The sequence below is a fragment of the Epinephelus fuscoguttatus genome, linkage group LG2 (assembly GCF_011397635.1).
Source record: "Epinephelus fuscoguttatus linkage group LG2, E.fuscoguttatus.final_Chr_v1".
In the NCBI taxonomy this organism is placed as follows: Eukaryota; Metazoa; Chordata; class Actinopteri; order Perciformes; family Serranidae; genus Epinephelus; species Epinephelus fuscoguttatus.
The window spans coordinates 27,658,107-27,721,735 of NC_064753.1; the positions used below are offsets into that span (position 1 = coordinate 27,658,107).

The following is a 63,629-nucleotide window of genomic DNA, read 5'->3' on the forward strand; positions in this document are numbered from 1 at the left end:
GGTGCTGTAGCCTCATGGCTCCCATGTTGCTGCCTACATATTGTGGATGACATCATTATCCGTAGCAGTTGTTCTCGACATGTTTGACTCATGGCAGTTTAAAATCAGCGATACTAATATCACGACCCTGCCGCAGGCGTTGGCACATGTGTCGAGCGCTAAACGGTTCACAATAATTTCATTATGTTGTGTCTCTAAAAATCCACTGTACACTACGTGCTGAGCCCCACATGGCAACACAGTTGATGATGAACACCATGGAGGATTTAGCAGTTAAAGAGCCAGACATTTCTCTAATTTATTATTGTACTATTCCTCGCCTTCATTTGATTACAGGGGCCTGCAGGCTGAACACTACATCAACACTTCACATGAGAAAACAAACACTAAAAAAACAAACAAACAAAAAAAACAAGATTCAATATAATATTTGTGCAATAAAAATACATTTGTCCTGTGCCGCAAATGTTTTCCCAACCGTAATATTTTTATAAGATGAAAAATTTAAAGCTGAAATCCTCAGCTTTTTGCACATTTACTTGCTAAAGTGGTGAAACCACACTCTAAAGCAGCATGAGATGACACAGATTTGGCAATTTCAACATCATTCTGTGTGATGCTTTGGTTTGTACAGGCTCTCATGAAATTGTCAGCCAGAGAGTTAGCAAACTGCTACCATGAGCAATGAGACTGAATAGCAGGCAACACATAACAAGCCAAACCACAGCAAATATGCCAGTCTTAACATCTAACACAACTTGACAAAAAGATTGTACTTTACTCCTGCTGGTGTCCTTAACCAGAATTAGACAGCCAGCCAGTGACACACAAATCAGGATACAGTCCTCTAACTCCATATTTAATGAAGACTCTTGCAGGTGTTTAGACATGAACACAGAGTATACAGTATAGATTTGCACAAATGTGCACAAAACAAAGCAAAAACAACTGGATGACACTGCATAGCTTAACACATCCCTACAGACTGCATACGCTTGCATAGCATAATGTTAATTGCCATGATCCCCAGGAATTTGAATCATTAAAACATCCCATCAGCAACTTATATTAATTTATTCAAATTAATGACCTTTTAAGCAATGAAAACATAACTTACAGGAAGTGCTTTTTATGGGCTATATTAAAGGATGGCAGCAGAGTGCGAATTTTACAATGACAATCGATGGTCAACATTTTCTCCAGGGTGTAAAGGGAACCCAGTACAGTGCAGGCGCATGCTTCAGTTAACAGAAGTCTTACAATCCTTACAGTATCTTGCTTGTTTAACGAAATGTCTGCCGTCTGTACAGTTTTACCAAACTGATACTGTATGTTGATACTTGTATGTAAAGCACCATGAGTCACCTTGTTTTTAAAATATACTATATAAATGAGGTTGCCTTGCCAAATCAGTCTTACCTTAAAAAAGTGCCCACAGAGGTTTGGGTTGCGTCTCCTGGGCTTTCCTCCCTGTCACCCATGATGTCGACAGACGATGGCCAACTTTCAACCAGGACAACTAGGAAAGTAACTGAATACATTTACTAAAGTATTGTACTTAAGTACAATTTTAAGGTACTTGTACTTTGAGTAGCCTATTTCCATTTTATGTAACTTTATAATTCTACTCCACTACATTTCAGAATGAAATATTGTACTTTCTACTCCACTACATTTATTTGACAGCTTTAATCTTATAAACGACTCTTTATTGTAAAAGATCAAACCAATGGCAAGCAGACTCTGGACCAGAGTCAGGTGGTGGCTCAGCTGGTACAGCTTCTCTCCTCTGTTGCGATGTCAACCGTGTTGGTGGCCAGTGGCCACCACAAAGTGGTGGAGGTCTCCATTGCCCATCCTCCTCCAGGCACCGACCCGCTTCACCCCAGAGAGAGACAACAGACCAGGCACCAGGATCCTCTGCTTGTGGTGGTGGCAGCAAAACGCTCACACACTTACGGTCCTCCTGGCTCTCTGATCTTCTCCACAGTGTCACTAGTTGTGCGTAAAAGCGCAGTGCGCCTTTATTGAACAGTGCTGAAAGAGGGAAGGAGCGCCCAGCGGAACCCAAAATGAATAATTTTGTTTCCATATAATAATTTTTAAAAAATTGCTATTTTCACGCAGTTGTATGTCTATATCCTATCCATTTTTACCATGTTTTCAGGCAAAGTCCAAACACCACATAACCGGTGTGATATGAACTTCAGACAATGACAGCCCCGAGCTGACTAGAAAGTGTTTAATGAATACACCTTAATTAATTCACATTATGATATCCACATCGAGAAGAACCAAAAGTCAGGTGAGTAAACCGATTCTTAGTAAGGTTACTGATTGAGAAAAACTGTCCACGTGAATGTAGAGAAGAGAGGAAAACACTCACACACACACACACAAAAATGTATATAAATAAAATAAAAGATTAAAATTAAAATCAAAAGCAAACGCAGTTTTTATCGCAATGCAACCATATCATGTAGGCCGGTTTAATAACTAACGGGTGGAATTGTTCCTGCAGTGGAGGACAGGCCGGTGTGGACGCAATGACAACTCTGAGGTCAGACGTGTTGTTACGAACCTGATGGTTCCATGGTTGCCATGTTGTCTCTAAGTGCATCATTTATGAACACATTTAATCATTTCAATCAAAACAAACTTTGCATCGGAGAGAGAAGCAGCAACTCAACTTGCAGTCGACGATTTTTCTGAAAAACAAAGCACAAACTGAGACCTTTTGCCTCTGGACCTCATCTTGAGACCTGCTGTCACTGACAAACGGACTAATTCAAGGTAGACGAGAGATTTTGACACTTTATAAAGACCATGTTGTTTTCTATGTATTTTACCGTTGAGACTTTACAAAAAATGTAGGCTATGATGTTGATGAAAATATTACAAATATTGGCCATATTTTGCCTACATCAGTAGGCTACTATTTTAGTGTAAATGAAAATTGGACTGACGTTTGACTGTTAGCCTACTAAGTTTGAACAAGCAAATCTAAAGCTACTGTCTTTGGTTTACCAACTATGTCCGTTTTATCTGTCCAACAAACAGCCCAGCATAAACATGCTAATAAAAATATATCTTTCAACTTCTTGGTGATGTAGGCCATCAGTGCTGCAAGCAGTGGCACAGGCATTGAAGCCTTATTATTTGAATATGTTTATAATTCAACCATTTTCTCAGTATTTAGGATGTTTTTCATTTATGAGTATTTTACACAAAACGTCTTTTAAATATTATGTCATCATACTGTGAGAGCAACAGAGGGCTGTGTGTCAAGGAGATTTTTTTTAGAAAAAAATGCTGATATGGTGCTGGCTTTTTCTCATTCAGCAAGAGAGCGTAAAATTGGCATGTTGTTGAATATCTGGCAAAAATGTCCCTCTGTAAAAGACAGCTATGTCTACTGTGTGCATAGGCAGATTATGAGACAATGGGCCCCTGGGCACAGATATGCAAAAGGCTGCACCAGTTTGTGCTGGTTTTTGCCTCTTTTTTGTTGTTTGCATCTCTCTGAGGTCATATCTAGTATTTTTAAGCCATGTTGTGTCTCGCTGAGGTACTTTTCTCTTTGAGATCATTTTGTGATACTTTTAGCTGAGTTGTCTTTTTTTAAGGCCATTTTGTGGCTCCTTGAGGTCAGTTTGTGTCATATAGTCATGTTATGTCTCTCTGATGTAATTTTGTGCAGCTTTAAAGGAATTTTGTGTGTTTAAAGGGTTATTTGAATATTATTATTGTCTCTGTAGAAATTTTGTGTCTTTTTAAGTCATTTTGTGTCACTCTGAGGTACTCTTTCAGTTCATTTTTTGACTTTTTTTCAGGGTTATTTTGTCTTTTCTTAGGTCTTTTTCTGTCTCTTTGAAGTCAATTTATGTCATCTTATTCTTTTTGTGTCTTTTTGAGGTAATTGTATGTCTGTCTGATGTAAATTTGTGTCTCTCTGAGGTTATTTATTGTCTGGCTGAGGTCATTTTGTGTCTCTCAGAGGTCATTTTGTGTCTCTCTGAGGTCATTTTGTGTCTCTTTGAGGTCCATTAGTGTCCTTTTACTTTTTTTTGTGTCTGTTTGTAGTTGTCTACTTTGGTGTGGGTTTTTTTCTCTTTGCAGTTTCTTGGCATCTTTTTGTGGTCATTTTGAGTCTCTTTCTGGTCAGTACATGTTAATTTGAGTGACATTTCACAGCTGAAGGCCAGAGGGGCCCCTGACACTCCGGGTCCCTGGGCCTGTGCCCAGTAGGTCCATTCAGTAATCCATCCATGACTATAAGTATGCTGTCAGAAAGCTTCCAGACTCTTAGAAGGGCAAACTGAGTTTAGAAATAACACAGTTTTTGTGACCAAAAGAAAGGCTTTAATTTGAATTAGTTTTCAAAAGTGATTGAATTTTCTGAGTTTGGCATTAACATGCAGTCAGAAATGTTACATTTAATTGTACTCTGTACACTCAATTTTGTGCAGTGTTGACTCTGTGGTCATGGGCCAATTCAGAACGTGATGTGATACATTTTCTAGAAGGACAAGTGGTCTCAGGGTTGGATTCTTTTTTTCAGATGGCCCAGGGCTACTATTGGACCAGCATCGCTCCAATCCCGTGGAGCTCCTCCAGTGACTCATCATCTGGCTCGGATACGTCCAGTCTGCTGGGAGACACTGTAAGACACTATATTCTGACCTAATCCAGTCTATTGTCTAACATGCAGATAAAAAGAAAATGTGTTGTCAGTGCACAGTCATAACACATAGTCTTAGAAACTGAAACAATGGAGCCAAACTGAAATTGTTAACATGTTGTGGAGCAGCAGTCTGACGGCTGTATTTGTTGTTACCCTTAGATGAACGAGGGCTACACGTGGACCAGTCTCCTTGTTCCAAACTCAGACCAGCCTGACAGCCCGCGGCTCATCCTCCAGAGGGTCCCGACAGCAACTCAAACTACAGCAGCTGTCTGCTGCCTGACCCTCCACATGCAGGCAGCAAACAGCTGTAAAGAAATGCTCAAACTATGACCTCCACCAGCAATTTCCATCAGCTTCACCATCTCAAAGTCCTAAAGACCAATGTTACCAATGTTCCATCTGGCAGAAAGCGTGGCCAAACCTCCATCTACAGCCTCTGCCAGTAACCTGTAGCTGCCGCCTCCACCTGCAGATTCTGGTAGACAGCTGCGGCCATGCCTTACATGGCCATGCCTTACATATATACATACATACATACATACATGTATATATATATATATATATATATATATATGTGTGTGTGTGTGTGTGTGTGTGTGTAAGGGATAATGTATAGTGAGCTGGTGACTGTTGAAAAATAACTCCTGACAGGGGAAGAGGGTGGGAGTGGATGAACCCGGTTAAAGAGTACCCGCCCGGACTGAGCGCTCTAAAACTAAAGCGAGCGCGCCTACAAGGAGGCAGGGATCATTTCATTGGTCAACAGTAAATCTGTTATTCTATTGGTTGGGGGATTTTGACAGGGTTGTTACACAAAAAAATCCAAGCGCAGGGCAGAAATCTGAGAGCAGAAATTCCGCGAGCGCACAGAAACAGTTCGAGCGCTAGGAGAAAAGCCGAAGCTCGAGCAGGAAATCTGTGCGTGCAACATGGTATCTGAGTGCAAGCACACAGTTTGAGCAGAAACAGAGTAGATCCAAGCGCAAGCAGAGGCTATTTGAGTGCGAGGGCAGGGTTTTTGAACGTGAAATCAATAAATAATGCTCTCAAACTGATAGACCACTCTCTTGAATAAAGATAGAGATAAAGCTCCATACAGCAACAGCCTCTATCAGCAACCTGCAGCCACAGCCTCCACCTGCAGGTTCTGCCAGACAGCTCAGTTCCTCCATCTACAGCCTCTGCCAACAACCTGCACTGCTGCCACCTCCACCTGCAGGTTCTTGCAGACAGCTGAGGCCAGACCTGCAACAACAGCTTCTGTCAACAATCTGCAGCCGTTGCCTCCACCTGCAGATGCTGACAGACAGCGTTGCCAAACCACTTTCTACAGCCTTCGCAAGAAACCTGCAGCACTGACACCTCCACCTGCAGGTTCTTGCAGACAGCTGTGGCCAAACCTGCAACAATAGTTTGGCCAAACCTCCAACAACAGCCTCTGTAAGCTGAGCTCCTCCATCTACAGCCTCTGCAGCCTCCATCTACAGCCACTGTCAGGAACATGCAGCCGCCTCCTCCACCTGCAGATCCTGACAGACAGCTTGACCAAACCTCAGTCTACATCCTCTGCCGGAGACCTTCACCACTGCATCTCCACCTGCAGGTTCTTGCAAACAGAGACAAAACTTCATCTACAGCCTCTGTCAGCAACCTGCAGCCGCCGCCTCCACCTGCAGATTCTGGCAGACAGCTCAGCTCCTCCATCTATAGCCCCTTTCTGACAGAGAGAATTGCCAAACCTCCAACAGGAGCCTCTGCCATCACCCTGCAGCCGCCGCCTCCACCTGCAGATTCTGGCAGACAGCTCAGGTCCTCCATTTACAGTCTCTGCCAGCAACCTGCAGCCATCACCTCCACCTGCAGACTCTGACAGACAGCTCTGCCAAGCCTCCATCTACAGCCTCTGCAAGCAACCTGCAGCACTGACATCTCCACCTGCAGTTTCTTGCAGACAGCTGTGGCCAAACCTCCAACAACAGCCTCTTAGGTGTCCTGCTCCACCCTACACCAATAACTTCTTTGAGCAATTTAGTTTTAAACTGCATTCAAGCTAAAGCAGCCATCTGAAATGTTCAAACTTCAACCTCCACCTGCAATTTCCATCAGGTCCACCATGTCAGAGTGTTGAAGACCAATGTTCTCTGTCAACCTCCATCTAAGCCTATGTCAGCAACCTGCAGCTGCCGCCTCCACCTGCAATTTCTGGCAGACAGCTGTGGCCAAACCTCAAACTAAGCCTCTGCTAGCAACATTCAGCTGCTGCCTCCACCTGCAGGTAGTGATGGTGTGATGAAGCCCCGTGAATGTGTCGAATCTTTCAGGCGGATTGCTTCGCCAAAAGGCCGATCACACAAAGCCCCGTTTAACAGCTCATTTAGGAGTACTGACATCTGCTGGTCATTTGATGTACAGCAGTCCTACTGTGATATTACATGTGGGCTACCTCAGTGGATCTGGCATACACATAATGATGCTTAATGGTGATGATTATGTCAGAACCCCCCTATGAGGTATTGTAAAGCCAGATGAAATGAATCTATCCTGAACGTGGTATATCAATAAAGTGCGTATACACACACACACACACACACACACACACATATATATGTATATGTGTGTGTGTGTGTGTGTGTGTCCACAAAAGGTTAGAGTGCTTGTGTGACTGGGTCACTCAATCCTCTGCACTTAACGATCTTCAGAATCACCTCTGATCACGCAAAACACTTCATGTATTTCCCAACTCGAATCACACAACGAGGCAGTCACGTGATTCCAGAGAAATGGGGCCTCGTTTGTCTTTGGTCACGTGATATCCTGAAAAACAATACGGGCTTCGACACGGGACTGCAGTATCAGCTGTAACATCACTACCTGCAGGTTCTTGCAGAAAGCTGTGGCCAGACTTGAAACAACAATCTCTGTCAGCAACCTGCAGCCACCACCTCTTCCTGCATATTCTGACAGACAGCTTTGCCAAACCTCCAACTAGAGCCCCTGCCATCAACCTGCAGCTGCTGCTTCCACCTGCAGATTCTGGCAGAAGTGACGATTTTGTCGCATTTATTCAATGACGATCTTGCTTTGCTGCATGAAAAAAACCTGCTCAGTGCTGTCTCATAGGAATGTTTGGAGGCTCCACGTCCACCGTGCTGACACGAGAATGTATGACAGGGAAGTCGCATTTGAAAACTGGTGAGAAACAGCTGACGTTTGAACATCATAGTCATGATATTAAACACATCCTAGAGCATGTTTAATGCAATGTTAATTCTTATTTTAATGTAAATTCAATAGTGGATATTTGACCATTTCTTCTGTGAAATTTTAGGGGAAGTTCAGCCTCCCTTGTTGTCTCAGAGCAGTCGCCCCTTAGATGTACCGGTACTTCCTGATTACATTGCAGTTGCAGTACCACATAGTACCAGTAGTGGTGCTGAGAGCACGCTTATAGTCCTGTTCCACCAACATGGAACAGTTTAAGTTCTGGTTAACACAACACATTTTTGAGTATTTTGACCAAAATTAAATTGTTTCAAAACCCAAAAAGTTGGTTCCCTGCTGCCAAAAATAGCAGGTTTTCCTTGACCTTAAGTGCAAACCTTGACAACAACAGTGGGCATGTCATATTCTACAGGTTGGAAAAAGAGGATGAAGTCCTGCACATGTTAGTCTTCTTCATCTTATCATTAATAGCTGGTCCATGCATGTTTTTAGCCCAAACACAAATATCTGACAGCACTGTGATGCAGTGGTTAGCATTGTCGCCTCACAGCAAGAGGGCTTCTGGTTCGAACCCGGGGTGGGGGAGCCTTTCTGTGCAGAGTTTTGCATGTTGTCCCCATGTCAGCGTGGGTTTTCTCCAGGTACTCCAGCTTCCTCCCACAGTCCAAAGACATGCAGATATGTGAGTGTGAATGGTTGTCTGTCTCTATGCGTCAGCCCTGTGATAGTCTTGCGGCATACCCAGCCTCTCACCAAATGTCTGCTAGGATAGGCTCCAGTCCCCTTGTGACCCCTAACAGGTTAAGCAGGTACACAAAATGAATGACTGAATGGACAAATATCTGTAATAGCAGAACAAAAGCTCACAGGTAATCAGTGTGATTCCCCATCTTGCAACTACTGTTACAAGCTCCGCTGTGCATTGTGTAATGACCTCCACTGATGGTGCATCCTTGATTACAATGCCTCTACTCAAGACCAGTGAAAATGCAGGCTGCTGTGATAGATAACATCAAGGTTCCAAGAATTCTGAACAAAACCAGTGAAAGAACTGGAGCTAAGCTGGTGGAAAAGAGGGTATCAGTGAAAGGCAGAATAAAGATGGTATAAAGTGAAGACTATTTTATCACCAAAAAAAAAGTTATAGATTTCATCTCTAACAGGCATCTGTATTTCCTTATGTCCTGGAGGATTGTGACAAATGATGATAATGTCTCACACACAGACCCTCTGGCTGCTTTCCTCCATCAGAGATGACTGCTGCTGTAAGTGTAAGCCAAAAAATGTTTCCATATGAATGTCTCAATCCAACTCCCGGGGTCCCTGCTTGCTCTCCGCAATAATTACATCCAGGTTCTGTCGCTTCACTGCATAAAAGATTCCCACGTGTGGATCAGTTGTTTAATGTCATATTAGTCAAGGGACTTAAGGGGAGGTGGAGAAGAGTGGGAGGTTTTGTCAGTGGGACAGGCCCACAGTCGAAGTAGTGCAATTATGGAAGGAGGTTCATGAGGCAGCGACTGTGCACTGCTGTGGAGAGTCGAGAGCAGTCCAGCTGGCAAGGCACTCTAGAGCCTAATTAAATTACTATATCTGTGGATGTCAGAGACATAGACAGAGGAGACTGGGGCACAAAGTTACTGAGCCACGTCTGAATCTCCAGCAGTCTGAAAAGGCTGTTAATTCTTCTGCAGTAGACCTGTTTCCAGAGGAGACTGGTAGTTTTCTTTTCACAGAGACCCTCCTTGTCATACAATTAAAACTGCTACATGTCGGTATAAAATACCATGCCCCTTATAAAAACTTGGCCGGCTTACATTTAAATATAAAATCAAAAATTCCATGGTGGTATATACATATTTACAGACTGTAAATATGTATATATATTCAAAAGACAGTTCAACTTTCTGCTGGGTGCATATACTAGGAAATAGGAAATCAGAAAGATTATACTGTATATATGTTTTCTATTTTTAGCCATACTAATGTGATGGCCAGTTGGTCCTTGTTGTTCCAGACTGAAATATCTCAATATTTGGTTGCTACAAAAAACATTTGTGGTGCCCAGAGGATGAATTTCTATGACTTTGGTGCTTCCCTGACATTTCCTCCAACACCACCATGACATTGTGGTTTTAAGTAAAATGTCTCTCCATGAAATTCAATTCAGAAATTCATGTCCTCCCCCAGTTTTGATAACTTTGGTGATCCTTTAACTTATCATTCTGATCCTCCATCATCACATCAGAATTTCAAAAGTTAATTTTGTATAATACTTTGTAATATTTTTGACCAAATACCTGCAAAAACCAATGACATCCCCATCTTTCTCAGTTTTATTTTCTTAATGCCAATTAGTGTATCTAGCATGCTAACACTGTTGCAGTGTAACTAACTACATTTATTCGAGTTATGTACTTAAGAACAATTTTGAGGCACTTGCACTTGTACCTCTACTTCACTATGTTTCAGAGGCAAATATTTTACTTTTTACTCCATTACATTTATTTTAAAGCTTCAGTTACCACTTAGGCTACTTTGCAAATTTAGATTACTGATACAATTGGCATGTGGTGCAGTGGTTAGCATTGTCGCCGTACAGCAAGAGAGTTCCTGGTTCCAACCCTGGTTTGGGGGAACCCTTCTGTGCAGAGTTTGCATGTTCTCTCTCTCCAGCTCTCTAACTCTGGCTTCCTCCCACAATCCAAAGACATGCAGGTTAGGTTGGTGACTCTAAATTGCCCATAGGTGTGAATGTGAGCATGACCGATTGTCTCTGTCAGCTCTGTGATAGTCTAGCAACCGGGTCCATGTCATTGCTCCAACGCATTGCAGCAAATGCAACAAAAGTAGGCTAGTGGTCAAGATACAAGTGCCATAGAGAGTGAAACACCATAACCTCCTGTTATTAACTCTGAGGTCGGGGTTGTGTGGGGAGCTCTCCGCGGTGCTGAACGGCTCCCGGCGGGCGTATTTCTGCCTTGATGGTGCACCGCGACCGGCTCTGGGTCAGCTGGGAAAGGCTTGAGGCGAAGCAGGCTCACTGCTTATGTGTTTGTCACTTTCTTTTTCATTTTAACCCTAACCAAGTGGTTTTTGTGCCTAAACCTAACCAGACCTTAACCACAGGGCATCATGATGATTTCGGAATAGACTTTGGAACAATGGGTTTAATATGGTCGGAACAATGGGATGTCGGACCAATGGGCTGTTGGACCAATGGGCAGTTCCCGAGCAACCTGTCCAGGGTGTACCCCGCCTCTCGCCCAATGTCTGCTGGGATAGGCTCCAGCCTCCAGTGACCCCTAACAGGATAAGCGGTTACAGTAAATGAATGAATAAAAAACTCATATAATTATAGGTTAAGCCACCCAGCAGTATAGAATAATTAGAATTGGCCCCACCATTACCAGCTGCAACATTAAAATAATCTACATACAAGTGCATCAATAATTATAGTTCACCAATATAATTTATGATTCTTAAGTGTGTCAGTCTGCAAATACTTTTGATTTGTTTGTACTTTGGTAATGTATTTTAATGCTAATACTTTTGTATTTTTACTTAAATAATAATTTAAAACAGAACTTTTATTTGTAACTGAATATTTTTACAGCGTAGTATTGCTACTTTTACTCAAGTTTAAGATCTGAATACTTCTTTGACCACTGGATAACACGATGGTGAACATGGCAAACATACTTCCTAAAAATCATTATGTTAGCATTGTCATTGTGAGTGTATTAGCATGCTGATGATAGCGTTTATCTCAAAGCACCACTGTGCCACAGTACAGCCTCACAGAGCTGCTGGCGAGGCTGCAGACTCTTAGTCTTGTTTTTAATTTCCTCCAGTATTATGTTGAGGAAACGTACTTAAATTCTCATGTTATGGGAAAACTCATATTGAATGCTGATAGTGAGGGGGTTTTGTTTTCTCTCAAGCAGCGACAATGAATAAGTTGAATCACAAAATGAATGTGAAAATTGAAATGTGTGTGTGAGAAGGAAGAGACGGGATGTGGATGGAGTGCAGAGCAGGAGAGTGAGATAGCAAGTGAGACACAATGCACGGCTATGTTATGATGTTGCTTGATGGTATTACATTTTTCCAGGTCAATTTAACTCAACCAGGGTGTGAACTACAGGAGGAAGAGTAAGGGGGGCTTGGCTCCTCTTAACAAGACACGAGCTCCCATGAAAACTGTGAAATTTTTGGGTGGTCTCTAAGATATTGACAGTGTGCTATTTTTGCCATGCATTACTTTTCCTTTTTTTCTCTGTATCATCATCATCATCATATATCATGCGTAACACTGGGCTTTTTTTGGTGTATGATTCATGCATGTGGGTGCATTCATCACTAATTCACGTTAATACAAATAATGGCATGCGTGCTGTTCTTTGTTTAACTGCAGTAATTGGGACTTCCGTGGAGTGAATTTCATGCCTCCTTTCAGATAGTTAACTCACAAACACAATACAAGGGAGAAAAAAAAGTCCAACAAGAAAAAAAATATGCAAATAATAAAATAAAAAATAATAGTAATAATACTGAAAAATGAATGAATGAATGAATGAATTAAATAAATAAAAAAACAATCCCTTGAAGCATACAGATGAAATAACTTAACCACTGTGTAATTAAAGCACCCCCACCATGCTGTTCTTGCCTTCAACAATTAAGTGTGGCAGCATAATATCGTAAACTTCACTGACTTTAACTTAAAGATTCGAAAAAACCCTCAAACTTTTTTACTGTCCTACTCAGTCTGCGCATCAATCGCAATTATTAATTTCTTTTTATTGTAGTCAGCATACAGATATGTCAAAAAGGAAGCAAGGAAGCATAAAGATTTAATGCTCATACATTTGTGTATTTATAGGCTGTTTTAGTGTTTGATCTGTCCGTGCCATATTTGTGCCAATAAACGATAGTTCAGTCTGTACCATTTTAGTCAAAGAAAACTTTATTTCTGTTTGCAGTATTATATTTGGCTCTGTTCTGGGGCCTCTCTGCCTTTCCTCAGGCCTACGCAGAAAGCCTCTTCCACACACCTATGTGGAAAGCCTCAGACAGAAAGAACACACTTCTCTGCCCTTCCACTCACAAACGCAACAAGCCTGAGGCAGAGAGAGCACACCTCCCTGTCCTTCCATGCGTCTACATGGAAAGCCTAAGGCAGGTAGAGCAGCAGTAAAGATCCCCAGGGAACAGAACAGAGCAGAATCAATGATAATCAGAAATGATATTGATAAGTCAGACACAACATGAAAAGGAGGACCTGGGGTAGAGGAGCTTGCAAAACAGCTTGCAAAGGAAACAGCAACAGTAGGCAAACCAGAGCAGTTTCAATAGGGCGCTCTGAATGATATTTGCGAATTGGTTGCATAGACAGGAATCATGTGATCTATCAGCTGACTCCCTTCCATCCATCAGCTGCTCCATCAGTTGATTGGGTTGCCTGAGATCAGCTGGGATGTGAGCTGAGCTTGACATCGTGTCCCACCTGAACCAACGCTATGCTCACTTTTATCGGCACAAATAAGAGTATGCAGAGTATACTGTGCCCTGCTTTAGTTGATCGCATTGTTTCATATTGTGATGTTCAGTTTTGATACCCCTGTAGAGGTTTGAAGTGGTCATTGACTGATGACTATGTGCTGACGCAATTTTCCCTACATGCTTGCAGTTATGAATGTTTCTATGCATCAAGAGTCACAGTCAGTGCCCACCTCACCCCCTAAAATAATGTGAACTCCCTCAAAAACCATGCTATCATCTGCACACTGAACTCAACTAAAAATCCCCAAACTACAGTCCCTTCAGTCGAGCCGTGTCCTCTCTTCTTCCTCAGCAGCGTGTGTGAATCTTGATTTTAGATGACTCATCTATTGACATGCTTCAATAGAATCACTTCAGTCGAGCTCTCTGCATGCACGATCGACCAAGGGTGCTGAGAAAGCTGCTGGTGACTTGGAACACTGCATCATTTGAAAATTACAGAGTATAATTCAAGACTCAACATTAACTTTCCAAAGAGTGGGGGGGATTTGTCTTAGGCTTTTCGTCCATGCTGCAGCTTTAATAGAAAATATTCCACATACAAAAAACATACATTCAAAGGTGTTAATAAATGACAACAATGACTGCAATGTATCAGCTTCCTTTTTGTAATGTGCTGCATATTTAACACAGTGCACTCTGCTAAGGTGCTTGCCACAAAAGCCTCATTATTTATCAGGAATGTATTCTCAACTTCATTCTTCAAAGTGTGTTTGTGTGTAGGTGTGTATATATACATGTATGTGCCGTACAGTAAACGCACACAGTGACTGGGAGATAGAAAGCATGTGAGAGACAACATCAGAAGAGCTAGCTGGCATTTCAAAGGTATGTGCTGTTCCCTCGGGGGAAGGAGGAGACAGCTAATTACTACTGAGATTTCCCATTCTCAATCTCTTATTAGTCATTTCCTCATTACTGGCAGACATTAGGCAGCCAGCCACTGAGAGTAAAACAAATGAATCCTCTGTCTTTCCTGTTTTTACAGTGCCTCCAGCTAGACCTTCCAGCAATACCAGTGTTAGGAAAGCCCAGCTGTGTTTAAAGGCATTAAAGGTAATCTGATAATATGGAAGCAATGAGCTGATTCCACTGAACAACAGCACCTTGTCCCAGGGTGCAAGCCTGCTGTTGATTTCATTGCCAGTGAATGTTAAGTGGTGGTGAGCGTTCTTTAATTGTGGACATAAATCAGTTGGCCAGGCACAAAAGGGGTTATAGGAGAGTTAAAGAGAGGAAGTGTCTACGCCGAGCACAGAGCTCACCTGAGGCTCACAGCCCCCGCTGGACATACAGTGGCCTTGCGAAGGACATCAGCCATCACAATCAAAGCCTCATCTTTTTCATAATAATAATGTGCGTATGGTCTCCTCCCAGAGCCCTCACCACATCCTGCATCTTTGTCCCTGAATCTGACAAAAATGAAGGTCTACGTCTCCCCACAAGTAGGTGTCACCATGGAAACAACCGTTATTCAGTGCTCTCAACAATAGCCGTTAAATGAAAGGAGCTGTCTGATGGAATTAAAGAGTAGGTTCAGTCCCTCTTCCTGTGGAATAAGTACTCACAGCGTCTGCAGCAAAACCACACAGGGCAAATGTGTACGTGATACTGTAACCTACATTTCATCAAGCGCATCAGAATGGTTCTCTCGTTTCTACTCATCCCTCCTGTGCAGCGGTGAGCTGTGACAAAATGTGGCATGAGTGAGTGCAATCAGAGCAAACTGGATGACAAAAGCAGAAAGGTGTAAAGTGTCATTTTTGATTTGAAAAAAAAAAAATCTTTTACTATGATAACAAATCACAGAGACAGATTCAGTTAAATGATGAGATTTATTTACCTAACTGCAAGACAGAGAGCGTAAACTACAAGAACAGAGGTTTGTGCAAATGCAGGCTTGCATATTAGCATATCATAAGACCCAAAGGAAAGACTGCACAACACAGCTTAACAATAAAAGTAAGCATGCAATAAATTTTCTTCCTTTAGAAGAAACCAAATATCTACTAATGATGCATGGGTTGCTTCTCACCCACACAACCTGCAGTTACACCAGTTGCATATTAGGGTTATGGGCTGTAAACCTTGTGCTGATTAGCAGTGGATGGGTGAAAGGGAGAGATAGAATGCGTCTGTGAGAAATTTCATCAGCGTGGTGTAAAACCTATGACTTGTTAATTTTGTCAGACAATGGTGCAAGTATAGATAAGAGGAAATAAGCAGCTCAGTGAATTCTTCCCAGCTTTTTTTTTTAAATCCACAGTGCAAGATGGCCGCATGAACCGTGGTCTTATTGTCTCCAGTGTTTCAACTCACTGTTGTTGCACCACTGTGGCACGAATGGTTTTCCATTGAAACATGAATGTAGTTTTTTTTCTTTTTTTGTGAAGCTTTTTAAAGCGTTGACACCAAAATGGCTGCACACTTGGGCTCAGCTAGCTCTTGCACACAAGCATACAATGATATTAATTGATGAAAAATACTTTCAAAAAAGGTCTTAAGAGTATTTGTTTGGAGCAAATCTGGTGAGGCATTAAATACCCATGCATCACTGTTTAACATGTTTCACCATAAGACATCTAATACATTTTGTAACCCAGGAGGAGCATGAAACATCTCCATGACTCATTGTATTAATGCCTGAACTAAGAAAACACTAATTTTGGCATTTTTCAATCACTTATTTGATAACAAAAGCGAACAAAAATCATTTTTTAAAAAAAACCTTATAGATAAAGGAATAACATTTTGTATCTTCTGTGATCAATCACCTATTGTTGTAAAATACATCTCATAAAAATGTCGAGAGTCCAGGGTAACGAACCATTTGAGCTGCTGTGATTCATAACCTGAGGCAAATAGCAATAAGGTGATACACGTAATAGGGGAAAAGAAGTGCTAATGCCTTTTGGATATTAATATGTGAACTTGTTTGCCCCCAAGGAACAGAATTACTGGCTGATATCTGCACTTCCTGCCTTGTTAGGTCAAAACAGGTGGACACTACAGGTTTGTGGGAAAGCACAAAACTGGTTCAATAATAAATGCTTTAATTTTTTTAAACAGTGGCGACAGTTATAGGTCTGGGTTAGGATAGGGCAGCGTCTGGGTCCAGACCTGGGGAATGGCATCCGCCCTCAAATCACCTACTAGCTGTATTAAGATTTGTAAAAGCAAAAACAAACAATTCATCATATAGGAACACCAAGTTTTCTTAATAAATAACTTATAATGTCACTTGTAACTCCAGTCAAGAGACCAAAGACCCTCTAAAATCATTTACATTCTGGTAACTGCGTATGGCTGCAAATCTAGGCCTGCTGAATCGATAGGCCTCATCCTGTGATCCACGGTTGAATCTTCAATAGTTGTGATCTTCAAAGGAGTTCAGAAAGCAGCCAACAGCAGAGCTAGCTGTGTTCAGGTGCAGTCAATAGTCTAGCATAGCTGGGGAGGGCTGGTAAAGCTCTAGAGGACAAATCAAAGTCAGATTGATATGTGTTGCTTGGGGGTGGTTATGTGTATGTTAATGTTGCTGTATAGGTGATATTCTTCTGATGCATTTACTGGCATTTGGCCAAGCGAATATCACAATATTCAGAGTCAGTCAGAGTAAAAATACATACCATATAAGATAAATGCGAAAACACTGTGCAAATATATAAAGCACAGAGTCATAACTACATCAGGCTGCAAATGAACTGTCAGGCCAAACAAAACAACACTGGGTTTTTTTCTGTAATCAAACTGTAAGGTTTTAAACAGTAGAGCAATTATGTTGCTGATCTTTTCAGCTCAGTCTTAGGCAATAATTTTGAGCTCTATGAGAAACTTTGTTCGAATTCAAAACTTAAAAATGATTTTTCAAATTTACATTTTAAATGATGCATGATAATTTATGGTCCAGTCGTCTACTTTTGAGGTGAAATCACCTTTACTTTGGAAATATTTGCTTGATAAGCCTGAGGAAACATTTCAAGGTTCCTTGCACAAGTGACAAAAATGTTTAAATGCCAGGAGGATGCCTTTTAAAAACATATCTTCAACTCTTTTACTTTCTTAGCCGACTTTTTCCCCACTCCTTAGAAAATGCAATTACATGTGACTTGAACGCATCATCGCTCCACTCTTGTTTGGTTAGGTGCAAATATTCACACTGGTATTTACAGCACAATAGGAACAGCATCTCAGGCAATACGTTTCTGCTTTAAAGAGTTTCAGGAGGCGGTTAATATGTTCTTTTGGAAAATACTGAGCTAAAACTCGACACAGCTTTGTCTGACTCGTGCCAGGCTACACTCTGAACACTATGACGACAATCTGACACAGCCCTGGCAACATAAGAGAAAAGTGAAGGTTGTATCTTTTTGAATATGATGAATATTGTAAACCTCAATAAACCAGTAGAAAAATCAAATGCAGCCTCTCAAGTTAATCGTGATCCTTCTGGCAAAAGCTTCTTGGAAATGAGAGGAATTCACAGAACAGTTTGTTCTGGAGATGCAAATGTGCAATGATGAGCAAACCTTTAATACTAATTTTATGATAAGAAACGTTTAATGATCACTGAGATGATTTGGTAATAATGATACATTTTTCAGACTTTTAATAATCTGATGTAAATATATTTGATGAAACACATTCCAAAGCTGGTTTTAAGAACATTACCGTATGTTTTACAGCACTCAGTGTGATCAGCTTTGTGCTTTCATTGGATCTAAACCCTGCGCTCACCAGTTTAATTCCTTACGAAACACTGAGTAGAATTATATTGCATATAAAAAGCAGCAGAAAGGAAAAAAGTAATGAAACACACAGCGGAAAATATGAATGCTACCTGCATGACGGCTGACTCAGGGATGATGACAACAATAACAAACACTTCAGAAGGAAACATATTCACCTGACGTGAGGCATGACTTTCACAGCTTAAACCAAAGCCACCTGACAAAAGAGCAAAAATAGGGTGCGATTGTTCATCTTCTTTTCGGAGAAGCATATTATTCAGGCTTTGTTCGCAGATAACCTCAGAAAAGGGCAACTCTTTGCAACTTTTGTTTCTGCACAGAAACCCAAAGACATATCCTACTTCCACTTGATAGCTGATGACTGTGTTTTTTTGTTTTTTTGTTGTTGTTTTTTTTAGCTCCCTCTTGTAACTGAAAAAAGTGAACAAAGAGCTCAGATATCTCACACCGCTCAAGTTATGTCATTTGGTGAACAGGTCTGAATGAGTGACACATCAGAATTAAAAAAAAAAATAATCTCCTGCTGTTTTCTCACCTGGTTTTTAAGAAGGCCTTATTACCGGGGGATCACCTAATTATTTTACACAGAATACACAAACTTGGCAACCTGCCCGTGCTCACTGCTAAACATGGCTTGCTTTTGTATTTGCAAGATATGGGTGGTGCCATTTATGGTTCATGTTGTAGCAGACAGGACATTTTTTTAACCCCGTTATTAGAATAATTGTTGGCATTGTGCATTTCTGCAAACCACACATATGTAACAATATTGTCAGTTATTATGTAGCTGATATGTTGAAACTTTACGTTTTTTCATGTCTTAACACTGTGGTGAACGTGTGGTTACGTCAGGCTGTTCTTATACACTTGTTTTATATTTTCCTATGGAAGCGAATGCACCGACATTTATACATATCCTACATAATGATGAGCCAGTGATTATGCATAACCCATGTGTTTTAGAAGGCTGCAATCACATTGCCAATGTGCTGCCAGTAGTGAAAAAAATAACTGGTTCTGTGCGGTCCAATTAGGGGGTAGGTTGGAGTGGTGGATGAGTCACAAAACACAGGACATTCCCCAGGAGACCAGTGTTCGAAACCGTGTTAACTTTGAGTCATTTTAAGATACAGTTTCACCAGGTTTCTTTTCCTAAACCTAAATTAAGAATGTAACATCATTTGTGGGGCACTAATTCAGAGGATAATATATGAACTGTTGTATGAGGATATGTTGGATATGTTTAGGCACAAAAAATGTTTGTTAATAGTTTGGAAAAGATTGTGTTTTGGCGTAAAATACCCAGTTTGGTCACCACAATTGCTGCTGGAAATGCAGCAATGTCTCGCTAAAAGCAACCAGTATTATTTCGTTGTTGGACAGTAGTCGCCAGCTTGGAAGCTGTCTCACCCTGGTGTTACACCATCCACCATACCTTCCTTCTTCCAATGACAAAGTCAGTTTGTATGCATGTAATCAGAGATAGGTCACTTTAGATATGCTGATATGATACGTATAAAATGTACAAATGTAATGTATGCATGGTTCGGAGAAATGTACAATGCCAACATTTTGATCTGGCGACTTGGCTGCGTTTTTGGTTTGTTAAAAATGGCTGTCTCCCTTTGGAACAGAGCTTTCAATTTAAGCAATAGATTAAAACTCATGCATGATTTGCCATGTGTTTCACCCAACACGAATTCATGGTAGGTTGATTTGAAACTGTGATCTATGTGTATCTGGAAATATTGTCATATTGTAATCCAAAATACGGCCAATCCTGCAGCCAGACTAGGTACATGAGGGAAAGTTGGCTTAATAATACAAGCATGTCTCTTCTTCACACTTCCTGTGATGCGTCTATAACATCTTAATTAAATGTTGTCAGTGTTTTCAAGTTGAGCAATCTAATTTTGATTGCAACGTACAGTACTGTACAGTACATCTTCAAAATTAGCTGAAGATATGACATAAGAAAAACAGTAACATAATAGACAGAGTGGAGGTGCTGAATTTTGTGGGCAGTGAGGAATAATAAGCCTGCATCCGAGCGATGGATCAGCACTGAGGGATCGGCCTGCATGCATAAGAATTAGGGAGGAGGGGGGGGGGGACAACACAATCCTCCAGGAGTCATGATGCGGAAACAGCTGGATGGTCGTGGTTCGCACAGCCAGGGAGAAGAGCTGGATCCACACTGAGCAGAGAAATGTAACCCACAGCCTCTGTTGTACCGTCCTTGTGTAAACACTTTGATAGGTGCGGAGAATGAAATAAATGAGTAACAACACATTTAGAAATATTTTCTCTTCAGTCCTTGTCCAAAAAAACGCGAGGCATGCGTCCTTTCTCCTTCTCAGTTTGCCGGACTGGTGCTGTGGGCAAAGCTTGGTCCCAATAGCAGGGTGGGTGGTTATTCTGTTGGGGTCGTGGCGACTGGGCTAAGGATGGGCGTCACTAAGTCCCTCATAGGACACATAGGGGAGATGGCCTTATGGCTGTAGTACTCCACTACTTGCTTGGGCACCTCCGCCAGAACACATTTGGCCAGGGCTGCAGGTGAAGCCTGCAATAGAGACAGAGAACAGCTGGAGATGTCAAAACAACTGTTACATATTGTTTTAATCTAAAATACAATTTCCCAAAGAAGCCTTTAAGTCTTGTTTCCTGATCAGGGGACTGCAGACATGTTAGGACTTCTTTCTTTGTTTCAGGCAAATTAAAAGTGGTATGTCAGTGTCCCATGTTGTATTAGAGAGTAACTTTTCTGTTTATGACCCTGGAAAGTCGCTTCTACTTTGATCCTAAGAGCCACATAAAGATGAATAATGTGTCTTGCAGTGTTTGCATTTGTCATTGTTAAACTAGTATGCATGGGATGAAACACAGAGCTGTTAAAGCGTATTTCAAAAATTAATTTTCAGTTGCATAAAACTCACAACACAAGGGCTTAATTTATTACACATGTGCGGCCCTGCACAATAAATGATTTTTAACAATTTATGTGCCAAGTGTGGACACAAATGGGTGACCATTTTAAGAAAAACAACATGAAGTGTTTTGAAGATATACTTTGGAGGATTTTCCTAAAAAATAATGTCCAGATTTATACAGAGGTAATCCCTCTAAATCACCACTTATGACCCATTAGCAGTGTGTGGCAGTGTATTTATCTGCAAACTGCACTCTGCCTGTATTTTCTTCTTATTTTCTGTGCTCAGGATGTTTATGGGCATGTGCCCCCACAGTGCTCAGGTGAAGTCGGGGCTTTATAAAAAGGTAGCGACCAGGTGCCAGACCATAAGTAGCAGGGATACAAGAGGCACAGCACAGAAAAAAACACAAATATAGAGAGGTGAAACACCAAATGAGAGTAAATCTTGGTTTGGCGTTTACTTTATCTTCTGCTGGCAAGCGTCTTTACAGACAATAATCGACAACCCTGCATGGTATACCGTCACAAATCTTCAGACTGCATAGATTCTCTAAGACTCAACATGTATTTCCTTATTTGTTGTTTTGATGATGGTGCTGGAAAGCAATGTGTAATACATTGCTTTCAAATCTCTTATAGGTGTTTAATTGGTTCAAGACCTGGTGACTGTGTTTACCAAGACCAAGCATATGATTCACAATATTTTCATATGCATCCTCTTACATCTCATCACCTTGCTCCCTGTATTCATTTATTGTATTTCTCCATTTATTTATTCAGCTTTCTTCTTGAATGTGCCAACTGCCTGTTTATGTTAAATATATACTATAACACAAATTTTGGGAAATGTTTCTGTTAAGAATACGTGACATCTAGTCCACATCACCCAGTGTAATTATGCGGCTGAAATGTTGCTGATTGCATGTAGCTACATTAAGAGTACATTCTTGTTTGAGGAAATTCTGCGAAATTTCTGGATCTCCTCCAGTCCATGATGTCCATCTGTGGCACTGGCAAAGCCAGCAAAAGCTTCCTGTCTGCTCTTATGAATAACAAGGGGGAGGGGGAGTGTTATGTAAAAAATATTTAATGTCCATGAGCATCACAAGCACAGCAGTCAGAAGGAGTGGGGTTAAAGCTGAAAGCCAACAAGTGAAGATTGACAGACGGAAAGAAAAACTGACCGTTTTGAAGTCTCTGAAGGGCACAAACTGCACAATGTCCCTGAGGACAGGCTCGCCCTTTGGTGAGCGTAGGACTCCATCATCTCCATCCAAAATCTGCATGTCTGTGAAGTCTGCATTGCCCACACCGACAATGATTATGGAGAGAGGCTGGTAGGAGGCTCTCACAATAGCCTCACGCGTGTCTGCCATGTCTGTCACTACACCATCCGTGAGGATGAGCAGGATGTGGTATCGCTGGAAGAAGATAAGAGCTTTCAGTGTGTATTAATCCATGTTGACATTAACCTATTTTAACAGCAACGTGCTTATAAGCAAGAACACCTCTCAGTGTGTGTTGCAGACTGAAGTAGGCCTTTCATGCTGTCTTGGATAATTTCACAGCCTCCACTGAGCAGTTGAGTGTTGTTAAAGTGTTACACAAAAAACAAGGGGATAAAAACAGGTCAAAAAAGGATGATATTAAAAGCAAAAACATTTCAACTACATCACAAACTACAGCAGAGATGTCTCGTGTGTGTGTGTGTGTGTGTGTGTGTGTGTGTGTGCGTGTATGTGTGAAATTAATTTCATGTGTCCACTGAACAGTATAATATGAGAATATAAGAATTACAAGAATATTAACATGGCATAATATATGTACTGAAATCATTTCCGATTGGTCCCATGAGTAGTGGTTAGTTTGTTGGTTTCCTTACTGTGTTTATGTGTTATTCAATGTCTTGAGTGTGTGTATTTGTACCCTGAAAGCCTGATTGTTTACTGCAGCTTATTTACTGATCAAAATAACGTCTAACATTGAAGAGTAAATAATTAGATGAAGGTCAGTGCAATCATAAGGGTGTAATAGTTTAGAACACAATGTCTTCGCAGCCGGTGGGTAATTTAAGATAGTAAATAGATACAAGACTTGTGTTCTTACTCCAAAAGGGATATCAAGGAAAGCTAAGCTGCACAGTAACTCTATTAGCCACTTGTGCTAAATCACATTTTAACAGCAGCTCATGAGGTAATTCTAACACAAAAACGGGTCAATGACATGGAAATATCCATAAAAAACACACCACTGATACAACACTGTATGACTCCACTGAATAATTTAAAGAATACTAATCTGTTCTATAATGGGCCCATTCCTTCTTTGCACCGTAGGGCATCATTACTATAAACAGTGAGGTGAATCAGAGGTTACTCACTCGGGAACTCAGTGGGATGCACTACAACAAAGCCTGTATTACATCCATATATTTCTAATAGAGCATAAAGAGACACTCACAGAAGCATCTTTAATGTTGCCGTCGCCTGCTGCCAGCTTGGCTATCCTGTTAATGATGGGAGAAACATTGGTTGGGCCGTACAGTTGGATCTTAGGAAGGCAGTTCTGGTATGCCTCAACCACTCCTTGGATCTCTGATCAAAGAGAGCAAAATGATGGAAACATCAATACAGTCATCTACACTTGTCATTAAACAAGCGACCATAAACTTAAAGTTACAGTCAGATGAATTATTTACTGCAGTCTTGCAAAGGATTATAATATTATAAGATGCCTGAATGTTTTCTGCCTAACACAAGTTAAAGAAATAGTCAGAAGAAAATCAATTATGAATCTGTAAAGACTACGATGACTAGCTCATGAGTAAGAACACAAATAGAGACAGATGCACACACAAAAGCTCACACAAATTGGCACAGAGGAGTTGTTTTTCTTCTTTCCTGTTGGATGCTATGAATATGATTCATTTCATTTATTCATTTACCTGAAGTTTGTTCTCCATAACAAACTTCAGGTAAATGATTCATTTCATTTATTCATTTACCTGAAGTTTGTTATGGAGAACCTGCTGAGTAATACTGATACCTTCGCATGATACTTTCGCAGCTGTGTTGTCAGATTATGAATGTTAAGGCTGGTATCATCAGCATAGAGATGCACTTTTCAGGCAAACTGGTGTACAAAGCTGTTCCTTACCTTCACATTCATCATCATCTGGGTTGAAATTAATGGCAAAGTCATGAGACACCTGTAGATGTAGAAAGAGAACATTATGAAACACTAATTTGGTGCTACTGTTTTTTATTTCTTACATGTTTTACATGGCTGCAATTTTTGAAACTGTGAAGTCCTAGATTGTTTTTTCTTTGGGAACTGCTGACTTTAATTTTGTTCTTGTTGAACAACATTCTGTTTGCACCAATCTTAAAAGTAGAGTATCTGCATATCTATTTGTTGGGGGATTCTGTAGAATGGACTGGAGGAAGAAGCCAAACAAACAAAAATATCAGACGATTTAAAAAGATACACAAGAAAATAATTTTTGCGAGTTACAGAAATGAGGAAATAGAATGTAAGGCACGCTGATGGTGCTATTGTTGTTAATAGTTAACACTCTTGATTGGGTAGTGTTGTGGATTATGTATTAAAAGGATTAACGTAGTGGTCTAGTTGGTGGAATGGACACTGGAGCAGATAGTTGGGCCTATGTGATTGAGTCTTAACAGACGGGTATAGAATAGGTGTAGGACTAGACAAGCACGTTGCTTCTTCCTACTCCATTCAGACATGAAATGTTAATTTTAGTTGCTTTAATGGATACTACTTTTCAAACACTTCTGTTTAACAACAATGTGTAAATGAACTGTGGTCAACTTCCCTCCATCTTGACAGCGCCCAGATCTCCCTGCTCATCTCCCAGATCAAAATCACTGGCTCTAAGACTGGTGCTGAGATTACAAATTGTACTTAGAAGCAGATCAAGAGATAGATCCGCCCCCCTTTCCCTGTCAAACTCAGACCAAACTCATTCTGTTAATTGCAGGTTTTCTACCTCCTGAGCAAAGGCAAAGCCACAGCCCTTTCCCTCTGTTTTCTCTAGACATATAGCACTTTTTAAAAGTATGTGTGTCTTACTACTGTATAGACAGCCCAGTTTTATGAAAATACCATCTTTCCAGCAGTCTAATACTTGTTTAAGTGTGTTGTATCTGTTTACTGTTATCTATTGGTTCTTGCTGTTTTGTTTGTTTTTTACCTATATATTTTATTTATTTTCATATGCTCAAAACAAAGTATATTCTGAACATTCTGAACAAAATAACCATGGGGGTGGGGGAGCCCTCCTGTGCAGAGTTTGCATGTTCTCCCCATGTCAGCGTTGGTTTTCTCTGGGTACTCCGGCTTCCTCCCACAGTCCAAAGACATGCAGGTTAGGTTAACTGGTGACTCTAAATTGGTCGAATGTGAGTGTGAATGGTTGTCTGTCTCTATGTGTTAGCCCTGCAGTAGTCTGGTGACCTGACCAGGATGTACCCTGCCTCTCGCCAAGTGTCAGCTGGGATAGGCTCCAGCCCCCCTGTGACCCCCAACAGGATACGCGGTTACAGAAATGAATGTAGGTATGACAGTATATTCAGTCAATCAGTTGTGACTTAATGGCTGATACACAGGTGGTTCTGTAGATGATTAGTGTTGCATGTAATTTAATAAAGGTGGAAAAAGTATGTGCTAATACTATGTTAAGTGAAAAACATTTAATCAGGAGCTAATAGAAAGCACATGTTAACTGTAGTGAGGCTTATAATTTAGGCTAATATAGTCAAAATCAAACTATAAATAAAATGTTATCTATATCAACCACTGGATACAAGTACTGCACATTTTCAGGAGTGTTTCACGTTGAGCCTTGGTTATGAGCTGTGCTGTGCTTGTATTAATATTCTGAAAAATCACTTTGTCACACTATACAGTAATAAGCATACAGCACAAAATATATGCTTAATATCTGTTCTCTGAAAAGAGATTGCAACCCCTCATCTTTTATCAGGTCTGTTCTTGCCTTCCAAATGTCAGATTTATTTTGTTTATCTCAAAGCTGTTTAATTGGCAAAAATTAAATCCCCTTCTTGATACCTCCTTTCACAAAAAAGCCTTTTTTTTCTACAAGCACCAACTGTCAGCCAGATCAGTGACAACTGACTCCTCTCCATTTGGCTACTTTTTTTTTTTTTAATTCATCTTTGTATTTAATGTGGTTAGCAGTCTGAATTCAGTGGCTTTAGACAGACAAGAGGAGCCCTTGAGAAATCATTTCGATGCAGCACCATTTAGTCTTTGCATTGAGCCACTGCAAGAAAGCGGATCTACTCTTATATCTCATTTAACAGGCCTGTTTCATGGCAGACCTCTTGACATGGATTGCACAGGTGTAACTAATAACATTAATAATGGCTGTGTTCCATTTATTTCCAGTTGTGAAGCTCTGGTTTTGCACAGGCTAGTTCACTGGCATGCTTACAGGGACACTTAAATGGAGCCGAGCATGGTTAAGCATTGGTAATGTTATTAGTTACACCTGTGCTTTTCCTGCTACTGTTTGACAGCCATTCAGTATTACAACCTTATTCTTTAGCTTTGCCTGTTTGCCCAAGTGCATAAAAATTCTGATTTTTGGGGGGTGAGCACCACTGAACACTGCTTTTAAAGGCCCTCAAAACCTATTATCTCAGTGGTGCTCTTAGTATAAACAAAGGGCTGAACACAACATTTTCTGACAAATTTGGAAGTCAGTTTTGTTTTTTTTCAATAGAGACATTTTAGTATTTGTGCTTTTGTCTGGTCTATTCTAACTGGTTTCAAAAGGACAGGGAAAAATTGTTGCCTTCAGTTCTGGTCTGATTTGTGTTTAGACTTATATGAAATATCCGATAAAGAGATATATCAGTGTTATATGCCTGCAAATTGGCTGCATGTTATGAATAATGATAAACAGGTAGAGACAAGACAATAATCTTGTACAGTGTTTTACCCTGGGGGATTTCATGTACTACACAGAGTACTACTCTGTACTACACACAAGCACAGCACGCTGCAGCTTTAACTGCTTTTGACCGTCAGATTGTTTAGGGAAAAGCTCTGCACTCACATGCATGAGTGTTGCCATGGTTACCAAATGATTTGCATTAACATATACATCTCTTCCTGAACAGTTTACAAGCAGCAGATGTGTTTAGTAGTAGTAGTTTAGCTTTAAACTCATGTTATAATCACTCAAATCTACGATCACAAAATCCTGTGGTCTGCTTCCTCATTTACTTTCAGACCACCAACAAACCACATTAGAGTCCGCTTGGAAGCAAACAACTGGGCTGAGACAGTCTGAAGAAGGGCGTCTTGATGTGGTTGTTAAGTCTGTGTCAAAGTTCGATTGACAACTTTGACACAAGCAACAAATACACCATACTAAACAGGCAAATGCACCAGAGTCTGCTTTAACAAAACCAAACAAGTTAGGTTTGAAAGCACAATTAAAATTTTAATAATAAACACTACCTGACAGGAAGGCATGTTCTTTTCTAAACCATAGAGGTTTCAAATTAATAAAAGACAGCAGGCCATATTCATTGCAATGAAATATGAGGTTTCTCAATAATTCACACAGCTAACTACTTGATATATCCTTGGCTGGCAAATTAATATCCTGGATCTTTATTTATTATATGTTTTCAAACCACACTTGTATGCATAATGCATAATTAAGGATACAAGAGTACACGACCACATACTGAGAGAGAGCTGGGGTCCATCAAACCTACACACAGGTGTAGCCTATGAGTTCATAGATGCAGCTCATGATTAGTTTAATGACTTAATTAGCATTCACCTGCACCACCAACCACAATGTGGCAACAGCATGAAGTAGAATAAATTTGACTCCTGCAGGGCAGTCACTGTCATGGTAAATTCAGAAATTAATAGTTTGTGTTTACTGAGCCACACATCTTTGCATGATTGAAATGATAATTATCAGAGTTTCACATCAGCACACAGAACGGCACAATCTTACATAAAACACAGGCCGTTCTGGTCTGCTGAATTATCAAACAGCTGATTGATTCAACTGCGCATTCGTGTGCGTTTGTGCACGCGCATCCACTCTTCACATGTCAGCCGTCCCCCCAGGGCTCTATTCAGAATCACTGAAGGCTTCTGGTTTCTCCAAGTCCAATTTGCTTAAACAAATGCTCTCACACTCACGAATTCTTATGTAAATTGAGCATCAAAGCTACAGGGCTTTTATTTTATCGGAACATGTTATTTTCTCAAGACAAGCTGATATTTTGAGACATGGGGCTTATGAATAAAAATAAACTCAGTAATTAGTTTTAAATGTGAAATTTTGACAGGATGACAAATTGTGTCATAAAACAGGTAATGGAAATCAGAGGCTTGACGTAAAGTCCCAGGGTGGCGGAAAATACCAGGATTCCGTCGGAGCATGTGAAAATACAGTACGCATATTATGGTTCATGTGAAGGGAAGGTCAGCGTGATGGAATCAAAAGAAAGTATAGTAAGAACGAAAAAACAGCGATAGCAGAGATACGACGAGAGATACTCACCTCATAATTTGGAGGAATTCTGGCACCAAACCCCAAAGCTGAAAATCTTTTGTCACTGAAACGATAAGCAAATTTATCAGTCATATATTACAGCTGCTGCAGTTTAATCAGGGATTCCTTTTGACGGTGATCTTAAAAATATTGATGGCTCATCCATCTGTCCATGCTTCCAATGGCAACCCCCCGCTTGTTTGCATTTCATAAATGTTAAAAGCTTGAATTACATTTTGAAACCCATCCCACGGTCCCTGCAGTCAGCGTTTGCACCTGTTCAAAGAGCTTCTCACAGTCTTTATCCTCTCCATTTTTCATCGTACCACTTAGATGGGCAGCTATTACAGTAAGAGGCTCTGCTATGCTGGATTGTGTGCTCCTTGCCAAAGGCCAGGATGGGCAGATTTGTGTAAATAACCAGACAAAGGCTGTGTCTAAAACAACTACCTATTTACCAGAGAGTGCACTCTGTTTACCTTCTGCTACTTTATTTGTTTATCTGAGTTCTGAGCATGAAATCTATCCACTGTAAGCACCCTCAAAAATGTAACATGGCATTTGCACTACTTTCTGCTGTAAGTACCACAATGCAATGTGTCATATTTTATACTCACAAGTGTCAGGAATCTCAGTTTACTGCTAATTATAGAGTAAAATATTGATTGTATATCACATGGCCAGTAAATACGGGATTCATTTCAAACACTGCTGAGGAGTGATTATCTCTTGTCGATGCAATCAAGTGATGAAGGGTCTACCAGCAGCAGCTCAGGGTGAAAAATTGATAAAAAAAAAATGTTAATTCTATCAAAGAGAGAAGATCAGTCAATAACTCTCCTTTCAAGAGCAGGTTGTTCTTAGAAATATATATATTCTTTGAGAGAGTGTTAAAGTAAACTACGACCTGACCTTGTAGCCCATACCTTCCCTGCTGTAAACAACAACAAAGTGATGCTTGAGGTATACAAACGGAAAATATTATGTGCAGATAAACGAGACAGCAAGGCTTAACAGCTGCGGACTTGATGGTTCAATGATACACAGCACCCCAAAAGGCAATGTAGCACCCAACGATGTCATAATTTCCTATTATTTAACTTGTTAGCAAATTAAATAAAACCCACAATGTAATAACTTGACCAATAATGACCTAAAATGTCCTGATGGAAATTGTCACAACGTTTTTACTGATAATGTAACACCATTGAGGTAGGTCTTTAATTTTTTCAAAACTGATGATGTCATAATTATGTCAGGTAATGTAATAATATAAAAAAGAATGCTTTTTTTCCTTGGAAATATAAAGTGTGCAAGTATATGAAACTTGTAATACTGTTACGGTGCATTTGCCCACTGAAAACACTAATGATTGTTACTAAATGAAGTGTCTTCTTTGCCTCGCCTGATCTTATGAAATGTCTGCAAACCTTTCAAAAAGGTTTTCAAATCAGAGTTGAAATCGCATTTTGCGCAGATGAACATTGTGTGACTTCCCCCAGAGATCCCTGCCCATCCGGCGGCGGAGGTCCGGGTGCTGGCAGCGGCATGGGGGCGAAGCCAAAGACCGTTTATCTGCACACACTGTGATGCCACACAGCTGGTTCAATATCAGCGAAGTTCCCCTTTATATTCATTGTCTTGTGTGGCGATCAGCAGTGATGTGGTGGTTCACTTTTACACTGTGATCTGTAGCCTATAGTTCGGCTTTAGCTTCTAACTATCTTTGTCTTTTTAACCAGTTGTTGCTGCTGAGTCAGTTTGACATCCTGGATATATCCTTCAAACACAGACTGTAGACACCTCTGTCTGCTTCTCTCTGGAATCACTCTTTCATTTGTCCAAAAATATGATAATATTTCTTCAGGGAGTGCAGTTAGTTACAGTGTGGTCTCCTTTTTTTAACTTTTTTTCCTGTCCCCCAACTTTATGGAAGTGTCATAACAAATTCCTGGAGTACCCCTCTGAGTTCCCTGTATAGTTTTAGGACATCCTTTGTGCTAACTACACAGATAACACTTTGTGTTTACTGTAATGTACTAGAATTTGTGGCACTAAGCAGCAGAGCTGTCACGGCATGTTTTCAGCTACATCAGTGAATGTTTGCCTGCAGACAGCTTTCTTCAGTGGCTGCTCCCCTTATCAGAACATTTACTGTACAAGCTTTCACCACTGACAAAACAACCCCAAATCCTACAGCCTGGAGTGATCACAAATAACATCTCCAGCTTGATAGAGTCATGAAACGATGTGTTCAATTCATTTACTCTGGACATGGTGTGGGTGCATCAAAGGGTACACAGCAGAATTTACACTGTTAATAAGTGTTGATTTATTTGGTGTGTTGACAAGTGTTGATTGGAGAGTTGTTTGCCCACTCAAAGAGCTAATATGGCTTTGAGGCAGCTTTTCAGAGCTATCAGAAGTGTTTAATTAACTCTGATGGGTGTGGACTTATATAAACGCTGGCAGATTGATGATTTTTACACTGTCAGAGTGAGCAATAAACTCTTAACTGTGAACTCTTAACAGTGGCAACTTTACTTTGGCGAGTTTCAGTTGTTCTATTAACAGGCCAGCCATTAGGAGCCATGGACAGGGGCCCCTCATCCACACCCACTCCAGCAACACCACTACCATTTTGAAAAATGGCAATGCCACTTTTTCTCTTGGCAAAATTTAGTCTAACTTTGGAGTGCTATTTAGTCCCTTCCCAACAAGATAGCATGACATGGCTGGTACCAGTGGATGTCTCTTGTTTCATATGATATCCGTATCTTTACTCTGGCTGACTTTTACTTGCTAGTCTGCCCAGCTCCTCACCTTTGCCACATGTGTGTTCTGCACCTCTGACCCCCGCGGCTGATTGGGGTAGGACGCTGTGTCAAATTCTGCCTGTTAGATGAATTGTCTTCTTTCAAAACACACTTCCATTTTCACAGGAAATTTACCTTAAAATACATGCACTACATCAGTACAACAACACAAATTGACATTGTTTTTCCTCCAACTACTAACACAAATGGTTAGGTTTAGGAAAAAAGAACAGTGTTTGGCTTTAGAATCTTCAAGATGCAAACACCCTTACACCCACCCACCCTTAGTTAAGTTAAGTTAAGTCCCGCTGATTGTCATCCATCCCCTGAGGGAGCGGTGAGCAGCAGCGGTGCCGCGCTTGTGAATCATGAGGTGATCTAACCCCCCAATTCCAACCCCTGATGCTGAGTGCCAAGCAGGGAGGCAATGGGCCCATTTTTATAGTCTTTGGTATGACCCAGCTAGGGATCAAACCCATGACCTCCCAGTCTCAGGGCAGACTCTACCACTAGGCCACTGAACTGGTCAAGTGGCCTTGGTCTTTTGTTGCTTTAACTTTCGTCCTTGTCCTGCCGCATTTCCATCTGAGGTCGCCGAGTGCTGTTAAACTATAACAGCGACTGGCCGCGTGAAATGCTGACGTTAAATGACAGCTTTTTTCGTCAGTGTCTGACGCTGCAAGTCACTGCCCAAGCGCCCAATTTTGTCGACTTCGGAATGAGACCAGGTTGATTAATTGTGTTCTACGGTGCCCTTTGACCCAATGTGTCACTGAACGCCACAGTGGCTTTGACACATGGCAAAAACTTAAAAAAAAAAAACTCCCAGATGGAACTGTTGATAGTACCATTCTCTGCAATTTCTGCAGTAAGGAATTTTCATAACATTGAAGTACTTAAAGCCTGAAATATCACCTCAACGCAAAGCATTTAGCAATGAACCCGGAGGTCCGAGCTAGCACAGCTTCGTCAAGCTACACTCGACCAGGTGTTCAGACGAACTGAGGAAGTCTTCCTGTGACCAACTAACTAACTCCCCTGCAAAATGGACTGCAATGCACTGCAGACCAGTTTTGGTGGTAGAGGACAGGAGGTCAATTGTGTCCAAAATCCAGCAGCAAAAATTGATGTATGCAATCAATTTAGATTAATTAATCACAGAGCATTTTTTTTAACTGCTTGACAGCCCTAATTATCATTATTATTATTATTAGTAGTAGTAGTAGTAGTAGTAGTAGTAGTAGTAGTAGTAGTAGTAGTAGTATTATCATTGCTCCTCCTCAAGGAACTTGGAAGGGAAAAAGATCATTTGTGTCTTTTCCAATAACCCTATCGTATTATATTTACAGTGGCTGCAAATAGTAACAGCAACAGCCTGTAGGCTTAGTTATAAAGACATCACTGAGTATGGTACATGGGCCATTTTGAACACGTATTTGGTAACTATCATTATCTTCTGTTCCAACAACAACAATGAGAACAACAAAAACATGCGAATGAGTCCAACTTTCATTCTCTGTAATGCAACCTCTCCACATGCCCTGGCTAATGTGCTGTACTGTAGCCAGATATAAACACACTCCAGTAAAAATGCTCCAAACAAATTAAAAGGATTCAGTGTCCAACAGGTCCCGCAACAAATACAAAGGCATAAAAACACTAACATCTAACAATTTTCAACTTTTTTTTTTAAATCCATTTTCATCAAAATAACTCCCATCCACTGAATACAGAACTTACTCCCACTATTGTAACCTTTCAGACTCACTGGGGTATGTTGTATGGAGGCAAAATAAAAGGAAAAACATATTACATGTTTGGTATTGTATTGGTTTTACCAGCTGCACTCATGCAGAGGAAGAATTTTAATGAAAATATTCCAATTGGGAGGGAGTTATTCATGCTGAGCCAATTTCATCCTGAGATGTATTGCACAGCACTCATTATCCCGACCTCTAGACTCTTCCCATACCTTTATAAATTTGCCCTTGGAGCCTTAATGGACTGATTTCTAAGATGTCTTAAGAGATCACCAAACTCTGTCGCTCCAGGTGTAGAGACACAGTGCCCTCAGCCCAGACAAGAGCGCAGAGAAGACTACTGACAAGTCATTTTTGTCATATGAATTTTGCTGTGAGGTGCATGGAGGTCCTTGTTTTCTCACTTTGTCAGCACACGTGAGGAGCCACGGGGAGATGTGCCGGGTATAATAGCCCTCTCAGCAAGGTAAATGAGCCTCTGCCCACACAGACAAAAGCTAGTCACTCCAGCTCCATAATGCACTCCTCTGCAAGGACTCTAAAATCCCACATCACCTATGTTCACTAGAGGCTAAAAGGTTTGCTTGCCCACATTTTAACAATTCCAACTTGAGAGGGAAGGGCTGCCTACACTTGCCGTCACCGCTTGCCCAGAGGCATGTTTTCATGTATGATGCTCTTGTGTATAAATGTAAATACAAAAATGATAAAGCTACAGGGATGAGCTGCTAATTTCCAGGCAGGTTTTTCAGTTTCTCCAGTGCTATCTCTTGGTTGCTATAATTAGCCAGACAGTGCTCCCCTGATATTCAATAGGAGGATCTGCATAAATCAGGAGTCAGAGTGTTAATCCTCATCTGGCTTAGTTTCGACAGATGAGATGGTCTTCCTCTGACACATATCATATTAGAAATAATTTCCCATTAATTAGCAAATACCTTCGAGTCTGACTGCAATAACTAATAGTTTTTTTTTACCTTTGCACATTGTGTGATATTTGTTTTCAATTTCACAAATGTATGTGACTGAAGTCTGATAACTCCATCAGCCAGAATTTATACTCTTTACAGTAACAGGAACTCTCACATGACAATGTAACTTCGCTTAAATAGCTTCAGTGTGTTTAATGATCCCTCAAACAGGCTTCCTGCTGCACCTCCTCTGTCTTTACATCTGATTATACACCTCGCTGTTATTCCGCCAGCCATAATGCCTCCCACTTCTTTTTGAAGTGCCTGCTATCCTGGTGTTAGCCCCTGTCTCTGCATGTGTTCATCTGTAGCTCAGGCTAATGAGCCCATGCAAGCTAAGAAAGGGGACCAGTAGCTGCAACAGATGCTGGGAGGAAACCGTACTGTTGAGTTACCCACAGGCAGCCACCACGGTGAGCATAAAGACTGTCTGGTACATGCCAAACTGTTAGCACTGTCCTGTGCGTGTGTGTGTGTGTGTGTGTGTGTGTGTGGGTGTGTGTGGGTGTGGGTGGGTGTGGAACGTACGTAAGAACCATGAGTTTCCATTCCTGTCTCTTTAATGTATTTTTACACATACTGTACATATGACCATATTACTACTGGCCAAATAGCATATTGACTATATGTAATCTAACCAAGTACTATATGATTATATAATAGTCAGAAGCCTAGATAGATAGATAGATAGATAGATAGATAGATAGATAGATAGATATCTCAGTCACATGGTGTGCATCATATTGAGGCATAGAGGAAAATGAATGTTTATCTTCAACTCTATATACTAAACTAAACTGTTCTGACATGATCCTTGAACCATGGCCTAAAGTCCTAATTATCTAATATGGCGTGTAAAAAAAAAAAAGAAAAAGAAAAAAGAAATTCCAGGTTAACCGACTCATAAATGAGGGCGTCTTGTCTCCCCTTTGAAATGACTTGTTTTCCCCTCGACAAGCACCAGCAGTTGTTGGCGACAGTGAGCAGTTCTGTTTGTATTTGTATTGTTTTTCTGTGAAATCTGCTCAAGGTTTTTCAGCTATGCTGCAAACTAACAGACGTGCAAACAGACAAACCAGACCAATGTGCCATTTGTATCTGAGTGGAACGTGGGCGTGGGGAGGGAGCTTGAGCTATGTAATGTGCTATATTACATAGAAAAAAAAACTGAAGTTACATAAAAGTGGGTAATTTGATGATTGTATTGTGAATTTCCTCAGCAGTGTCACACAGAAAAGGAGGGAGAAATACAGATTTACAGGTATTGTAATCTATCATAAAAAAACGATTGTTGAGGCAACAATCCAATACAAAATGTATAACAGAAACTGTTTAATGTTCACTTTGTTTTTTCCATTGGCCTTTTTGCAAAAGCAAAAAATCAGTATGTGCGAGATGAAGTGTTTGTTTTTTTGTTGTTTTTCCTCAAATTGTTATGCAAGACTGGGTCAGGAATATATTCACAAATGGCTCAGAAACCTCTGCCAAAAAGCTGTCAGTAACGAAACTGATGTTGCATTGGATTTAAATGCCTGCAGCTATAAAGGTCAAAGTGTCATCTTTCAGATAGATTATTAAAAACTGGAAAATAATGGATACTTTGACAAACTGGCTCATGGAGTGCGTCCAGAATATTATGTCAGCGTCCTTGACTGCTGCTACTAAGCACCAGCTTCAGCCCCAGATTAGCCTCATGCATAAGTAATGTCGGCAGAGGCCAAATTTGCTTGCTCTAATTTTCCAGGTACAAACAGCTTCTCATGCATTACTTTGCCACGGGTTTAACACAGATTAAGGGGTTTACCAGTGAGAACATGATGTGGACGATAAACAAGACGGTATTTGTGCTGCAGGTAACCAGCTGCTTTTTTGACAATGCGAGACTTTTAACTGAACTATTAGAGAGAATTCAAAATGCAAAACACATTTCAGTGAAGAAATGAATCGTGGATAGAGGAGCTGGCAGTCAACAGTTCAACTGGTGGTGAGCAGAAATGTAATGATTTTTTTTGCTCTGTCAGTACTCCATGATTTCTATTCCAATCCTTTTGCTGCGGTTCAGCTGGAGTGGCTCGTTTCAGTCTGAGAGATCCCACCGAAATGGCATGCAAGGGGCACTCTGCAGCTCTATTTCACAACAGGACACACTGACAATCCCTGCAGGCACCAAAGAGCCTTTACTGAAAAACAAAAGACTGACAAACCTATCATAGTCTTGACAGATCTCCCCCACTGCTATCAGAGCCTTCAGGTACTCATTGGGCTGGTAAGGGTTGATGTAGTGCAAAGAGCAGCTGTTCCTGGGGTCTCCATTGGAGGCTGTGAAGTCGATGGCAACCTGGTAGAAAGAAGTGCAACTATAAGGATGCAGACATAATCAAGTTTTTATTTTGCTGCTTAACTTTTTATTTGGCTACTTATGAAATTACAAGTAATTCTGCTTGAGCGAGCTGGAGATATGCATAATGGCAGTATAAATTATCTGATCAGAGGTAACAACTCGCGCTCTTTACACCCACATAGATGGGAACGGCTACAGCTCCCGTACAGTGTAGATCTAAGCAGCCAGTTATTTCAACAAGGAGGACCTGCATCTATCACAGCAACCCTCATAATTAATATTCATTGCTTCAGTAATCCAGCTGGAGAGCAAGAGGTAGAACTACAGAGGGCAGACCAAAGGGTGAGAGTTGAAGACGGTTTAAATTGATTCCACGAAGCTGCCAACAAGAAAAGTAACTGTGGGAATGCACAAAAACACCATCAGGGGATGTTTCAAGGATTCAAATATCTTTAACGTGCAGAGAATTTGATGGTATCACATAAGGTAACTGATACAACAGGACCAGTGCAGCAGGGATCAATACCTCAGTACTCACAAGCTTCTCATTTGGTGTTGTGTCTTTGAAAAAATATATTGATAATAAAATCATATAGTGGCTGCACTTCCAAATGTTTTCAGTACCTTCATATAATGCTTGTGCCAAGACGACACATTCTCACTCCAACCTCGCCACAGATTGACGTTTGGTCATGGACTTTCCACGTCCACATACGACATGAAAGGTACCCTGGGTGCATTAGTTGTTGACGCTCTTTGACACTGTGTCATGTTCTGCCTGTTACATGCATTGTCTTCTCAAAATACACTTCTATTTACACAGGAAATTAACTGTTTACATACAGTCTCTTTCAAAATAAATGCACTATGTCGGTATAACATTGCGAAATTGACGCATTTGCAAACACAAATGGTTGGGTCAAGTGGTTAGGAAAAAACAACAGGGTTTGGCTTTAGAATCTTAGTGGATGTGAACACCACTCTCTTGGGTGAAAATCCGTGCTTGTTGGATCCATCCACCACCCCTCCTGCCTTTCACCGCCTTAACTTTCGTCCTTGTCCCGCTGCGTTTCCCCCGATACCTTTTTTTGTTGGTTTCTTATGCTGCAAGTCACTGCCCAAGCACCGGATTTTGATGACTTCAGAGTAAGACCGGGCTTGCAAGAACAACTTACACATATTTAGTCACATGACTGCTATGCAACATCAGAACAGAGCACGCAATCGTACACTTCTGAATCAAACGTGAGAAAACGGCAGAAAGTAAATATAGCATGCACTATTTGTGCAGCCCTTCTCCTGGAAATTCTATTTTATTTTATTGCCTTATATTTACATACTTACTTCTTATAATTCTCTATTCTTTACATTGGAGCAACTGTAACGAATCACAATTTCCCCTTCTGATTTGTCTACCCTCCACCCTTCACAACCACCTCCTTCTGAAGCAGACACAGTTCATGACGTAGTGTTTCATTTCCTAAAAGAAATGTTGTTGCTGAACATAATCCAGACAGTTGCCACAATAACATAATCAAGAAAGCAGTTAGGCGCATACAAACATGATTTCTAGGAGACAGGGTTGATTTGTGACAACAAAGTGCCACACAGCAGCAACATGAGTAACCTCTACAAAATTTAACAACTTACTATGAAAGTTATGAGCAGGCTGAACAAAAGAAAAGAAGGTGTCCATAATAAATTTGTAATATTTCATAATTAATGGCTGGTGTGTGTCATATTATTTCTTTAAAATTTTTCATTTTTTAGTCAGATACTAGTTTAAGAAATGATCAGAATCATTGTTAGTGTTGGTGTTGTGAAAGCTGATATAAAAAGTACTGGTGTCATATCACATTGAAAAAAGTTTGGTATCGCCCATCCCTACAGTGCAGTTATGAGCTCAGTGACAGTGAAGCGTCACTAAGCAGAGGCTGCTCAATTTACCGTAAAGTGAATCTGGCATCCTCCCATGATGTAATCTAAGAAGGAGTACACTCTGTGGAGCTGCAAGACAAAATAAATAAAAATTAAGGCAAAACCTCAGAGGCATCTTGTGGGAAGCATCTGGTCATTAAAATGTAATTAACTCAACAAATCTGTTGACTGTAAAGGGTAAAACAAATGTTGTGATATATCTTCTCAAAGCAGCGGAAACTTAACACCCCCTCTGTGGAAACAGGCGTGAAAACTTTGTTATTTCAGCTGTACAGTGAGAGAAATTAAAAAGACTGTTTCTATGTAAAGTGCATGCATGCAATCAAGCTTTTATTACTACAATTCATTCATACTGTTCTGAAATTCTCAACACTGATTGGCTCAGCTGATTCCTACCTTTAGGTCACTGAGGATGACAACTCCTGAATTTTTATAGTTTCTCTTCTTCTGTTTGTACTTGGGATTCACACAGTCCCACGTCACCTATGACAAAGCAAGTTGAAGACATGGAGCAACAAACAGAAGAACACTGGCGATATATCTTAAGCAGCATGACATTTGTTTAATCTGGGATGGATTTCAGCAGAGTAAAATGAGAGGCATATTGGAAATGGATAAAACGGGCACACCGCTGTCTCTCCTCCGCTCTGCTCCGCCCCTCTGTTCACTGACCTTATTTCCACTGGAAATTTTCTGCATTTCCCTGAAAGTGGCGTAGAACTCGCCGATGAAGTCGTGTTTCCCTCTGGAGTCATAATCCCACACTAGGCACTGTGACACACACACAGACAACACTGTTGACTGTTTTGGTTACAATATGTTTTCATTCATTCCTCAAATACTGGGAAACATGTTTTGCTCTAATCCTGTTTTGTCCTGACCCTTGTGTTTTTTACTGATGTGGTCATTTACCTTGAGCTTCCGCTCCTCATCACAGTTGCACAGGGATACGAGAGACACTTTGAAAGGCTCCCACACAGGGTTCAGGTTGTTTTTGATCACCTGTAAGCGTAGGAACACATAACATATGAAGCAAAGAGGCAGAAAACAGCTGTTGCTTAAACTGATGGTGGAATATAATGAATTCACCTCTGTTCTGTGGACAAGCTGTTCAGTGTCATCATCATTGATTCTGTATATTTCCAAAAATGGGTCTGACTTGCTGAAGAGATCCTGCAGAGAAAACAAAACATCAAAACTACTGACTCTTAACGTTGGTACAGGACCCTGTACCAATTAATCTTTTGGACAGGTGAGAAGGTCAAATTAATTAAAGAAGTTCTATACAATATTCAGTGTATTTATGATTCAGAGTCTGGGGCAGGACTGTCTGCACGCAGCTCTCACATTGTTGTGGCTAAGTCGGCAGCTAGCAGCTAACAGTGCTAACATTGTGAGACCTACTAATAACGGACAACACATTCTCACTCAAACCTCGTCACATATAGGACCTTCCACGTCCAGACACGACGTGCAAGGTACAGTGGGTGCGTTCGTTTTTGACATGTCTGTTTTGCCTGTTACATGCATTGTCTTCTTACAAATTACACTTCCATTTTCTCAGGAAATTGACCGTGTACATGCAGTCTCTTTCAAAATAAATGCACTGTGTGAGTACAACAATGCAAATTGACCTTTTTTTTTCTCCAACAACTAATACACATGGTTAGGTTAAGGGGAAAAGAAAAGGGTGTGGCTTTAGAAACTCTCAGGTGTTTGTTGTGTTTAACTTTTGTTCTTGTCCCGCCGCATTCCCCCCTGATGTCGGCAAGCGCCCTTAAACCACAACGGCAATCGACGTTAAAGGATGTCTTTTTACGTCTGTGTTTGACACCACAAGTCACTGCCCAAGTGCTGGATTTTGACGAATTTGGAGTGAGGCTGGGTTGTAACAGAAACAGTGCTGACAGAACTGGTAGTGTTAACCTGGAAAGCAGGGTGGGCACTACACTTCTGGGACAACAACTTCCCGATATGAATGGTAACTGCTGTATGAGTGCAGTGCAGAGCAGTGGTGATCAGCTAACCAGTGGGATACACACACAGGACTCACATGCAGGCACGGACATACTTGCCAACCTTGAGACCTCAAAAAATGTGTTTGGGGGTCCTTCTCCCAGAAGGAAAATTGACTTTCAGAGACCTTGTTTAATGCAGTCTGGTGACGTTATAAAGATGGCAATATATAATACGTATGCTGCAATAGTATGCATATATTAAATACTTTTAATTTAATTTTTAATACTCAGGAACAAATACAGAATAAATTGCCCATCTGAGGCAAACTTGCTTAAATCTCTGGTATAAACTAAAATTTATCAGATTTATTCATTCCCCCCTTGCTCAAAAGCAAAATCGATGTGGCAGATTTTACAAAATGCATGCCCCTTTTCTTCAAAGGTTTCCATAAGAAACAAGAATTTGTCTTCCCAAGACGTCTGAAATTTGCTTTAGTATTACTTTCCCAAAGTATTCTCCATTGCTCTCTCTGCATTATTGCCCATGTGGAAACAGAAGACCATCACATTTAACACTCAAGGTTTGACTTACAGGAACTCTATTTACCGTATTGAAGCTAATGAGTCAGATAATATTAACCATGGGGTTGTGATGGCAAAATTACAGAAAAAGCATCACCACTAAATATTTTAGAGGTTATTTCAACATCTCGTTTTTAGGATGGTTTGCATGTAATTTATACAGATGGCTGCTGACAGTGATTTATCAGTGCTGATTGCAGAGGTGATTGCCTCTGTGATTTAAAGGTCAATGAGGCACAGGCACAGGATTTACAGCACAGCAGGGGCACTGTTCTGGAGGAGACATCATCAAGAAAGGAGTTTGTTTTTGGTCAGACCAGAGTATGAGAAAATTTTACAAGCTTCCAACTCATGCCATTCCCTAGTTATTACATTTCTTCTCTCAATCACTGACCTTTTTCTTGAGCCAATAGCGTTAATGACCTGCTATTTCCTCCCTTATAGCCGTCATTGCAGTTCTGAAATATCTTTATTGGTTTCTTCGACCAATATTTGAAGCATTCACTAGCAGAGAATTTAAACTTTCTTTGCACTCCATTACTTCCAATGTGCAATATGCATCTGAAATAGCCCAGCATTGGGGGGTTATTAACATCATGCATTTGAGTTAACTCAGTGGTAACTGTGTCCGTTTACACCATCAGTGTCAGAAAATACCCTGCCAAATTGAAAACATGCATAACATTTTCTCATCCAACACGGTTATTTTCGGTAGCCTCAAATCATCCTCGGAGTCTCAAGTACAGGCGTCTGAGTGCAGAGCAGCACTTATTATTTAGGTCAATTGATTCTTTAGGGAGGAAAACAAATGATTACTGTGTGTGTGTGTGTGTGTGTGTGTGTGTGTGTGACTGTGGTGGCAGGGGGTGGGGGAGGTGGGGGCTTCTTTGTGAACACTGAATGAGAGTATGAGAGTTAATGCTGCATTTCCCGCCACATTAGCCAGATACATCTCCTGAGGGACAGGGACAGGAGCAAAAAGAGCCATAGCATCCTGTCTTTGTTGTCATGGCAACTGCAAGCCAGTGTCGTCAGCGGCATGGGCGCAGATGTCAAAATTCAATCATTACCACTTACCGTGATCTAATATTGCGTCATTAATCCTCCTGTTTATCAGCATGTATGCTGGGATCCTTCAGTATCTGCAGCAGGTTGAGGTGATGTAGCTGATGAGCAGCTAATTAGAAACCGTGCTGCTTCACTCATCATCTGTTAGATAAATAGCTACACCCAACATCTAACTGCTGGTTTAGTGGCAGCTAATTTGCATTGTAAAGACACTGAGCATATAACACACCTGATTGCTGATAAAATCAAATAATTATGGGAACTTGATTATAATAATGTAAAAGTTACTTTGTGTGACCTGTTGACATCCACCATTTGCCTGATAAATAATATCTTTGCTTACATATATTAATCAGTTAAAGCTGCACAACCAAAATGTACAGTTTTGATTCATCAAATGTCAAACAGACAAAGTTAGCGTCTAGCAGGTGAACATAGTGGAGCATTTAACACCTAATAAGCTAAACGATGGAGCTGGTGTAGACCAAAACTTAGCGAGAAAGTGAATGAGTGAATCAGGTGGTTAGAAACACGACTCACAATTAATGATCCTCTGTATGTCTGCTGGATGTTAATGCAGTCTACTGTTTGCTAACTACTTTTGGGCAAGTTACTTAAAAATTTGTTTAGAAATTACTCAACAGCAAAAGGAATGAAAATCATTTTTATACTCTACTTGCTCAGCCCATCTCCCTTTGTGCCTTTTAAACAACTTCAAATCCTCCACACACACTTTAAATCTTGTGTTTTTAACATGCATAAAGAAGAAATAGAGTTTTAACATGCCAAATCTCTGAATCAAATGGCTTTCATCTAATGACGATAGAGCTGTGGGGGTGAGGGCCAATATTTCGGGCTGATTCGGTGTAGCAAGCTAATATGTGAGTTCAAGGCCCTGACACACCAAGCCAACGGTTGGCTGTCAGTCAAAGTTGGGCCAATGGTGAGCATCTGTCACCCTCATTGGTGCGGTGTGTCCCACACCGTTGCCCCTCGTCAGCCTCCGTTGGTTTTCTTTTTAAATCTGTGACAGTGGAGCCCGTCAGTGCGTTCAGCTCAGTGCACGAGGAGAGAAATGGAAGTGAGGAAAGCCAACAAACTACCACTGTCTGCTGATGTGGAAAGTTATTTCCTGTCACGCAGGTGCTGTGCGTTTGTGCTGGTTGACCGTCAGCTGTAGTCCTTGAGGTGGGCTCATGTGCAATTTTTTCAGCCAAGCCACGGCGATGTCACGCAACACAGCAGGGGGGTTGCGTCACCTCTAGTTTTCTGAAGTCGGTTTGGTGTGTCGGGGCCTTAAGACTTCCTCCTATGTGTGCCAGTCATTTTGGCAAATCACTATAAACAGATATCTGATTACAAATGCTAAAACATTTTTTTTTTTAAAAAACTAGTATAAAGCTAACTTGTCAAAATATGATAGCCAGTGGGTCAATGCTACTCCAACTACAAACATATAGATTCTACATTCATATGCACAAAGTGATGACACAGCACCATCATTAACATGCTCACCACCAACAAGTGTTTAAAGGTCTAGTGTGCAGGGTTAATGGCATCTTAACTGAAACTTCTCCCATGTGCAATGTAGAATGTAAAAAAAAAAATTCGGGGCTACTGAAGAAACATGACAGACTCAGAGGGAGAAGACTCGGTCCTTATGTAGATGTAATCGGCCCATTCTAAAGTTATGAAAATACAGGGATTCTTATTTTCAGGTGATTATAAACTTAAGAAAACATAGTTCTGAATATTACATTCCCTCTCCGCCAATAGATGCCCCTCAGTCCTACACACTGGACCTTTAAGGTGAACATATGTCAATACAGTATTTACAGCTACTTTTGTTACCCTTAAGTGGCCAAACAAACAAAAAAATAATTTCAGCAATTATCCTGTCTCATTTTAATCTGACAGAGAAGTAGTCCACTTCTAATACAAGAAATACTAACTCTGCATATGTAACAGCAAACACTGCTCACACCTATGCTTGTTGTTGACACCTAAATGTTTGCACAAATGATGCATAAATGAGCCCGACCTCTGTGACAACACCAAACTAGACGTCTCATAACCAGAGCCTGAGCTTGTCCTAGTTTATTCTGACCAAGTTATGTCTGTAATCATTCACCTAAAGATGGGCTGTTAGAAATTGGCCATGCATGTAAACAAAGTCAGCGTCTATCATTTTCTGCATCAGTGTTTTTGGATATTTGGCGTCAAGAACCAAACTCTGCTCCAAATAAGCTGCTGAAATGTTTGTTCAGAGTGAAAACATGAACACTTTTGTGCCTCGGTGGCACATAATTACACACCACTGCTCCACAGTGATGCGCCCACAGCTGTAATCACATCAGTTTAAATAAAACAAGCAGGTGGATCCTCCAGGCAGAAAGTCAATACTTCCAGTAGCATACTGGATATATGAGGCAAATATCACATGCAGGGGAAGATGCACTTTATAGCAAGGATTTTTTCTCTCCTTATCATCTCCCTCGTGTGAGAGTCAGGTTCAATTTCACTGTCAGAGTCGCAGGAAACTGCAAACTGCAATTTCAAAAATAAATGTACATGCTGTAGAAAATCTGAATCTTCCTCCGAATACCTCTGGGAATCAGGGGCAGCCTGTGAGTGAGGCGTCCTGAGGCTCGCTCCTAAGAACATGGAGCGACTTCAGATCATCAGAGTTGTAATTGGATGTAAGCTCCCGCAGTCTTTTTGATTGAAACATGCCTTTGGCAAAGTTTGATATTGTGAGAGCAGGAGCAGTTTAGGTCGGTGATATCTGGATTTAAAGTGGAACCGACAAGTAATAACACACATTTTACATATGATATCATGTGCTAACATGTCATTCACATGTTGTTGACAGCATCATGTCACTTAAACGTGTGATATCCAGTGGTATTATCACTTTTTTTCTCTCCCTGTGACTTCAAATATAGGTTTAAAAATAATACATGTGTGTAACTTAAAGGTCAGTGATACATTGAGGGTACTTTCTGAGGCACAGTATCACAATTATCACATACTACTACTATCACTGTGCCTGTCTAGTAGGGCTTTACCTGACTCAGAATTATGTCAGTTGAATCAGATTTGCCCGTTCAATCTGAATTTTCAACTATTTATTTGTTATATAAAGTTTGGGAGTTTGAAGTGGCAGTGATGTTCATGTAATGTTTATATAGTAATCTGATGCATGATAACTATGCTAACGATGAATCATACATATGCCAACAATATTTTTCTACCGTATCATGGTAAGTTGCTGTGAGCTGTAAATTTGCCAACTGAGTCTGTTTTTATTCGTCCAAAATTGTTGCATGTCTAAAAATAAATATGACTTCACATTGTGTCAAGTTGAGTCCGAAACTTTCGTCCATCATTAAAATATTCAGAATGGTGCGATTTTTCTGCATTTTTTGTTTCCATCACAAGCCTTTAGAGACGTTTGACCATAAATCGGTGAAGAAAATGTGGGGGCGGGACACAGCCAGGTCTCTCAGTATGATTTCATGACTCAGACAGCTCACTTTCAACAGGTCAGATCGTAATATTCAGGTGGATGATGACGAAGAGGAGGAGGATGTGGACCGCACACAGAATGCGGAGAGAGGCAGGAAGCACAGCTCTGCCCCTTCACGCAGCTGCGGTGCCAAATGAAAAACAGGGAGGGAGTGGTGACAGCCAGGTAGGCAAAGGAGGAGATGTGTCTTTTCATTTTGTCATGTATTGCGAATTTTCACAGCGAACAGAACAATAAAACGCATCAGAATCAGTGTGTGAGTTTTCTGTGCTGAAACATTTTTTTCGGGTGATGGATTTAAAGAAACGCATCTGGGGAAAAAAAGGGCTCGGTGTGTGGAGGCTTTTAAGCAGGAGCTAAAAGATAATATTATCTCAGAGCCTGACTCTAGGCAGCTGCCTCCATCTCACTCAGACTCACCCTGGGTTTGTGTCTGCAGCTGCCTATACCGGAGAGCAGCATTAAAACAAGGTGTGCTCGATCTGCAGCTAAATCTGAGGACCGAAACTTCCCCAGAAGCACACTGCACACTGACTGACTGCTCGATATGAAAAATCACAGTTGACTGAGGGGTTTCCATCTGATGATTCGGATCTCTGACTTTAAGAGGGCAGCCCTACTGTCTAGTGCTACTAAACCGTACCTAATAAAACATGAATTGTGTTAGTATTTCCATCAAAACTGTGTGCTCCGCTCACCTTATCATCGAGCTTCTTGGCACAGAAGGAGAGCTCCACATACCCGTTGTTGCCAGAAATTTCCTCGGCGTGCACCTGAGAGGAGATAAGATTTGTCAGTAATATTTTGGGCTTTTGGGCTTCATTATTCATGGCAAGAAATCACAACCCCATGATCTACATTTCCGGAAAGGAAAAAAAAAACCTTTAAAGCTCATAAAAGCTACTGTTGTGACTGAAATTGAAACTGCAGACAAGAAATATAAATTTCCGACAAATGACATTGGGTTGCAGAGTAAGATTAAGCCTCTAGACTATATTAAAGTGAAGGTATTTACGTGCCCGTATTTAAAACAGACTGCTCAAAATCAGTTTTTATGCACTATTTTTTCCTTTCCAATGCGACTTTTACTTTAGTAGCAACTGCACTATGGTAAGCAGCTAACAAAGTTAAGTGGCTTTTACTTAACAGGGGACTCCAGGACATTAAAACCAGAGTGGAGAGCCCTATTAGCTGCAAAGTAATGGCTCCCTGCTGTTACAGGTTATTATCTCAACTTGAACATTCCACTTTTAATGGATGTGAAAGTTACCACGTGCAGTACAGTGCAAGTGAAAAGTTCTGTAACAGCTCTCTAACATCTCCAAACGGCTGCTTTTGTTTGTTTGTTTGTTTACGTATGTGTATGTGTGTTAGTTAAAAAGAATCAGCGAGCACCCTCTGCTGCTCCCTCTGGCCCACTCACGGAACGCAAAAGTTTTGTCTCTCTTTGTTCTTCTATTTGAAATTGACAGAAACTTCACACCAAGCTGCCAGACCTGCAGCTGCAGAGCGGACACAGCCAGGGCTTGACAAGGCTTGACAGTGATGATTGGCAAAGTAGGAAACTTGTGCTTTTTATCAGGCAGCTTGTCCCGACAGGTATCGAGCGTGGGGAAACATCTTTATAAAAGGTGTGGGCAGAAGGTGTGAGTATGTGTGTGTGTGTGTCTCTCTCTCTCTGCGTGCTTGTGTATTTCCACCCTTGTTGGGACCAATAAAGGATTTATAGTGAACACATTCTTCAAGTTCTGTTTTAAGGTAAATATTTGGTTTTCTGGTTGGGGTCAGGAAAGATTTTGTCTGTATGTAGGATACAGGTTGGGATTAGGGGTGTAGTTGTTATGGTTAAGGTCAGAGTCAGTGCCAGGGTGAGGTTTATAGATCTTTAGGCCCTGAACGTTTTCAGCAAAGCCCAAGAATCTTCACTGTTCAACACACAAGGCATCTTTTGCTCTCAGACGAGATCAGCTTCTGATTCCTGGCAGTCAGGTCACTAAAATGGAGCAAGTAAACACAATGCAGGACAGCTACATTTACTAAAACTTCAGAAAGTGCTCACATAATTTTTCTTACATACTGTGGTATTCACTAATACTTTCTGGTGATTTTGCCTCTTTTTGTTGTTGTTTTCTGTCTCTTTGTAGTCATTTTTATGACTTTAAGGTTGTTTCGTCCCTTTATGTAGTTAATCTGTCTCTTTTCAGTTCCTTTCCATCTCTTTGTAGTCCTTTTGAGTCTGTTCCTGGTCGGTACGTGTCTCTTTGAGCAGCATATTGCAGGTGAAGGTCAAGGAGGGGCCCTTACACTTTGGGCACTTGGCATTTTGCGTGCACATGCATCGTTTATCTACATGAACATGCAGACTGATTATAAAAAGTAAACATGATGTGAGAAAAAGCAGACACCACTTTGTCCCTGATAATGATGATACTGAAGTGTTGAAGTCCCTGCCGCTCCCTCCCACAGACCCCAAACAATGAGTGCTGCCAGATGACAACGCCCCACAGGTGTGCCTTAACAGATCATGTTACCAGTTTGTTCATTCAGTGGCAGCTGATGATAATTGTTCACTTATTTGGTTGTTTGTTGTTGTTGTTGTTGTTGTTGTTGGCGATTTGCTTTGTTTGCCATAGCATTTAATTCAGTCAGATTACAGGCTAAGATAAATATGTTGTACATTGTTTAGATTATAGCAATGCTTTATAGATGTTAAAGGAGGCACGAGCTGTTTTAACAATTTACTGTGTAATAATACCATTAATAATTTGTTTATCCATGTTGTACTTATCTATATTGCAATATTCACTTCATTGATGCTTGACTCTAGACCAACTCAAAGATATAAGGTCTATGCATTAGATCTCCACTGTCCCTACAACTGCGCCAGGTTAAGGTTATGATACTGTCAATAGTGGCTCTTTTCCATACACATGTGCTGGCTTGGCTTGACTCAGTTTGACTCGGTGTGTCAGCTCAGCCATCAGGGATTTGCCTCTGCGTGCTACAGGGCTACTCACTTGAAGGTGCATCCTTCTTAGAGCTGTTTACTATTGTCAAAGCAGCTACTTATCATCTTTTGAGGCTGTTGTTGTGATTTTGCTAGGCATCTGCCACTAACTGCTTGAAAACAGAGAAGGAATGACAAAATGACTGTTTAAACATGTCTGAATTACCTGTGAATGATGACGAAGGCTGTCTGATGTAAACTCAGAGCATTAAAACTGGTAATGTAAACATAATTCAAGGCAGCATGGTGTGACTCAGTGCATCTAGAAGTACAATTATATCTGTTAGTATGTGTTTGTGTTTCCTAACTGTTATAATTTCTCATTAAAAATAAACTGTATTCGGCTGATTGTGTCTCTGTCACATACAATACATCCATGGGCGTATTTATACATATATTAAAAACAATCACACTTCCTATATAGCAGGTTATATTTTAGTGTCAGTATGTGTGGGAAGCAACTAAATGCAGAATAAGGCTTTAAAATAATGATGGCGCAGTGAGTTCTCTATATTTGTGAAGATGAATTGGTCCAAAACTCCTGTTGTGTGACCTCTTACACTTATCCAGAAGGCCCTCAAAAGCTCTTTGCTGTTGGCTCTGGTTTAAATAAAGTCACACTCTGGCGAGAGATGAAATGATTAAGATTTAAAAAGGGTTTTGTCCTTTAAGTTTCACTCGTAGCACAGGGATCCAGTCTAATCTGATTCTATTAATTGAAGTGTTACCTACCTGTCAAAATATTGTGCCATATTAATTTACTGAAGAGCACTTGTATTGGGTTGCACAATATTGAACAAGCCCTGTTATTATGTCTACATCTTGTACATACATGGTTACACAGAAAACGTTTAGGCTTACTGAATCTAGTCCACCTCTCTGGTGTATTCCCAAACATTATATTTTCTATGCTACCACGACTGGCTTGTGAGATCATGGTTAATGAACCAACAGCTCTCCTCACCACATCTGACACATGTGATATCTTACACATGCATCATTTCCTCTTGCTTCCCTGTGTGTATAGGCATGCTTAGCAGGAATGGTGCCCCATGCCACCAAAAATGGACTCTAGCAGCATGTAGAAAGTGCTCAGAGAGGATGTAAACTTTCTCTCTCTGATGCACAGCACCAACATGAAGCCATTCTGTGAGTGGTGCCCTCAACTTTATCAAAACAAAATGTTTTAAAATTGTTCAAAAAGTACAGGATTGAGCTGTTCATTTTTTAAAAACAAATTATGCTGGTAAAGTAAGACAGAATATAAATCCATTATGGTGCCTGACAGTGAACAGATGCGGGACAGGAAAAAACAAAGTCAAAGAACACAGACATCCATTTCACCCATCAATTTGCCATCCATTACTTCTGTCAGCTCTCACTGGCCATTAGCCACAAACTTCCCCTTTCTTGATGTCCAGCAATCTAGACAATTTAATTCACCAGAGCATCGAGGTCGAAAGCACAATGTAAGAAATCTACCGTGATGGTGGATTTTCCGGCATATTTCCCATACTTCAGCAACAAAGGCTTCACCATCTTCTTTTGGGCCACGATCTGCAAAGAGCAAGATAAACACATTGTTGCCCTTGAGCCTTCCTCAGCAGTAAAACACAGAGCAGAGGGATCTGAGTCATCAATACCAACGTCGGGTATATTTACTACTGACATCACAAAGGGAGATGCTTCTGTATGTTTAAGGTGTTTCATTACAGACAAATCACAGTGTTAGGACACAATACCAGCTAATACAAGTCAATAAAATGGCAAAGTAAGACAGTATCATTTGCCTACCTGGCCAAGAGTACACTCCACCCCACCCAGGAAGTCATCATCGCGGGTCCCGATGCTGTGAGTTCCATGGATGTCATACACTTCAAATCGCAGCTTCTGAACCTCCTCAAAATAGTAGTCCCATGTGAAAACCTTGGCAAAGACCGGGTGCAAGTTGCTCTTGATCACTTCCGTCCTGTCCAGCTGAGAGAGAACACACGCTTCAATATATTAAAACATTGTAATATTGCTTATTTTAACTTACTATGAATGTGATTAAAGGGGTACTCCAACCCCAAATGATCATTTGCATATCAGTTAGCCCCCCAGTGTTTTATTTTGAATTCATGAGGAAAACTTATTATCTTGTTTGCCTTGGATGAATTAAGAATCCAAAAATGGAAAAAAATCATAGATGAATTGAAGTCATAGGGGTCCGTGTTTAATTACAACAGCAAAACCATATCAAAACATCCATTTGCAAACATTCACACAACTCAGATCCAGGTCTCATTTATCTAGTTGTATGCTCAACACTCCCCAAACACATGCATTCTCACTAAAATTTTACTATTCAAAACACTTCCACATAACCAGTCGCATGCACATCTCAGTAGCGCACCTTGGCAAGTGTGTGCATTTGATTTCTGCTCATGCATTCCAGATTGTTCTTTGACCAGGAAGTGACAAGCATGAGTGAGCAGGCTGTTCTCATGCACTGTTGTTAAGTTTTCCCATGAACAGTAATGCCCCAAAATTCGTACATATCCCACATAATCATGAGCCATTAATTCATGCGTAACCCATGTATTTTGGAGGGCTGCGATCAAGTGACCAATGGGCTGATGAGACTAAAGAAGAAGGCAGTCCCAGCAGCACCCATAAGGAGGCAGGTTGGGGCAGTGGATGTGTCACAAAATACAGGACTTTTCCCAGGAGACCAATGTTCAAAACTATGTGAACTTGGAGTGAACGTTACGTAATTGATGTAAAGTTCAGTAACAATCTGAAGTTACGAAGATTAGGTTGAGGAAAAAAAACATGGTGACAACGTACCTTTGAATCATTTTAAGGTATGTTGTCACCATGTTTCTTTTCCTCAACCTAATCTTCGTAACTTCAGATTGTTACTGAACTTTACAATAATTACGTAACATCATTTGTGGGGTGCTAATTCGTAGGATATCATACAAACTGTTGTATGAGGACTCCTGACCAGTGAACAAAATGGGAGGTGGGATTTCAGTGGAATTCACAGTGTTTTGAATACTTAGATTTTAGGGAAAATGCATGTGTGTGGGAGGTGCTGAGCATACAACTGGATAAATGAGATTTGGAATATACTGCATGAGTTGTGTGAGAGTTTGTAAATTGACATTTTAATAAGTGTGGCGGTTGTTAAGCCTCCTATGACTTTAATTCATCAAGAGTTATCTCAATATTTGGATTCTGAATTCAACATGGAGCCATGCAAGAAAAACAGCATCTTCATGAATTCAGCGTAATGCAAGGTGAGTAATTGATATACAAATGGTCATTTTGTGGGTGAAGCATTCCTTTAAAAGCAATAATATACTTTGTGGAGCTACAGCACTTATACAGATTATAATCTATATAATTTCACAGCAAGATCTCACATAAACAGGACTGGAAAATATGACTTTTTCTATCGTCGTACTTATTTTGAGGAACACCAGTGTCTACAGAAGGGCAAGTGATATTACATTCCGTCAAGAGGATGATGTGAGAGAAGATTGGAGGGCTCTGACATTTAATCTCAGCGTACAGAAAACGTCCATGCTTGTCTTTCAGTGCCTGACAAGGAAAAGCTGAGCTCTCTGAGGCCCCATCTGCTCATGATGTAGGATTTAGCTCTCACACAGCTCCACGAACGTTTTTATGCTGCCCAATTTGTCACAAGGACAAATCATCTTTGAACATGATATTTACATCTACAGAGGTTATTTTCTGTCATTAAATGATGACATGCATGCAGCAGACCTCACAATTTTCATGATATGCTGCAGTTATGTTTATATTTAATGCATGATTTGGGGATTCAAAGCCAAATCTATGAAATTATACACCACAAAGGAGAACAGACCGGTGTCCAAAGTCATTACTTCACCGTCCGTGGAGCAAGTCCAGACTTGTGTCATGATGACCTCAGACACTGGTGAAATTGCTCTCTTGTTTCTCATCTTGTGGCTTTGGCAGTGATAGCCTTTTTCAGATAAGCATAATGTTTGAACCTCTCTCTAAAGCTGTTTGTATTCTTTCCCCAATCTTCCCATTACTTTCCATATGTTAAAACAAGTTCAACACTGTGAATACCTTCCAGGAGAGACTGTCTGGAAATGCGCACCATTATCTCAATTTTCAAATCATTATTTGATCTCCCCCTCTTTATGACAGCAGGCTTTCCACCTCGCTTACGGGTGTGTTGTGATGTTGATGGACATCATGTAAATGATATTCCCTGTTTGGGGTTTTGATGATGTTGGAAAGCGCTGTCTAACATGCTGGTCTAAAATCTCTCATAAGTGTTCAGTTGGCTTGAGATCCAGACACTGTAAAGGCTTTAAAACCATGATTTATGTTTTTATAATATATTTTCATACTCATCGAACCATTCGACCCCTTTGAGTGAGAGCATTATCATCCTGACAGAGACCAGTCCCATCAGGATGGAAATATTTCATCATAAAAAAAAGTGATGACTTACTTCATGTATAACTGTATTGATCTGCAGTGACTCCTCCGTCTAATGGAACAAGTGGACCATGCAAATAAAACTCAGCTTCTCTTAAGAAGCAGCTTCTCTGTCTTCTATTTTCATTTATTTTGTTTTTTTTCCTTATTTGTAACTGTCTGCATTATAAAACCTAAAATGACACAATCCTTGTTTATTTCATTATCTATAGTTGTTACTAAGGATGCACGATATTCAACACATTCTCACTCCCAACCATACATCCATTTTCATCCTTTTTATCCAGGGCTGACTCGTGGGGGCAGCGGGCCAAGCAAAGCACCCCAGACGTCCCTCTCCCCAGCAGTGCTTTCCAGCTCCTCCTGTGGGACCCCAAGGTGTTCCCAGGCCAGATGAGATATGTAATCCCTCCAGCGCGTCATGGGTCTACCCCAGGGCCTTCTACCAGTGGGACCTCCAACGGGAGGCACCTAAGAGGCATCCTGATCACCTCAACTGACCCCTTTCGATGCAAAGGGCAGCGCTACTCCGAGTTCCCTCCAGATGTCAGAGCTCCTTACCCTATCTCCAAAGCTGAGCCCAACCACCCGGACATTTCGTCCGTTTGTAATTTTTTCGATAACTACCCAGAGCTCATGACCATAGGTGAGGGTTGGGACATAGATGGGCCAGTAGATTGAAAGCTTCACCATCTGGCTCAGCTCGCTCTTCACCACAAAGATTCCCAACTTGTCAAATACCAACATTTGGTCTGTGGCCCTAAACATTAAATTATGACACCCTAGGTAACCCTCCCTCAGGGACAGCATGCAACATGCATTGTGTCCTTTCACAACAAACCTGTGACCTGTGAAAATGTCCGTTTTCGTAAGTAATGTACAGTTTCCACTTGTTAAATGCATACAGTCTCTTTTCAAAATAAACTTAGAACGAAGGTCAAAAACTTTGCTTTTAGGTTTATTTCCTCAGGTTAAGATGACAAAAGAACAGGTAAGAAAAAAAATCATCATGGTTTGGCTTGAATAACTAAGTTTCTTACTAATGTAATGTAACGTCATGTGACACACGTCACATACGTCACTAGCATGCTACACATACTAACAAAACTGACCAAGCGTCAGTATTTGACAAGTTGGGAGTGAGACTGGGTTGCAATATTTGATTTATGACAATATCTGATAGGCTGATATTTTCCAACTCATTTTGGCCAATTGGTGATGTCGATTCTGATATATGCTCAAGTGTCCATTCGTTCATTCATTTTCCGTAACCGCATATCCCATGAGGGGTTGCGAGAGTGCTGGAGCTTATCCTAGCTGACATTGGGGGAGAGGCGGGGTACACCCTGGACAGGTCGCCAGACTATCACAGGGCTGACACATAGAGACAGACAACCATTCACACTCACATTCACACCTTCAGCCAATTTAGAGTCACCAATTAATCTGCATGTCTTTGGACTGTGGGAGGAAGCTGGAGAAAACCCACGCTGACATGTGGAGAGCATGCAAACTCCGCACAGAAGGGCCCCCCAACTGTAGGGTTTAAACCCCCAACCGAAACAAAAACCCTCTTGCTGTGAGGCAACAATGCTGACCACTGCACCACCATGACACCGAATGCTCATGTGTTTTTTCCTTAATTGTAGAGAACATCAAGTCTCTCCTTTGGTAGAATTAACATATCAAATGCGCCTGCTATTACTGTGGTGATCCACTGGCAGATGCAGACACAAAATACAATGCTTTTCAAAATGTTCACATTCACTGGGCAAAAAAAACTACTTTGACAAATAAACTGATTCTATCTTAACAGGTTTGGATGATGCTCCCCCTGAGATAATTGTGACAACAGGCACAACCAGTGCAGAAATGCCCATTTCAGGTTGATTCTGATAATTCATTTCAAAGCCTTTATGTTCTGATACCAATGATGTGTCAATATTATCGTGCACCCCTTGTTTTCTCACTGTTGCCAGCTTACCGCTGAGGAATGACGTCTGCCTGAAACATCCCTGCACGAATAAACAATCTAATTGGACTGCTGTCCTGCTGTTGACATTTGATTTTTGTTTTCCAGCATTCAGCACCCTTCTGCACAGAACTTATTACCAATTTGCAATTCAATTTGTTGGTTAGTAAATGTTAAAACGTATCACATTAAAATCTAGGGTTCTGTTTTGTCACATCTTCATTTGCCTGAACTGAGAAATAAACAGCGCTGGGTTGGAGATAAACACACTTTGGTCTCTGTCACGGTTTAAGATGAATAACATGACAAGTTCTTTGGTTAACATCCGCCTCATTATGAAAACAATGATAATGTAAGACAATAATAAATGCGATGGATGGCTAGTAGCAGGGATTGCTCTACTGTTTCCTTTTCACTCTGGCAAACATCACAAAGAAAGAAAAGAACTTCCAGCTAGGACTTGGCTTCTTCAGTCTCATTCATCCCCATTTCTCTTTATTGTCTGCTCTTGCTCGTTTCTTCCTCCTTGCTTTGTGCCATCTGGACGGACAGATTTGGGATGAGTCTGATGAGCCTGTTTGTTGATGAAAGCTTATCAGTGCAACGGAGGATAGGTTGTGCCGAAAGTCTGTGACGCCTGTTTGTTGTTGGTGTGGGGCCAGAATTATAGAGAGATCTCTGACATGGAAAATTAAGGCTTTCTCTAATCAGTTCTGCCAGGTAGGCAGAGCATTATCGCTGCAGCTCGATCACAACAAGCCCCAGTAGCTTAGGTGAGATATCAGCAGTAAGATCAGGTTTTGAATTAACTCACTATCATGGAAATACGTACAGTCCGGTTTACACAAAAAGATGAGGCATCTGCTGTGGGAGAAAAACGTCAAGTCATCTCCACCCTGCCTCTGCCTCTGTCCTTGCAAGCAAACAGGTGGTGAAATAATGTAATAATGAAATAAACGCAGCTCGACAAATAGCAGCTGTGAGTCAGTGGGGCCATACAGTGTGAGCTATGGAGTTATGAGTGGGCACAGCATCTTACTCAGTTGTTGACGTAAGTAAACAATTTGCACAGGCAACGGTGCCTCCCTGTGCTGAGGGATCTGACAGTGGAGGACTGGACAACTTGCGTACTCTGTCATGTCAATAGATAGATAGATAGATAGATAGATAGATAGATAGATAGATAGATAGATAGATTTGTTCACCCTCCTCCTGCAGCTCTCCCTTCTCCACCCTGTCCCCCTCCCACCAGATAACCACAGTATATCCATATGCATGCGCTTCAAACAGTAAGCCATGTGTTCCCCATACATAGATTTATTTAATTTTATTTCATTGTAAACTTGCACACAGCTCATTAACTCAACTCCTCCTTGCCCTCTTTTCTCTCTATCTGTTTATTAGACCACAAATGAGACGTAGAATTTGCCAGCAATTCCACAGTTCCCTCGCCTCGGCTCTCCCGAGGATTCTCCGCCATTGAATGAGGCGTTCATCGAAGGGGACGTGCACGCATATCTGCATTTGTAGGACAGCCAATAGGAACGCCTTCTCTCTGAATTTACCAGTGATTGGCCAAAGTCTTACAGGCTACATTTTCTAAAGCCTAAAAAAAGGAGCCATGGGGAGGTGCAAATGACTTTTCTCTCAGACCACTTGAATTGCATTTGAGCTTAAAGTTCACTATGGGATTTTTGCCCAACTTCCTACCCCATCTTTGAGTATTATTCATATTTTATAAGATGGCTGTGTGTTTTGTGTGTAATATGGGTATCTTCCTAGTAACTAGTAACTACAGTACATCCATCAGAGCAACCCAATTGCCAGAATAAATGTTGGCATTGTTGACATTTATACATTTCATATGTAGCCCCTGTGTTAAAAATTCATGTTCCTTTCCATTTCAATTTTAAATTTTATGTTTGAAAGCATGGTTAGGTTTAGGCACCAAAAAACCTCCCAGTTAGGATGAGAAAAACCTCATGTTTGGGCCAAAAATATAAATTTTGGTCTGCGAGTGCCAACGTTTTATTCTGGAAACTGGCAAAAAATATTAACTATAGCAGAAATGGAAAGACTCAAGTAAAGTACAAATACCTAAAATTGTACTTCAGTACGATGCATTTGTAATACTGTGCTGCATGTGTCTATTCTTTCAAATCATACAAAACTGGCTCACTTAGTAAAGCTAAAAACAGGACCCTCGCACATGTTTCATTGAACCCAGGTCAATCATCTCATGTAACAACCTCCTATCAAATTACAACCAAGAAAAATCCATAACTACGTGCTCGACACTGTCAGCCAAGTGTTTTTATCATGATAGTATCTCGAGGTTCCACATTCATACATCCCAAACATCAAACAACCAAAGTCTCCCATGTGGCAGGAATCTGGCGGAGTTACACTTAATTATTATCTCCCATTTCCCTGAAAAGATAGCTTTTTGTTGGATGAAGAGTAGCGTGGGGAGAGAAAGAAAAAAAAATCTATATAATTAGATATCCTCTGCCACGTTTTAACACATCCTCTTCTTAATGGAGACCTGTGCTTTGGCTTTCCCCTCATGAACCAAATGACTTAATTAACAGGGAAATGAGAGACCTGCTGCCTACGCTCCAAATCAGCTTGGGACCAATCCAAGAAAGTAAACATTTTCACCTGGAACACAACTCATCGCATTACCAACCCACTGTTTGCCCACATATGTAGACCAGTGGAATATATATTTATATATATATTGATATATATACAGGGAAGGCAGCACAATGTGTTGTAAATTAGTGAACTATGGAGACAGCCAGTGCTCACTCTCTCCCTGCATATGCACTCTCCATTTGACATTTTTAATTCGGAGTCAGACAGCTGTTGTGTAAGCCATGATCTTTTCCGAAAGAGTGAAAAACAGCTGCAAGTTCAGCAAACCATTAACAGATTTATCTCCCTGGTTGATGATTTACGACAACACAGGTTTAGGGATAACTGGAGTGGGACCGAAAATTCATCCCGAAGTAAAACATTTCACACATCACCACTGCTTCGTGTTAAACTCTGAGCTTATCTGTGGCACTGGACAACAAAGGGAAGGCTGGCCAACTGTGCTCTCCAGTCTGTGTAACCATTAGGAAAACATGTTGCTCAGATCACCTCCAGGCACTGTAATGTGAATAATTTGAACTCTTATGTATGTGTTATTCAGGACACGACTCTTTACACATTAAATAATGTGGTTAATGAATCAGGGAGATTAAAAATAGATGGTGAATTAATTTTTAAAGGCTATATACTGCTGCCTATAGAAGTGGTGGTTGAGGCTCTCACTTTTTTCCCAAAAGGTCCAAACTGTGCACAGATTAAAGAAGAAACAAAAACAGGGGAAAGGGGACTCACCTCTGTCCACTGTCCGTTGTTCTGCACCATGAGTATGACACATGGGTCTGACTTGTTCAGCGTGTCTCGGTCCAGCAGGGCTTTGCAAGACACGCGCAGCTCTACTTTGGAGACGCAGGTAGCTGGACCGCTGAGGCTGGTCGCAGGGGAGGTGGCCTCCTGAACATCATTCATCCTGGCTCAGGGCGAGTGAAGCAGTGCGATGTGGTAGCTCCGAGGGATGGGAAAATGAAGTGGTGGGTTTCGTGGGATCTCAGTAAAGACGTGGCACGCTCACAGGAGACAGGCTCTTTTGACTTGGTGCAGATTTCATGAAAAGAACAGAGATTCCCGTTGAGTCCCGGGGGACCAGAGCAAAACCCAATCTGTTATTACTGCCTGTCAGAGCTATCCCCTTGCGAGGAGTATCATCTCACCTCGGTAATGACGGGAGACAGGACATGAAGGTGGCAGGGCTGTGCTTTGAGGAGCCAGGATCAGATCCCTGTAAAGATTCAGTTAAGTCAATCAAACCTGCTGCTTTTAAAAGCTCTGATCTCACAAAAGAAGGAGGCTATCTGCACAAATACACACAAAAACTTGATGGTATCATTTTTTGCATGCATCTGCTTTCATTGTTTCCAATTCCAACAATTTAAATGGCACAAAATTGGTATTTTCTCCCCTATTCAGTGGGTAAACAAGAGAAAGTGGCAGATATAATCAGGAATCCGGCAGGCACATGGCTGAGTGGCTTTATTGCACCAGGAGATAACATAAAACTGAGAGTAGGACTTTCATTTGTTGGAGCTCCAGTGTGGAAAGCATCCGCCCTGCTGAAGTGTCCTTGAGCAAAAGCGTGTCTGACCCTGCTGAACTGTTTGAGAGAGAGGAAGAAAAGTATGAGGGCGGGGGCTGCATTTGTTTCTACCAGCATCCTTCACTCTAAGTGTCACATTGTTCGGAGACAGAGTGTAGGTTTGGCTCTCAGCACCAGGGACAGCGCCCGTGTCTTTTCTTTTCTTTTTTTTTTTTCTTTTTTTTTTTTTTAATAGCCAGCTGTGAGTCTGGAAAACAGATGTTACCCAAAAGCATCAGTCTCAAACTTAACTCAATAAAACTCGGAATATAATCAGATTCAGAGGCTATGATATAAAACCCATGCAAAAGTTAGGCTATAAAAAAACCTCTGCGTAAAGCAACACGTCCGCCGCCGATTCAATTCAACAACTTAATCTAATAAAGGCGATACAGGAAACGCTCCTGGATGCTTTCTTAATAATTCATCACAATAAATCAACTCCGCTGCACATCTGAAATCCTCCTAAACCTGCGATCAGGGGCGCAAAACGACGGTCTAGCTTCCCTGATCATAATAATAAGCAAAGCGTCGCACTGAGCATGAAGACTTTGATAACATCGTTTGTCTTTGTCTTACTTCCAACAAGAAAACATGCAGCTGATCAATAACAACAAGCCACCGCACTTACAGCCCCTCATTCAAACCTATAAACTCTGCAAGTTAAAAAAAGAAGAAGGAGAAACTCACTTCCTACCTGTCGTTGTTCTTTACTTAAACACACTTGTTTTAATCCTCTCCCATAACACACTGCCTGATTTTTTTTTCTTCCTCCGCCGAAACTCATTGGTTAGACTGGTGAGGAGGGAGTAGGCTCCGCTTGTAGAGAGATGGGGGAGTGGAGAGGAGTCCAGCTGCTGATGTAAGGATGGGGCTTTCACTGGGACTCGATTATTGGGAGTTCTATTTTAAAAGCCGAGCAACAGGACGCGAGACCATGGAGATGCTTCACAGTGGCGTTTATTGATCATGATGAGTATCTGGCAGCTCCCACAAAGGACGGCAGCCTGACATGAACACGGTAAATATGTGCATCCAGGCTGAAAGAATGAAGAACTTGGCATCTATTAAAAAATCACTGAAACACATGCAATGTCTTAAACACTTCCCTTGAGTTTAAATTAATCTCTGTGCAGCAATAATCCTCTGCAGCCTCCATAGAGACGTTTTAATATGCTGATATATCAATCAGATTTTCCTCCAGCTTCAGTCTGCTGTAATTAATGTGGCACACTGAGCATGCCTATATGTTAGCATTAGGCATTAAATCATGCTTACATATTGCACATAATTCTGCAAACAGTAGGCAAGCATTTGACTCTATATTATTCTGGCAACAGTGGCGCCCCCAAGGGAGGGAGAGGGGGGGCCATGGCACATATTAAATATAATGAGATTATGGGTGTTGCTTCATTTGGGCTTGAAAATCAGATAAAACAAGACAACAAGCTAAACATGTCATAAACATCTACACAGCTATATCATAGCTATAATAGTAAATGATTAAATACATAAAAACATTAAAAGAAAACGGTGGTCAGAAATGGGTTGAGACTGACATCACTGTGTTTAAGAGGCTGTGGTGGACTAATTTTTAAGCTTACGTAAAAAGGGGCACCCACTAGCTCACCTGGTAGAGCAGACACCCCATGTACAAAGGCCATGCCCTTACTCCAGTAGCCACAGGCTTGATTCCAGCCCCGGCCCTTTGCTACATGTCATCCCCTAACTTTTTCTTTCTTTCATGCTGGAGCTTTCCTATATAACCAAAAAAAACGTGAAGATAGTGGTATCCTCTGAAACGACACACCCTGAAACAGTGATTCCCAACTGATCCAGCCTCGGGGTCCACATTTCTCCTTACTCATTAGTTTGAGGTCCCACAGTTTAATACATTCAGTGTCATACTTGTGTTTGGCCATGCATTTGGTCAAGTAGCCGTCTGGTAGTCACTCACTTCACAGCAGAAAACTTCAAAATTAATAAAACTGTGCTGGAAATTTACTGTACTTTAAATCAATGTGCTTTTTTTTTACAAACTTGACATGTTCAGGAGTCACTTGCGGTCCATTCAGAATGGGCCTGAGACCCACTTCTGGATCGTGACCCACCAGTTGGGAACCACTGACCTAAAGCATCTGTTGATATCAGCCATGTTGGCATGGCTTGTCAGGAAGGAGGCTGGATAACGCTTCAAATTTATGGCAAGGGATCCCTTGAACTCTCACCTCATGACATTTGAATGAAAATGGTTTCTATGGGTCTCACCTAAGCTTGAGAAGGCGTGTTCCCAGTAGATGATTTTTAATTTGAAGAACAATGAATTGCCTGACATGTATAGAAATATAATATATTAAAACAGGATTATTGTGGAAATCAAAGTGGTAACTGTACCAGAATTAGTCTGTGCAAATCAGGTAGTTGGTAACATAAACCGTAAAATAAGAAACCAAACTATATCAATATGTGATTCCTTAACTCACCCCAAGATTTTCACTGGCCCCATTTGGCCACCCCTATGAAAAATATCTAGGTGCACCACTGGCTGTCATATCAGTGAACACTGTCTGCTCAGATCAAGAACAATTTCCTTGTCATTTAATGGACTATCCTTCAAAAACAAGCTCACAGTCTAAAATGAGATGAACAGGCTCCGTCATCATTTGAACGTAACAGGTGAAATCAGATGTTTAGATGATTATCCTCTCACTAGGCTCTATTGTTTGTCAATTTGCACCCAGAAAAGAAGGCAATCCATGTCTAAATCAGCCGTCCTCCAGACAGGTGTTGTCACACCTCAATAATAGAAATGCCAGGGACGCTTGCAAGACATTTCACAGCAAAACAACAGCAACTTAAAGGACAAATCATCAACCAAATCTCCACGTGGGAGCTCCAGACAGCTGAGGACCTGTGACTCTCTGCTCTCTCCACTTTATTAAACACACACATGCACACACACACACACACACATACACCCACATTTGTACTGTACATGCACATACACACACTGGAGTCTGATGTCAATCACATTAAAATGATCAGAGCTGATTCATAGTGTAGGGTTTTTTTTTATTTATTTTTTTGACAGCGATGTATGTTACGTAATGTATTGTTTCTACACGTTTATGCTGGAACCTTTTCACAGTCCACCCACAAATGTATTATTTTCATGAATGTATTTCCAGACATTGCATAACATTTATAGATTTTTTAGATTGAACTGACAAACAGCAGCCCTCGAGTTTCTGTGCACACAGAGGCGAAGGCCTCGAAAAACAAAGCAGCTAAAGAAATGGACAAAATTACTGGTGGAATTTGGGTTCATCAAAATATAATGCGGAACATAAAATAAAAGCTTTTGTTTGAGTGTTTAAAAGCACCTTGTGAGGTTACAGTGCACTTTAGGATAATAGAAATGTGTAGGCTTCAGCTGTCGTGGCGTTTAATTCCTCAAGGATTTGAAATTTCATGATTCTGAAGCGTCCTTCAGACAGACAGAACATTTTCTTTTCATTAGCGCTTTGCAGAATGCCTGGATCTGCACACTCTGTGTTTAACATGGAAACTGGCTGCTTTCTGACACGGCCATCACCTTAAGTCATGTTTACTCCTGCACTTTTTTTTCAACCCCACTGCCTCTTCTTCCATGGGTATTCAGAGTCAGAAGGAAGCGTCTGCTTTGGGGCACACACCTGAGCCCTGTTACGCCACAGCTCTAAACAACGGCCATCTGCTGCTGCTGCTGCTGCTGCTGCTGCCGCTGTGTCAGTTCAGCACCTCACAGGACGTTCCCTGCATTTACACATGGATTATCTACTCAGATTCCCCCGCTGCTTCTCCCCAGTCACTGACCACATTGCGTGTACAATAACCCAAATAGGAAGATCCCCTAACATGGCCTGATGCGCTCACATTTTCAGTCAAACTAGCTCCGGTGTGTTGGTGTAACATCATCCACGGTTTTCCACCAGCAGCTCCCTCGAGTAGAGGTATTTTTGTACATAGGTAGGCTTTTTTGGACATTTTCAAAGGTGCTATTGATTCTAAAGTCTCTCTTATTGATGATAGTAGCTGCAGGATCCCCGTTAATGGTAATCAATCACAGAGCTTGTGTTTCATCAGGCTCCACTTCAAGTAATAGCACATTGAAGAGAAATGTTATCTCAGCGAGTCTCCTCTGTCATCATTATATTTGCCTTACTGACCTAGAAATACTGTGGTCACAAAGATCTTAGCTA

General features: G+C 41.0%; 1 protein-coding gene across 1 annotated transcript; it reads right to left on the reverse strand.

The window, feature by feature from the left end:
* Positions 1-20,335: 20,335 nt before the first annotated feature.
* On the reverse strand, positions 20,336-60,366 carry cpne7 (copine VII). The gene is made up of 17 exons (XM_049559823.1): positions 60,079-60,366; positions 58,967-59,034; positions 58,551-58,846; positions 50,498-50,680; positions 50,186-50,260; positions 46,395-46,469; positions 39,649-39,732; positions 39,472-39,561; positions 39,232-39,330; positions 38,956-39,042; positions 38,569-38,628; positions 36,485-36,618; positions 28,743-28,797; positions 24,317-24,368; positions 23,621-23,754; positions 22,345-22,581; positions 20,336-20,791 (listed from the first exon to the last, which is right to left on the reverse strand). The coding sequence occupies exons 3-17, from the start codon at positions 58,722-58,724 to the stop codon at positions 20,639-20,641; spliced, it is 1,692 nt and encodes a 563-aa protein (XP_049415780.1). The 5' UTR covers positions 58,725-58,846; positions 58,967-59,034; positions 60,079-60,366; the 3' UTR covers positions 20,336-20,638.
* Between the last annotated feature and the right edge of the window lie 3,263 nt (positions 60,367-63,629).

What these genes read in the sequence shown, in the direction of transcription:
- cpne7 (XM_049559823.1), bottom strand. Translation starts at nt 58,724, where the DNA reads ATGAATGATGTTCAGGAGGCCACCTCCCCTGCGACCAGCCTCAGCGGT. An exon ending in ATGAGGAGCGGAAGCTCAAG is followed by an intron (nt 39,331 to 39,471) that starts GTAAATGACCAC and finishes TGTGTGTCACAG; the next exon opens with TGCCTAGTGTGGGATTATGA. An exon ending in TCATCCTCAGTGACCTAAAG is followed by an intron (nt 38,629 to 38,955) that starts GTAGGAATCAGC and finishes TTTGTCTTGCAG; the next exon opens with CTCCACAGAGTGTACTCCTT.